General features: G+C 38.1%; 4 protein-coding genes across 9 annotated transcripts in view; 2 read left to right on the top strand and 2 right to left on the bottom strand.

Annotated features, from left to right (window-relative positions):
* Positions 1-9,427: 9,427 nt before the first annotated feature.
* LOC140014586 (uncharacterized mitochondrial protein AtMg00310-like) lies at positions 9,428-9,907 on the top strand. Its single transcript, XM_072065644.1, has one exon. The coding sequence runs from the start codon at positions 9,428-9,430 to the stop codon at positions 9,905-9,907; it is 480 nt and encodes a 159-aa protein (XP_071921745.1).
* A 2,857-nt stretch (positions 9,908-12,764) lies between these two features.
* On the bottom strand, positions 12,765-14,833 carry LOC113710021 (putative disease resistance protein RGA4). Its single transcript, XM_027232870.1, has 2 exons — positions 14,542-14,833; positions 12,765-14,434 (listed from the first exon to the last, which is right to left on the bottom strand). Exons 1-2 carry the CDS (start codon positions 14,831-14,833, stop codon positions 12,765-12,767), a joined length of 1,962 nt encoding a protein of 653 aa, XP_027088671.1.
* Positions 14,834-45,124: 30,291 nt separating this feature from the next.
* On the bottom strand, positions 45,125-47,404 carry LOC113710023 (uncharacterized). The gene is made up of 3 exons (XM_027232872.2): positions 46,723-47,404; positions 46,288-46,641; positions 45,125-46,179 (listed from the first exon to the last, which is right to left on the bottom strand). The coding sequence occupies exons 1-3, from the start codon at positions 47,402-47,404 to the stop codon at positions 45,125-45,127; spliced, it is 2,091 nt and encodes a 696-aa protein (XP_027088673.2).
* Positions 47,405-54,011: 6,607 nt separating this feature from the next.
* LOC113710463 (phospho-N-acetylmuramoyl-pentapeptide-transferase homolog) overlaps positions 54,012-65,079 on the top strand; it is a 13,685-nt gene continuing 2,617 nt past the window's right edge. For 3 of the 6 annotated variants that reach the window (XR_011821421.1, XM_072066045.1, XM_027233484.2), the window contains exons 1-6: positions 54,012-54,495; positions 54,649-54,729; positions 62,812-63,038; positions 63,892-64,336; positions 64,420-64,484; positions 64,889-65,079. The exon at positions 64,889-65,079 is cut by the window's right edge and continues 3 nt beyond it. Coding sequence is in view for 5 of the 6 variants with exons in the window: in XM_072066045.1 (XP_071922146.1) it covers positions 54,337-54,495; positions 54,649-54,729; positions 62,812-63,038; positions 63,892-64,336; positions 64,420-64,484; positions 64,889-65,079 (1,168 nt within the window). In the remaining variant the exon portion in view is untranslated. Of the gene's footprint in view, positions 54,549-54,648; positions 54,730-60,676; positions 60,971-61,069; positions 61,272-62,811; positions 63,039-63,891; positions 64,337-64,419; positions 64,485-64,888 lie in introns of those variants that run through there. The other 3 variants (XM_027233485.2, XM_027233488.2, XM_072066043.1) reach the window with 3 other exon arrangements.

Raw genomic sequence — 65,079 nt, 5'->3', positions numbered from 1 at the left:
GGAATTCTTATTTAATAGAAAGGACCAGGAAGAGGAACTGGATCCGATTCCAGTCAATTTACTCAAATTTTGTCATTCTGCACCCTCAATATAGCCAAATTCAAACTTCATCTAAGTGATCAAGCTATCTAAACAACGTCTAGATTTTGTTCAAGACAACCCGTTTCAATAGAAATAGTCCTCCTAGATTTGAGAAGCAAAATCAAAAGTCCACAAAAACATAAACAGCAAGAAACAGATAAAAAGCAAAATGATAAGGCTGATAGAGGACTGCAGCAGCATTGATGGTACCAAAATCCTTCCCAAAATTCTAAACAATTTCAATTTCGAAAACCACACAGTTCATTTTGTAAGAATTAGTTAGATAACAAAAAACACTGAATTTGCAAGATACCTCAAAAAATAAAGTCAATAAATTATATTACTTGATATTTAAGTCGTGCCTTAAAGCAGTTTCTTGATATTTCTTCCCAGTGGAACTCTTAGTGAAGATAATGGACAATCTACTATTATTTATGTCATGGAGTGTGCTAATGAAGTTACATATCATCCTTGTAGCTGGTTCTTGAAGTTTACTTGTTTATCTACAGTAAGCAAACAAACTGCTTTGAGGTGTTCATCTTCTTTTGGTTGTATTTATCTGTTTGTTCAATTATTTCTAATTCAGTGTGTTTACAAGTACCATACAGGTATTTGACTTGTCTATTCGATCTTAACTAAGTACTTGAAGATTTTTGCCTATCCATCGGTTCCACTTACAAGGCGTGGAGACGCTTTTACACCAGGAGATTGCCATCCACATCATGTATACTTCCAATAATGTGAGCCTTCCTCTCAGAAATTTACTTTCTGATTGAATGATATCCATCAAAATTCCATGTAAAAATTTTGACTTCTCACCGTCCATTAACCTAATTCATCTTAAAGACTCAAAATGATATACATCTCCATGACGGGCTAGAGAATTTTATGCAACATTAAGATGAAAAAAAGGGATAGTATTAACCTGGCATCTTTGCCATCAACCATTCAATAACCCTGAATTAAAGGATTGTCCCATCACCAGATTGAGAGAATAGCTAGTGTTCATAGTTGCTCATACACATGAAAACTTCCCTAGCATGTCTTCAGACAATTCATCTGATCTCGAGCACCCAAACAACTGTATGACAAGGCAGAGTTGCATTAGAGAACTAACACAAAAGAATGTAATCTACTAGTAACATTGTTAAACAGACACCTATAATCCACTAAGGCATAAGAACTAACTCAACAACTAAAAGAACCTCAAAATATTCTGATTTGCTAACTACAGATGAACAAATAATTTCAAGAACCACAAACAAGAAGGAATATATGCAACTTCATCCTTTAATTATTGCATACCAAGTGAACCACAAAAAAGCAGTTGCCCATTGTTTCAACAAGTAGCTCCTTTTGGAAGATAAATCAGGGAATTGCTTGACGGGAGTACTTGACTGATTTATCTTAATGTTTCAGCCACTAGTAACTAACAAAGTTACTATTTACTGCTGCAAGGCAATACAATTTAAAGGTCGGCTCTCTAAATTGTCTTCATAGGCGAATAAGTATTCCTGAATCAGAAATATTTCATCACAACGAGGAGTGGACCTCATGTATGAGGATTCCAGAAGCCAGCCAAAATCATCTTTGTTGCAGGAGGAGAGCTTTAAGCCTCAAAAATATTTATTCCACCCTTTTCTATGTATACTGTACCATGAATCTTTACCAATGGTTGACTGTAAACTTTCAAACTAGACTTATCATTGCCTACAACATAAGAAAAGATGTCACTAGATCAAAAGTTGCCCACCAATTGAATATAGCAAAGGAGAAAGCATTATAGTCATTCTGAATTGTAACTAAACCTTCTCCATGTACACAACGAGAAAAAGCCTTCCTTTTGGGAGAGCTCTGATGGATCCATTTGAAGTTAGAATGCCACTACCAAGCAAATAGCCCCTATTTTTTTTGCAAATAGCCCCTTTAAGATGATAAGACAACTTGTTTCAATAGGAGGAGTCCTTATATTCTTGAAATATAAAATCAAAATCCACAACCACATACACAACGAATCACGAATAAAGAGAAAAGGATATGAACATTAGAGGATGCTAGTGGCATTCAGGTACCAAATTCTTCCCAAAATTTTTAAACAATTGTAAATTTGAAAACTGCAAAATTAATTTGGTAAGAATTCACTAAATTCTTGAAAACACTGACATTGGAGGAGACTACAAATACTAATCTGGAAAAATGATGTTTCTTGATAATTAAATAGCATTTTCTTGATATTTCTTCCCCCATAGCTACTTAATGGAGATAATGCACTTATTTCACCAGTTATTTGTGCAGTGATTAAACGTAATGAAGTTACATATCATCCTTATAGCTGATTTTCAAATTTGATTTTTATTAGCAGTTAGCAAACTGGAGTACTTTGAGGTGGTTCATTTTCTTTTTATTTATTTATCTCTTTATTTATTTTTTTTCTAATTTCAGCATGTTTACAAAAGGAATTTGAATTTTTGCAGGGAAAAAATAACTAGCCAAGTATTTTCATAACAAGTTCCCCTAACAAGACATGGATACTCTCTTTTACTAGGAGGTTGCCATCCATTTGAATTGTACTGCCAACAAGGTTGATCCCTAGAAAATTGCATATTGTTATACCAAATAGCTGTGTTTGGACGATATATCAAGCAACTGCTTCAAGGCACTACTTGACTATTCAATCATCTGAACAGCAACACTATTTCCTAATATTTCTTGATATTTAAGGTACTAATAACTAGAAAAGTTGCTATTTACAGTGTCATTCATGTCAGAAAATGAGGGATCTGTTACCCAAGAGGAATATAGAAAGTAGTACCTTAGGGGGAGGGGTCTGAAGAAGGATTTTCAAAAGGTGTATTCCTGATGCTTGTGAATGTGATTATGTAGACTTTCATATCATTGCTCCTTTTAATTGTCTTTGAAGTCAGATAAAGTTTTCCTGAATCATAAATTGTTCATCAGAAAGAGGAGTGTTGCCTCATGCAAGAGAATCCCTGTAGCCAGCCCAAATAATCTTTGCTGCTGCATGTCTAAGCCTCGAGAAAATCTATTACACCATCAGCCTTCCATACTATTCCCCGTGTTTCTACAAATGGTTCATTGTAGATTCTAAAACTAAACTTGGTATTGCCAGGAACATAAGAAAAGATGCCATTAGATCACAGCAGCAGAGCAATTGAATATAGTAAAAGAAAAATCATTATGGGAATGCTGAATTGTACCTAAATAATTTCCATCTAAAGAAGAAGAAAGAGTTCCTTTTGGGTGTGCCCTGATCGATCTAATTTGAAACTAGAAAGCCCTTGCCAAGCAAACAGCCCCCCATTTTTGCAAGTTCAAGAATGTGTAGGTACTTATTTGCTCACCATATAATACTAAACCATGATAGTTGAAGACTTTTGTTCTAATATAACTGTTACCATATAAAGAAAAGATCATAAATTGAAAAATAATTAAAAATAAAAGCAGACACACAATGTAAGATGATTATCAAATACTTTGCCTGACAACACAACATAGTGACCACCATTTTCCTAACTAGTGAAAGATAGATTTTAGCAATTTTTTTTTCTATAGCAAAAATAGCAAAAGAAACAAAGTTCCAACAATTAATTGGGCAATGGCCTTGAGCTAAGTTCAGAACAAATTGAGGGCCAAACTGTGTTATGCTAATCACTTGAAATATTGATCTTTTTTAAGTTCATTACTTGAAAGGCTAACAATCTCTTCGTATTACTGCAAATTTTTCCAACAAAGTGACATAGGATCAAATGCATGTTCACAATCATGCTAATTTCAGAATCTCGATGTAAACATGGTGAGTTAAGCTTACTTTATGAAGTGCATTGTTTGACAGGGAAAAAAATTCAGCATTTTGGGAAAAGGGCTCTTAGTTTTAGCTAATATGTGGAATTCCTCAATTGAATGGAATATTTTGCATCACTGATCACTGCTTGAAAATATTATAACTTTGCTCATTGAACTACAAATCTTTTACTAGAAAGACACACTCGAGTATCTATAATTGTATAACTCAATGAGCTACTCCGCAGTCATTTTTATGTAAAACATTCTTAAAACTTAAATATTATCACTGTGCTAGTTGGCAATTTTTGTTGTCAGTCATTACAATATGACAAACACATTGCTCATGTCAAAATTTCAAACTGTAAACTAGATATGACATATTCTTGGCTCAATACAAAAATGCTTAAACGAATGAGAAACTCAAAGCCTTTTAATTTTGAGTAATGCCATTATTTCTCCCAGTCTAGTAATTTTTTTGACCAAAAGGCAAAACTTCGATAGTCTAAAACTTTCACTATTGAATACAAGTCTGGAACTAAATTAACTAACTAACTGAAATAATCAACAATGCAATTAAAAATACGGATGGAGATAAAGATCAATATATAACGTATGTACTAAGTGCTCAAGCAAAGTAGAAAGAAACTAAGATGAATGCATTTGATCAAAAATAAATGATGGATAAGCTGAAAAAACTAGCCTAATTCACAGCACTGAATTTTAAAAGTGTATGCTACCTACTAAAAACTACAAAATTTTGAAATTTGCATTGGAAAGAATGTGCAGCTAGTTACCTTTTTCATCATATAACATAAATTTCGATGGCATAAAAAATTTTATAGATAGCCATGTCAAATATGACAATTATGTTTTAAGACTAGATTGCAATAAATTTTCTCATTAATGAAGTTCAAACAAATAAAGACATGCCTGAGCGAAACCCTCTCACGCGTAGAGGCTTTTTCTCTCTCTTGGGAAGAGAGCTCCTTTCCCCTTGGTGGGAACTCCAAACTTTTGAAAAAATTCAAGCAACCAATGAACATAGCTCAAAAGTTTGGAACTGAACTAAAAGCCAGATTCTAATATTGCGTGCAAGCCTGATTCTCAAAGCCAAGATTTCAACACACATTCGGATAAAGCCACCATTAAGAAACAACATTTAAGGAAGTCATGAAGATGGAGCTGGTCGGTGGGTAAGAGGTAGGGAAAAAAAAAACAAAAAGGAAAAAGACAAAAGTACTTCTGTGGGTGCATTTCCTATGCAGCTGGTCGGAAATTCCATCAACTTTATAAAAGGAAAGAAGTCTCGTCCAGGTAGTATAACTGTCCTTGCTCTTGTTTAGTGTTTTTGCCTTTCTGTGTTTGTAGCTTCAGTTCGGTGTGTTCACCTGGTTTTGGCTACCTGTTTCTTTACTTCCATAGAGCTAGGGGATTAGTGTGGTGCTAGTGGTAAGTGTCAAGGTACCTTCTGTCTTTCTCTAGTGGTGTAATGGAGGAGGAGTTGGTTGAGGTGCTGCAGAAATTTGCCCTCTTAGAGAAGGAAGTGGGAAGCACTCTCTTAGATCTGGGGGACCTAGATGAAGAAATCACAGAATGCCAGGGTAGTGTCATAGGAAAAATAAGAGGGGAGAAAATAGTTAATTTTACAGGTGTTAAAAATTTTGTCACCGTGACTTGGAGCTACCCTAAAGGCCTTAAAGTGGTAGAATTAGGACCCAATGTTTTCCAGTTTACTATTCCAGATTCTAAGGATAAGGAAAGGATTGTAGAGGGGGGGTCCGTGGATTATAGACAATCAGATATTAGTGCTTAGGAATTGGAAGATTGGGATTGAGGAGGACAAAGATGCTTTTAGTTTAGCTCCGGTTTGGGTGCAAGTGTGGAATCTCCCCATCCACTGCCTTTCTAAGGCAGTTGGGAAGAAAGTGGGAACCATATTTAATGAGGTCAAGGATGTGTTAATTCCTCAGACTGGAGGTAAAGAAGGGAAACATATGAAACTTTTAGTTTTGGTAGATATAAAGCAACCATTATTGAGAGGAACCATGGTGCAGATCAATGGAATGAACAAATGGTTGTCCTTTAAATATGAGAAGTGTCCTGACTTCTGCTATAGCTGTGGTGTCATTGGACATTGTGAAAAGAATTGCAAGTCTCCTGTGCTGGTGAAAAAGGGTCAATATCAGAACCAGTATGGTCCGTGGATGAGGTTGTTTGGGGGTAGAAGCTCTCCTCAAAAAGAGGGGAGCTTAAAGATCTGGACACCACATAAACAGGTCTGGAAGGTGAGAAATGGGGAAATGATCAGGATAGAGGAGTTAGAGAGACAGGATAAGGGAGCTGACTTACATCAGGTTAGGGATGTCAATAGGTCAGATAATGTTATGGTGAAAGAGCTACAGAAACCTTGTGTGGAGAAGAGTGGATTAACTGATGTTGAAAGGAGGAGTATAGGTAGGATAATACCAAATTGGAGTGCTGATAAGGAGGTAGAGAAGGAGGAAGGGATGCAGGAAGGTAGGAACATTAGTACTGAAATGAAAGAGGTAAGATTTGAGGAGGCTAGATATACTGAATTAACAGATAATGTGGGTACTGAGGAGGAAATGGAGGACCAAGGTGCCCTAGGAAGAGAGATGTTATAAGAGATTGAGAGGTGCGAAGGAGGTGAAGAGGGAGTACAAGGCAGACTTAGGGGTAGAGGGGAGCTAGAGTGCATGGAAATTGATGAGAGCATCAGTAAAGAAAACCAAAGAGGTCTCAGGTAAGAAGGGAAGAGATTCAGGAGAGTACATTCTGGTCCAAGAAAGTTAAGGACTCCTCTTAAGGAGATAAATGGTATCAAAAGGAAGTTCCAACTGAGAGATGAAGATATGGAAGAGGCTGGGGATCAAGAACACTTCGATAAAAGACATAGAGGAGACCAGAAGGAAGGGAAAGTCTATGTAGGGATTGAAGGGGGAGGGATCAGCCCGAACTGGTCCCCAAAGGACCAATGAGAGCTATGGTGTGGAATTGTCAAGGTGCAGGGAGCCCCTTGACAATTCCCCACCTGAAGGAGGTTAACAACCTCCTCTCCCTCAACTTGATTTTTTTGAGTGAAACTAAGAACAAGGCTAAGTATATGGAGAAGGTGAAAAGGATTCTGAACTTTGACAATTGTTTTGTGATAGAGGCTATGAATAAGTCTGGAGGGATGAGTGTGATGTGGAATGAGGAAACAAAGGTTAAAGATATTAAACATTCTGCCTTTACCATTGAAGTGCTGATAGAGGATGAGGAAGTGAAAAATGAGTGGTAGTTGATAGGAATTTATGTCAGTTGTGATAAACAGACGAGGAAAGGGCAATGGGATGTTATTAGCAGGAGGAAAGCTTTGTGGGGGGGGGGAGAACTGGTTAATTATGGGGGATTTTAATGATCTATATTCTAATGAGGAGAAGTGGGGGGGGGGCAGGATTAGAGAGGAATGGAGCTTCTTGGACTTTAGGCAGTTCATCTAGGAGAATCATCTGATTGATATTGGGTTTGAAGGTAACCCCTGGACCTGGTGTAATCAGTGGCAAGATGGGAAAATAAGACAAAGGCTGGATAGGGGGCTTAGCAGTGGAGGATGGAGTAACCTTTTTGAACAACCTAAGTGCACTCATGTTGAAAGTTTAGCCTCTAACCATAGCATGTTGGTACTGGACACAAATCCAGGGGAAAGGAGAAAGAGAAAGAAGTTTTTCTTTGACAAAAGATGGGTCCAGAGAGAAGGAGTGGGAGAGGTGATAAAAAAGGCTTGGAGAAGGATGTCAGGGGATCTAGAATGTTTAGGGTAGTACATAAAATTAAGAGATGTAGAGTTGCTTTGCTGAAGTGGAGGAATGGCTTTGTTGAAAACTTTAAGAACAGGATCTCGACTTTGAAACAACAGCTGTTGGAGGAGAAAGGTTCTGATACTGAAGGAAGGAAGGGAAGAGTTGTTGATTTGAAGAACCAGTTAGTGAGAGCGTACAGAGAGGAGGAACAATACTGGAGCCAGGAAGCTAGGATAAACTGGTTACAAGAAGGAGATAAGAATACTAAATATTTCCATGCAGTGGCGAAGGGGAGAAGAAAAAGAAATAAGATAGGGAATTTGTAGAGAGAGGATGGTTCTTGGACTACTGATGACAAGGATATAGCTGAAGAGATAGCTAGATATTATAGACAACTCTTTAGGTCTACTAGGACAGAGGGTCTAGAGGAGGTTCTGGATGGTATCCAAAGAACAATTACTGACCAGATCAATGTTAATCTAACTAGGCCTGCGGAGGAAAATGAGATAAAGGTAGCAGTCTTCACCATGAATCCTAATAAGGCACCAGGGCCTGATGGGATGACACCCCTCTTCTTCCAAAAATTCTGGCCTACCATTAAGGAAGAGGTGGTGAAAGCAATCAAAGCTTTCTTTCAGTCTGGGCATATGCTCAAATCTCTGAACCATACCATTATCTCTCTCATTCCTAAGGTGGATCTGCCTACTGACTTGAAACAATATAGGCCAATCAGCCTCTGCAATGTACTCTATAAAGTTATCTCCAAAATCCTAGCAAATAGATTGAAACCTGTCCTAGAACACTGCATTAGTAAAAACCAATCAGCCTTCGTTCCAAATAGACAGATTCTGGATAATATAATCATTTCCCATGAATGCCTTCATTTTCTTAAAAACAAGAGACAAGGTAAGGATGGCTATATTGCAATCAAGCTGGACATGTCTAAAGCCTATGATAGAGTTGAATGGGATTATCTGCAAGCTGTGATGGAAAAAAATGGGGTTTAATCAGGTGTGGGTAGATTGGATAATGGAGTGCATTAGGTCTGTTTCCTATTCCTTCAATATAAATGGAGAAACCAAGGAATATATGATCCCTTCTAGAGGCATCAGGCAAGGTGACCCTCTGTCACCTTACCTGTTCTTATTGTGTTCTGAAGGGCTCTCTAATCTGCTAAGGAATGCAGCTAGACAGGGATTGCTAAGTGGACTAAGGATCAGTAAGCAAGGACCAGCAATAACTCATTTATTTTTTACTGATGACACATTGATTTTCTGTAAAGTTGTGGGGGCAGAAACAAGAAAATTAAAAGATATCCTGGATCAATATGAAAGAGGGTCTGGCCAGGTGATAAATTTGGACAAATCCTCTATTTGCTTTAGTAAGAATACAAAGGAAAAGGACAAGGAGGAAACTTGCGAGCCACTAGCAGGAGTAAGGACAGTGAATCAAGGTAAATATCTGGGCCTTCCAATGGTAATCACAAGGACAAAAGGACAAGTATTTGCCTACATAAAAGATAACATCAAAGCCAGACTCAATAGTTTGAAGAACAAGTTCCTAAGTGCAGCAGGGAAGGAGGTGATGTTAAAAGCTGTGGCTATGGCCATGCCAAATTATGCGATAGCCTGTTTCAAGTTACCTGTTACACTTTGCAAGGAAATCTCAGGGATGATGGCTAGTTATTGGTGGGGGAGTCAAAAGGGAAGAGCAAAGTACACTGGTGCTCGTGGGACAAAATGATGAAGGCAAAACTGGAAGGAGGTCTGGGATTCAGGAACTTATTGTGTTTCAACAAAGCAATGCTGGGGAAGCAGATTTGGAGAATGATAAGATACCCAAACTTTTTGGTTAGCAGAATACTAAAGTCTAAGTACTATCCCAAGGATTCCATTCTGAATTGTGAGACCCCTAAGAATGCATCTTGGTTCTGGCAAAGTATCATATCAGCAAGAGAGGCAGTCAAAGGGGGCATTCTGAAAAGAGTGGGATCAGGGAAGAGTATAAGAATCTGGAAAGACCAATGGATTCCAAACAATCTAAATGGAAGGCCTACTACAAGGATGCCAGAAAGTGGGGAGGGGCAAAAGGTGGAAGAACTGATCTCAAACTTCAGATGGAATAGGAATGAGATATACAGGAGGTTCAATAGGAAGGATGCTGAGAACATTTTGAAGATACCTATCAGTCTGTCAAGATCAGGGGACATGCACTTCTGAATACATACCAAGAGTGGGGAGTACTCAGTTAAATCATGTTATCAGGTTCTGCTTAAGGAAGAGAGAAGTAAGGGCAGTGAAGCAAAAGGAGAAGCTAGATCGAGTTATGATGACTCTAACACACACATCTGGAAAACTCTCTGGAGACTGAACATCAAGCATAAGATCAAGCTATTCATATGGAGGTGCATTACTAACACCTTAACAGCCAAGGAAACAATTTTCAGGAGGACAAAACAAGGATCGCCTATTTGTTCAAGGTGTGGAGATAGTATGGAAACGGTGGAACACATTCTATTCCATTGCCAGCAGGCTCAGAGGGTATGGAAGCTAGCACCAGTCCAGTGGGATGGCATCCAGAACCAAACAGGATGCTTCAAGAAGTGGTGGGCAGCATTAGTTCAAGCCACAAGTAGGACTGAAGGAAGACAGCATATTGCCTTGACTGCTAACATACTTTGGCAGCTATGGAAAGACAGAAATGAGATGAAATTTGAAGGGAAAGAAAGAGATGGTCTGAAAATTGTACAAAAAACCAGTACATAATGGATGGAATATGAGGAAGCTTGGAAAGGCAAGGATGAGAAAAGTACATCAGAAACAGATGAAGCAAATGGAAGAGCAAGGGAGGAGGGAGAGCTAATGGAACTTCAGATTGCTACCAAGAAAGCAGCAGTGGAACATAAATTGGGAATTGGCATCGTTGCTAAGCAGTTTGGAGCGAGGATCAGAGCTGAGTGGACTTTAGTGGATAGGAGCGCGCACATGGATACTCAAGATGAAGCTGTAGCAGTAAGGTTGGCACTAATGAAAGTAAGACAACAAAGCTGGCAAAGAATCAAAGTCATTAGTGCTAACAAGCAACTCATTGCCTTGCTAAAAGCTGGGAAAGGTGATAACCCGAATACTGCTACACTGGTCGAAGACATACATGTGTTAGGTAATCTGTTTCAAATGTGCTCTTTTGAAGTTAGGAATATTAGTAATATGTCTTTATGTAATTAAATTAGCCATTATGCTCTAAGCATACTTATGGATGAGGAGAGAATTTTTGGCTCTCCTTAAGTGTCACGGTACACTTTGTAAAGTTGCTTGAGCCGTTGCTCAAATATTGTACAGTTTGTTGATTTATAAAATATCTTCTATCGTTTCCGGAAAAAAAAAAAAAAAAGAAGTTCAAACAAATGCTAGAGGAAGTAAAAAGGATAGTGGATCACAAATGAGTACCGTGAAAGTGAAAAAAACACACAAATACATAAACAGAGAGGTTATCTGAAAATAAAAATTCAGAGGACCAAGGAAAGATAGATTTGCAATAGTTATTTAGCAGAAGTTAGGTTGCATAATTAAAGATTCGATTGTCAAACATTATCAATACATTACTGCTGCCAATACTTGGAACAAATTTTAAGGGGAAATAAATATAAATGGACTGAAGAAGCAAAAACTAATTGACAAAACTATGTAGTAGCACAGAGGATTATCTAGCAGCATTAATTGAGGAAACTGACATTGTTGTGAAGTTCAAATGGGGATTAGCCTCTGATTTGCTGCTAATCAATTACAATTTCAGGAATGTGGCAAATCTTTGACCACTCAGAATTAGGGTCGGTGGTGCTGCTACTGGTGCTCTCTGGTTTACATCTCTCCTTTAGAAGGGGATAGTTGTCAATCTGTAGCTCACTTAGTTTGGTGAGGCTTCTCATAGATTGGTGAGAGGGTAAATTCTCTAACTTTTTACAATCCCAGAGCCCAAGTTGTTCAAGTGTCGAAAGCTTCCCAAACCAATCAGGCAATGATTTTACTCCAAAACCAACTAGTTCAAGACCTGTTAGGACAGAGAGATACTGAATTTGCTCGGGCAGAAATTCCCAATGAGGCCATCCAAACAAACTTAATTCTGAAAGGGAGGGGAAGTAATAGTGGGGTGGTTGGAGAGCATAAAAAAAGAGGTCTAGGAAGGAATGCAACTCTGTGGTTTCTGAGAATGGTCCAATCCCGAAGCTTCTCAAGTTTGTAAGAGAACAAAGCTTCCCCTTGGGCAAGTCTATTAATTTAGGACAAAATGATATACGTAGGAAAGAGAGAGAAGGTGTTCGGTTTAAATTGATCGGAAAGGAGATAAGATTGTCACATCTGTATACTTGCAATCTCTCAAGAGGTAAACCACTGGGCATTGGCCCAGTGGCCATCAGGGAGGGACTTAAGTCCCTTCTTGGGCTGTTGGTGAGGATTCAAACCTCACCAGCAGCGAAAAAAATCTAAGAGTTGTGCCATAACACTCCCTTGGTCTAGTTGGGTCTGTATACCCACTAGTCCTTAGGCTCCCCCTTCCCCTAGATTAGGATAGAGTAGGTTATATAAATGTATCGTTGCTGACAAAAAAAAATCTCTCAAGAGGTAGAGGAGGAGGACAAGTAGTGGAAAGGGTGGGCGAAGAAGTGGAATTCCACTCTGACTCAGATATCTGGGGGATGGACAAGTGGGTCAACCCATCACACATGCAAATGTCTAATACTCGTAAGGCAGTGAGGTATTTGTATCCCTTGGGGATTGAAATCGACTTGAGTGAATTGCAACGCCAAACGACTAATTTCTCTAAGGATTCGAGGCCGACCAACTGTTGAGTAGCATTATTGCCAATACAAGCGTGTGGTTGGCTCAACTCAACTATTGTTTGGGAATTTGGACCTTCTAAGATTTGACAAACATCAAACGAAAAATCCAATAATTTAGTCAAATCATCATAATGTTTTAACTCGAGATCTGTAAGATTTGAATTGTTTTGGAATAAAGTATTTGGTAGTTTTGTGAGCCCATTCACATGCGAAATGTAAAGACCGGTGAGAGTGCTAACTCAATTGCAAATATATTCCATTACGGCTGATCCATTCTTAGTCTCACTGATGTGCAATTTCTGGAGACTTGGAAAAGTTGCTAGTTCGGGGCAGTCTTCAATCTCTATCGTCTCCAGGCTCGGAAATACCATCATTTCTCTATCATGAACTTTTGCTTCCATCCATTTGGTCAAATTTTTCATTCTTCTTAGAATGAAATGTTTAAGTGCTGGAAACAATTCTAAGGAACTTTGACTGCTACTTCCACCATGCATGGTTGATCCTCCATAAAAAGAAGGCCATATGTTTGTTATGCCATCAAGTCCTTCCAAGTGAAGAGAACAGAGGAAGGGCATGTGTCCAAGAGTTGGTAGCTCTTTGCAATTTCCGTAATTTTGCACTTCAAAGTGCTTCAACTTCACCAAATTCGTGAAATTGTTTGGAAACATTGTCAATGATTCACAATCTTCAATCTCTATCATCTCAAGAATAGGAAATACCACCACTGTTCTATCATCAACTATTGCTTCTATCCATTCAATCAAATTTTCCATGTCCCTTAGAATGAAATGCTTAAGTGCTGGAAACAATTTTGGGGGACTTTGATTGCTAGTGCCACTATGCAGGGCTGATTCTCCGTAAAAAGAAGGCCCTATGCTTGTTATGCCATTAAGTCTTACCAAGTGAAGAGATCTAAGAGAGGGCATGTGTCCAAGAGTTGGTAACTCTTTGTAGTTTGTACAATTTTGCAGTTCAAAGTGTCTCAAATTCACCAAATTCTTGAAATTGTTTGGAAACTTTATCAATGATTCGCAATCTTCAACTCTTAATGTCTGCAAATTATAAAGTTGACAAAGAGAATCTGGCATTGTTTTGATTGAAATTCTTGACAAATCTAGGTATCTCAAATGAGTTAACTTGGCAAGTGTTTTGGGAAGCTTCTTGACACTTGATGACCTTAAACTCAAAACTCGCAACATAAAAAATGATATCTCTCTATCATTAAGTGATTTGTCTTCTAACAAAAATAATGTTGTAATACACTTGAACCTTTCAGAGGAAGGAAATGGCATTTCTTTTTCACTTCTCTCTAGTTCAAGATATTGAATGGGAAACTTCTCCTTATCGTCACTTCCGGACTCTGTCAACCTTAAAGTTTTAGAATTGGAAATGGATTGCACCATATCATGCACAAGATCATGCATTTTGCAATTCAAAACATTCCCATACTCATCCTTCATTGCATCTTGAAACAAGTTACTATCCAACAAAATGGTAAAATACATGTTACCAACTTCCTCCATACACATATTGTTTCGTTGATTCGAATGAAGAAATCCTTCTGCCACCCAAAGTTGGATCAATTGATTCCTTTCCATTTGAAAATCTTTGGGAAAAATTGAACAATATGCAAAACACTTTTTAAGAGATGGATATGGAAGATGATCAAAGCTCAACTTCAAAATTTCAGCAATGCCACTATTTTCACCACAACCTAAACTTTGAAGTCTACTCTCTAAAGTTTCCCATTCAGCTGTTCCCTTGTTGCGCAACATGCCACTGAGAACACTTGCAGCCAATGGTAAGCCGCGGCATCTTTGTGCAATCTTGACTCCTAAATGTTGTAACCTATTTGGCACTTCCCCAGTGCCAAATGCATTTTCTTTGAGAATGAGCCAACATTGATCATCTGATAATTGTTCCAGGTACAAGAAGGCAAAGAAATTCTCATGATGGTTGCCACTTGTTGCTCACGAGTGGTCACAAGAATCCAGCTTCCCATGGCTTGGCTAGTACCCCTCAAAGACCCAAGAAACCCATTCCATAGTGTGGACTCCTTATTCCAAACATCATCCAAAACCAAAAGATACTTTTTACAATCCAATAATTCCTTAAGCCGATTGACTCTGGCTTCCCTAGTCTCAACGTCGGGCATTGGTTCCTTCAATGATTCTAGCATCAACCTAAAAAGTCTATTGGCATTGAAATCATCTGACACGCATACCCACATTCTCTTCTCAAAATGTTCTTGGATCTTTGGATTATTAAAAACTTTTCGAGCCAAGGTGGTTTTCCTGATCCCGCCCATCCCTACTGTGGCGACCCCACTTCCCCCTAAGGCGAACCAAAGGGTTGGCGGGCCGTCTGCCCAACTCTCGCCAGGACTCACGCAAGCATTCTAACCCAAAACCTTCCGACGGTTAACCTAAGCTATTACAATAATGATTCTTCCGAAACAAATCAATTTCTATCTCCACATTAACTTCAGAGATAACAACATATAACTTAGCCAATCGACGGTTCTTAAATACTTCCAGCGACGCTTGCAATAGATAGGGACATACTATACCAATACAAACATACAAATTGAGTATTAGAATTAGAGATTACACTTTTCCAGCTTCAAGTGGCAATCCAAAATGAAAAGTACGATGCTTAGCTTAGAATCCGTTACAAACCGAAAATTACAATCAAATTGTTCAAGTACAACCATAAGAAATATAAGCTGCTCAAATACTTTCAAACTTCACATCCTGTAAGGAAAACAAATAAACATGGGGTGAGCTAAAGCTCAGTGGTGCCCCAAAACATGCAGTCACGTAATTCAAACAGCGAGTAATAACTTAAACAAGTTAAACAATTAGGAAAGCGTGTAACAGCACAAGGTAGGATACAGGGGCTCTCAGGAGCCATTTTCCTCGCTTGAGCACCGTTTATCGTAGTTGACCCTCCGTCAACTTTCACTACCTATAATCCATGTAGATCCACTCATTTTAATCCTAACCCGTCACCATTCATACCCCTGTCCCGGGCCCGAACGTCGACTAAGGACGCAGTATACTCGAGGTATACTCGTAGATAATTGGTCGAGGGATTCACCCGACGACGTTTTTGTAGTTAGATTCAAGTGCCGAGGGATTCACCCAACGACGTAACTACTTTTAGATTCAAGGATTATTGTAGTTAGATTCAAGTGCCGAGGGATTCACCCAACGACGTAACTACTTTTAGATTCAAGGATTTACGAGAAAAATGATTCACGCAAGTCACCACTCGAACGGCTAGTGCGATAAAGTACACACTGATCACTTCGATGGATCAAAACTCATTTTGCAATATATCACATATCGAGTCAAGAAAGCACTTAATTCAAGTAGGAAAAGAACAGGCAGGAACACTCACCAAGAGTGGAGTTCAGATATCAGGTTGGGAGTCAAATTCCGCGTCCTCGCGATATCCTAAAAACCAAAATTTTGAAACCATAAGTTTCTATTCAGTTTTTAAACTTATTCGTATAAGAATTTATTTAATATAATACTAGTTTACTTTCTCAAGAGATTTCAAAAATCTATTTAGATTGAAGCTTGACAAAAGTAGTAGAAATGTTCCTTATTTTTCCTTAGAAGGGTAACTAGTATTACTTACTAGAAACAAGTCGACAAACTTCTCAAAATCATAGTTAGAAAGTTACTTTGAACATTTCCCTAAAGTTACGGCTTTTGCAGAAATTATCCTTAAAAACTATTTTTCCTAGAATAGGGTTTCTTGCCGAGCAAGTCTCCCAAGCTTTTCACTGGGATTAGTAAAACTAGTATTTTAAAACTTTTCCTATAGTTAACTATACAAGTGCAAGGCTTATAGGAAGGAAAAGAATTGAAATAAGACTTGGAGTTTCCAAAAGTTATAGAACTTATTTACTGAAGCTATCGGGCTGGTTTGAGCCGAAGGAAATTATTGAATTGGAAAGTTTTAGGCAAAACGCTAGATATAGAGTTTTATAATATCATACTAGCTGGAAAATATTTTTGGTTAATTTTGAACGCAGCTACTCGAGTTCGCAAGGTCTATACAATTTCCCCCCGCTCCGATTCCATTTCGAGATCATAAAATGGATCAAAATATGGCAAAAATCACATAGCAAATTACTAAGGCTTCGTCAATCATTAGCCCTAGCTTTCAACAATTGCATTTCTGAATAAAATAAAATGGTCAACCAAGGCTTCATCAATCATTAGCACTTGGTTTCAGCTAACCCAACATAAGCAAATAAAATACGAGTGGAGTCCCAAGACATTCCAGCAATTAACTTCCATCATCCAATACTACTTTATAAAAAATCATTTCAATGGCTAAGGGCTTCGTCAATCATTAGCCCTTAGCACCCAAGATATCAAATGACTCATTGCCAAACAGTTTTCACAGACTACGTGTGCATTTTGTCATGCATTTCGGGTTTCTAACACCCCAAGGAAGAATTCTAAAGTCAAGCTGAAGATTCTGGTTCATAATCAAATTCGAGCAACAGGATTAGACACCCCAAAAAAATTCAAGAATCTGTCTAGCAAGCCACGGGTGAATCATGCATGAAGGAATTTTCTGTTTTCACTTTATTTATTCAGGTGAAGCAGGCTATTAAACTCTCACTTCCTCATGCCATTACTTAGCTAAACAATGCACAATTCCCGTTCAGGGGTTGAAGTTAAACCACTGTTATAGTCTTCAAAATTTCCAGTTTCAAGTTAACGGCAATTCACAAAGAAATTCCAGCAATAACAATGGTTCTAAAACAGGATTTTCTTTGGTTAAAACAGAATTTTTGGTACTCTATTAGGACATGTAAACACGTAGCTAGCTAGTAAAGGTTTCCAAATCAAATCCAGGTTCAAGCTACAATTATACTCATCTAACACAAATCCAGAAATTATATCAGCTAGTCTCGAATGATCATCCATGAACCAATTTTTCTGCTTTCATTTTATTTTCTTGGTTAGCCGAGCTACTTGACCTCATGCAAGCTTTAATTAACATGTTGTTAACTGGCTAACATTTTTGGTTCAAGAATTAAATTCGAACAACAACAAGAGTCATCCAATTCTTCAAGAAAGATTCCAGCTAGCTTCGAAATACATGCATGGGACAGATTTCTGTTTTCGTTTTGTTTTTCTTGGTTAGCCGAGTTAATCATCCTTATGCCAGTCTCAAACATCATGTTGCTTGCTATATAAACATAGATATCCACTCAAATTATCACATTTAGTTACATTAGGCTGCACTTCAAAATTTCCAGCTCACGGTAATCCAATTCCTCAAACAGATTTTCTCACACCTCTGATTTCAACATCTGATCGAATCACTCTATGTGCAAGGCCATAATCCTCTCGTCTTGAGTTAGGTAACACAGCCGAAAGCTCAGGTTATCAATGGGGATAGTTAGGATTAAAATCACAGCTTGTCAAAATTAAGCAAATTAAGCAAATCATTTCCAAATTAGTCTCGGCAGAAAGTTTCCATCGAACCAGAATTTCCTAAGTTCCTTAATTCATCAATCAACTTCATAGAATTAACATGCAGAGTCCTAAGCATCTTAATCATTAAGTTTCACTCGGCTAATTACACTTGAGTGCTCAGGTTATCACATGAAAACAGAATTACAGCTACCTTTCCAAATCATTTCCTCGGCAGAAACATTTACATCAAAACAGATTTCTCATTCATTCTTCAACTTCATCTTCCGGATACATAGGTTGACATGCATGGTCTTAATCATAATAATCATCCAAGATCAGTTAGTTAATCACCAATGCATGCTCAAATCAATTCCAGAAAACACATTAGAGCTACATTCCTAACTCAGCTACTCGGCAGGGCATATAACCGAAACAGGAATTTTTCTAATATCTTAAATTCATCATCCGATGGTTCCACAGTACATGCATGCTTCAAGATAGCTCAAACTACCTCTGATTAGTCCTAAAATGATCCAGAATTTTACCTCACAGAAGCTCACTCACTCGACTGAATGCTGAGGTCTATCCCTCCCTCTCGGCTCTTCTCCTCACGCACGGCAAGCTGGTTCTGGTTGGGTTGCAGTGGGTGCAGCTAGTAATGGTGGAAGCTGGAAAACAATTGGCTGAGCTTGGAGAATGCAGTGGATAGTCTGCTCACGGTTTCTCCGCCTCTCCTCTCTCCTCGATGCTTGCAGACAGAACCAGAAATGGAACCGCACTCTCAGCTTCCTTCCTCACTCTCGGTCGATGATAACAGTGTGAGGGTGGAGTGTTATCTGAGGTAGGGAGTGTGCAGAGGTTATGGACTGGGATTGTGAAGTGGTGCTGCGGTTTGAGGATGGTTGAGTGTCGGAAGTGATTGAGTGTAGGGGTGGTGAAGCTGCGGTTGGCCGAATGGGGTGGTGGCTGATCATGATGTCCGAGGAGTTGTTTGGCTGCCTGGAATGGTTGTGGCCGTGGGGTAATTGTGTGACATTGTGAGGGTAGTTTAGTCTTTTCACTTCTCCTCCTATTATCCACTTAAGTCCTTGGTTCTAACTTAGCTCCAAAAATTGTCCCCGAGTGTGATTTGAACGCCTAATGATTCGCTAATCTTGCAAGGCTTTGGTTAACGAAATTTTATGTCTTAAATATGGTTAGAGTACTTGTAATGTTTTTATCTAGAATTTATCGGTTGCATAAAAAAAAATATTGAGATAACTAGCTACACTTAACCTTATTCGAAATTTAGAGTTAGCTATATAACAAAATTTAAGGAATTATTTTCAAGGAGTAAACTTAATATAACTCAGGAATTATTAACTTAGTGTAGCAAAGCTAAGTGCTTTAATAGTTAGCACCGTTGTATTATTTTGCACATGAAAATTATTATTATTATTATTTTTTATTTACTTGTTTAAAACAAATGAAATAATGTGGTAGATTAGAATAAGAACTACGAATGAAATTTGCACCAGTATATAAAAGTGAGTGAAAGTAATACTAGAAAAGATTTTAAAGAATACGAATGTTAAATACAAGTGAAATTGAAGTATGCATTGGTATTTCTTGCAAAATTCAAGGTTCTCACATCCTCCCCTCCTTACAATGAATTTTGTCCTCAAAATTCACACATTCTGGATAAATAAATCGGGATACTTTTTCTGCATTTCTTCTTCTAACTCCCAAGTTGCTTCCTCGAGTCCATGATTTTTTCACAAAATCTTCACCAACGGAATTTTCTTATTTCTCAACTCCTTCATTTCTCTTTCCAAAATCCTGACCGGTCCTTCTTCATATGTTAACGTCTCATCCATTTCAATTCCTTCCAGTGGCAGCACGTGACTTGGATCGGAGTAATATTTCCTAAGCATGGAGACGTGAAATACATCGTGAATCTTAGCCATGCTTGCAGCTAGCTTCAATTGATATGCTACCAACCCAACTCTCTTCAAAATTTCGAAAGGTCCGATATATCTTGGCTTCAGCTTCTTACCTTTCTTGGACACTACTCCGCCCTTCAAGGGTTTAATTCTGAGAAAAACCTTGTCTCCTACTTCGAATTCCAAATCTTTCCTCCTTGTGTCGGCGTAGCTCTTTTATCTACTCTGGGCAACTTGAAGCCTTTCTCTAATAAGTTTTACTTTTTCCTGTGCTTCCTCGATCCAAGGTATAGCTGTAGGGTCTACGACTTTCTTTTCTCCAACTTCATCCCAGTGAATCGGAGATCGGCACCTTCTTCCATATAAAGCCTCATATGGTGCCATCTGAATCGAAGCCTGATAGCTGTTATTATATGCGAATTCCACCAAGGTCATATATTGGCTCCACTTACCTCCAAAATCCAGTATACATGACCTCAGTAAATCCTCCAAAGTTTGAATTGTCCTTTCCGATTGCCCGTCGGTTTGGGGATGATACGCAGTACTAAACTTCAACTTGGTCCTCAAGGAATCCTAAAATTTCTGCCAAAAACGCGAGACAAATCTTGGGTCTCGATCAGACACGATACTCACTGGAATACCATATAACCTTAGGATCTCTTCTGAGTACAACTTGACAAATTTTTCCAATGTAAAACTCATGCTTACAGGTAAAAAGTGTGCAGACTTAGTAAGTCGATCGACTATTACCCAAATTGCATCAAAACCTTTTTGACTTTTAGGTAAGCCCGTTACAAAATCCATTGTTATGTGTTCCCATTTCCATTCAGGGATTTCTAATGGTTGCAGTAAACCAGAGGGCTTCTGATGTTCAGCTTTCACTTGTTGGCAGATCAAGCATCTTTGTACAAATGCTGCCACGTCCTTTTTCAAACCTTCCCACCAGTATAATCCCTTTACATCGTGATACATCTTAGTCACCCCTGGGTGTATAGTATACTTCGATCGATGTGATTCTTCTAAAATTTCTTTCCTTAACTCCTCATTTGCCGGAATCACAATTCGATCTCGAAACCTCAATACCCCCTCAGGCCCTAATTTGAAGTCTAGGGTTTCCCCTTTTTGCACTTTCTCCAAATTCTTCCGAATCATAGGGTCCGTTTTTTGGGCTTCCTTAATACGCTCTAGTAAAGGTGACTTCAATGATAAGTTCCCAAATAAAACCTTCAATTTCTCCAAGCGAGGGTTCCAGCCACTTATTTCTTCTAACATATCCCACTCATTTACCATTAACCCTGCTACTTGGGCCTTCCTACTTAGAGCGTCAGCCACCACATTGGCTTTTCCTGGATGGTAATTAATCGAGCAGTCGTAATCTTCCAGAAATTCTACCCATCGCTTTTGTCTCAAATTCAGCTCCTTTTGGGAGAACAAGTACTTGAGACTCTTATGATCCGTAAAAACCTCAAAAGTCACGCCGTACAAGTAGTGTCTCCATTTCTTCAAGGTGAAAATTACTGCGGCTAGTTCTAGGTCATGAGTTGGGTAGTTCTGTTCGTGGGGTTTCAATCTCCTAGAAGCATAAGCAACTACCTTACCCATTTGCATTAAAACACATCCCAGACCTTCTCTGGAAGCATCAGAATATACAGTATAACCTTCACCTCCATCAGGTAAAACTAAAACGGGAGCGGATGTTAACCGCTTCTTTAGTTCCTGAAAACTTGACTCACACTTCGGAGTCCAGACAAACTTGGCTCCTTTCTTGGTTAACTCAGTCATAGGTCCTGCAATTTTCAAGAAATCCTGGATAAATCGCCTATAATAACCTGCTAAGCCCAAGAAACTTCTAACTTCAGTTGGAGTTTTTGGTTGTTTCCAATTCGTAACGGCCTCAACTTTTGCCGGATCCACGGCAATTCCATCTTCAGAGACTCTGTGCCCTAGAAAAGATATTTCAGTCAACCAAAACTCACACTTGCTGAATTTGGCATACAGCTTATGTTCTCTTAGTATCTGCAAAACCACCTCTAAGTGCTTAGTATGTTCTTCTCGGGTCTTAGAGTAAATCAAGATATCATCTATGAAAACCACTACAAATTGATCTAGATACTTCTTAAAAATTCTCTGCATCAGATCCATGAAAGCAGCTGGTGCGTTGGTTAATCCAAAAGGCATGACTGCAAACTCAAAATGTCCATATCTCGTACTAAAAGCAGTCTTAGGTATATCTTCCTTCCTGATCTTCAACTGATAGTACCCTTGCCTTAAATCCAGCTTAGAGAAGACTACTGACCCTTGCAGTTGATCGAACAAGCTATCAATCAACGGTAGAGGGTATTTATTCTTAATTGTAGCCTCATTTAACCCTCGGTAATCGATACACAACCTCAAGCTTCCATCTTTTTTCTTCACAAATAGGACAGGTGCTCCCCAAGGTGAGTCACTCTCCTTCACAAAACCTTTCTCCAATAGATCCTGTAATTGGATTTTCAATTCTTTTAGTTCAGCAGGAGCCATTCGATACGGGGTCTTAGAAATTGGAGCCGTTCCAGGCATCAAGTCAATCTTAAATTCCACTTCTCTTTCCGGCGGTAAAGTCCTTAGCTCTTCGGGAAAAACATCCGAAAATTCCCGTACCACTGGTACATCCTCCAGCTTCACTTGATCACTGGGAGCGTTTATCAAGAAAGCTAAGAAACCTTGCGCTCCTTTAGACAACATTTTCCTAGCTCGAATTCCTGAGATTATAGCAGATGATGCTAACCTACCCTTGACATCTAACCTCAGGGTTGCTTCACCAGGTATACAAAATTCCACCACTTTCGCTCGGCAGTCAAGTTTAGCATGATGATGGCCTAGAAAATCCATTCCTATTATAACATCGTAACCTTTTATGTCCAGACTGATCAAATCCACTAGCATTTTACGCTCTCCAATCCAGAATTCACAATTCTTATAAGCCAGACTAGTGATTACATTCTTATTACCCATGGGTGTTCTAACTTCAAGATCGAAGGGTAATTTAACAGGTTGCACATCTATTCCAGACATAAAGGATGGATTAACGAATGAATGGGTTGCACCAGGGTCAATTAACACTTTAGCTAATCGGTGAAAGATCGGGAGTGTACCTTCCACCACTTCCGAGGCATCAGGTACAGGTTGGTCACCTATAGCATACACTCTGGCAGGAACTGTCGGCCGGCTCCCTCCAGAAGTGTTTGGTCTAGCATTTGGGGTAGTCCCACCTTGCATTGATGGACATCCGGAAATCTGGTGCTCGCTACTTCCGCATTTCAAGCACTTTCCTTGCCTCTTCCAGCAGCTATCCATAGTATGACCAGGTTTCTTACAGTATACACAAGTCATTTGGGGAATTATGGCTCGGCCTCCTTGCGAGGTATTCCTAGGTTGTCCTCTTCCAATCGGTCCCCCTCTATTTCCATTGTTTCTTCCCCCTGCATTTCTGGCCCCGGTTCCCCTTGCTTGCGCACCTCGCGGTGCTCCGGGACTAGTCATTCCGCCAGTTCCTCGGCCCATCTTAGCCGGTGGAGTATTTCCATACGTCGGCTCTCGACTACTGCTGGGGGTAAATCTTTTCTTAGCTTGAAAAGATTTCACTTGAGCTCTAGCTACTTCAACTCTCTGAGCTCTTTCGACAGCATCTGCGAAAGTATCTATTCTCACGGCGGCTAAACTTTCCTGTAGTTCCACATTCAAACCTTGCACAAACCTCCGAACACGCCTCTGCTCGGTGGCTACCAACTCAGGTGCAAAGCGGGATAGCTTTGTGAACTGGATTTCATATTCGGCGACACTCATCGCCCCTTGCTTGCATCTAATGAAATCATCCTCTCTCTTCTCTTGAATGAGAGGTGGAAGGAATTTGGCATTGAACTCCCTTGTGAAGTTCATCCAAGTTCGTGGTGTATGATTAGTCTCCCAATGAACCCTCATTAGGTTCCACCAGGAGCGAGCGGCTCCCTCAAACTGGAAGGTGGCAAAAGTCACCTTTCGTTCCTCCGTATAGTTTAGGGCGGCGAAGATCTCAGTGATCCTCTCCCACCAGCCTTCGGCCACTTCCGGCTCGGGTCCTCCGTAGAATTTGGGGGGTCCAAACTTCAGGAACCTTTCCAGTGCCCGATCATCGGAATCAACTGGACTTCCCTGATGGCGCCCTGGTCTAGCAGCTTGGTGTTCAGTCAAGCGCTCTAGGACGTCAGTGATATGGTTAATAGCGGTGGCTACTCCGTCTCCGCCCCCGCCCCCTTGCCCTTGGTCTGGGTTGACCTCAGGCTCTCTATCTCTACCCGCTTCCGGGTGTTGTCTAGTGGGTCTCCCGCGGCCCCTTCCTATCACTTGGCGATCCATAGTCTAAGTTATGCCTATTATGGGAGGATCAAATGATTAGGCGAAGTGTTATTTATTTAGGCTTATTAATGTTTCCTTAGTAAGTAAAATTGATATGGAATGGAAGAAAAGTAAGTAAAACACTTAACATATATTTTCAGGTGAAAGTCATACAAATAATAGGTTGGGACATTCCCAGAAGGTAAGGCACATAACTAGCAAAAATACATACAAGTAATCCCTTAAACAAAATTAGGGAAATGGTGCCTCGGAAATAAGTCATCCACCTAGACAAAACTTGATGACCTAGCTAATGTCCCCCTATTCTAACCCTACATATCCAATATGGTCGAATCGATCCAAGCCTAACCCTCAGCAGGGCTATCGGGAGCTATGTCCTCCTCCGGGTCCTCCTCTGGATCCTCCTCCGGGTCCTCCTCTGGATCCTCCTCCGGATCCTCCTCCGGATCCTCCTGCTCGACACTCTGAAGGATACTCGTGGCCTCATCTATCATCATCGCGGCATCTGCCCTGATGCCGACGCTCCTATCACGTATCCTCTCAGCCAATCGAGTCACCCTCGCTCTTTGACGCGCTATCTCCACGCGAGCGGCCTCCAGCCTAGCATGTTTCGCTGCTACCCTCTGCTCTAACTCTACTATGCGGTCGAACTGAGTGTCCACCATGATACTCAGCTCTTCTACATCCTGAGAAAAAGAGAAGTTAGCGTCCCTCAGCTGGCGACGCTCATCATCCAGGGATAGTACTAGCTCATTGGGGTAGGCATAAGTGGCCCTACACTGGCACCGAGGATGCCTATCAGTTGGGGTGTAACGGATATGGGCTCCTCCACCTCGTGGCCTATAAGAGATGGACCTAAGAGGCTCTATATGTCCATTAGACGCCCCATTACCATTAGCGTGTCCATTACCATTCTCCATACTTGCAGAAGAATTAAAACTTAGAGGTTAGAGCTCGAATAACTAATCGAATCGATATTACTTAAGATGTATCTAATGGTCTCAATTCTTTCTTCTAAAGAGTTCGGGGTTTCTGACTCGTATAGTATATCCCTCAAATAACTTTTCTAACCTAGTGCTCTGATACCACCTGTGGCGACCCCACTTCCCCCTAAGGCGAATCAAAGGGTTGGCGGGCCGTCTGCCCAGCTCTCGCCAGGACTCACGCAAGTATTCTAACCCAAAACCTTCCGACGGTTAACCTAAGCTATTACAATAATGATTCTTCCGAAACAAATCAATTTCTATCACCACATTAACTTCAGAGATAACAGCATATAACTTAGCCAATCGACGGTTCTTAAATACTTCCAGCGACGCTCGCAATAGATAGGGACATACTATACCAATACAAACATACAAATTGAGTATTAGAATTAGAGATTACACTTTTTCAGCTTCAAGTGGCAATCCAAAATGAAAAGTACGATGCTTAGCTTAGAATCCGTTACAAACCGAAAATTACAATCAAATTGTTCAAGTACAACCATAAGAAATATAAGCTGCTCAAATACTTTCAAACTTCACATCCTGTAAGGAAAACAAATAAACATGGGGTGAGCTAAAGCTCAGTGGTGCCCCAAAACATGCAGTCATGTAATTCAAACAGCGAGTAATAACTTAAACAAGTTAAACAATTAGGAAAGCGTGTAACACCACAAGGTAGGATACAGGGGCTCTCAGGAGCCATTTTCCTCGCTTGAGCACCGTTTATCGTAGTTGACCCTCCGTCAACTTTCACTACCTATAATCCATGTAGATCCACTCATTTTAATCCTAACCCGTCACCATTCATACCCCTGTCCCGGGCCCGAACGTCGACTAAGGACGCAGTATACTCGAGATATACTCGTAGATAATTGGTCGAGAGATTCACCCAACGACGTTTTTGTAGTTAGATTCAAGTGCCGAGGGATTCACCCAACGACGTAACTACTTTTAGATTCAAGGATTTACGAGAAAAATGATTCACGCAAGTCACCACTCGAACGGCTAGTGCGATAAAGTACACACTGCTCACTTCGATGGATCAAAACTCATTTTGCAATATATCACATATCGAGTCAAGAAAGCACTTAATTCAAGTAGGAAAAGAACAGGCAGGAACACTCACCAAGAGTGGAGTTCAGATATCAGGTTGGGAGTCAAATTCCGCGTCCTCGCGATATCCTAAAAACCAAATTTTTGAAACCATAAGTTTCTATTCAGTTTTTAAACTTATTCGTATAAGAATTTATTTAATATAATACTAGTTTACTTTCTCAAGAGATTTCAAAAATCTATTTAGATTGAAGCTTGACAAAAGTAGTAGAAATGTTCCTTATTTTTCCTTAGAAGGGTAACTAGTATTACTTACTAGAAACAAGTCGACAAACTTCTCAAAATCATAGTTAGAAAGTTACTTTGAACATTTCCCTAAAGTTACGGCTTTTGCAGAAATTATCCTTAAAAACTATTTTTCCTAGAATAGGGTTTCTTGCCGAGCAAGTCTCCCAAGCTTTTCACTGGGATTAGTAAAACTAGTATTTTAAAACTTTTCCTATAGTTAACTATACAAGTGCAAGGCTTATAGGAAGGAAAAGAATTGAAATAAGACTTGGAGTTTCCAAAAGTTATAGAACTTATTTACTGAAGCTATCGGGCTGGTTTGAGCCGAAGGAAATTATTGAATTGGAAAGTTTTAGGCAAAACGCTAGATATAGAGTTTTATAATATCATACTAGCTGGAAAATATTTTTGGTTAATTTTGAACGCAGCTACTCGAGTTCGCAAGGTCTATACAATTTCCCCCCGCTCCGATTCCATTTCGAGATCATAAAATGGATCAAAATATGGCAAAAATCACATAGCAAATTACTAAGGCTTCGTCAATCATTAGCCCTAGCTTTCAACAATTGCATTTCTGAATAAAATAAAATGGTCAACCAAGGCTTCATCAATCATTAGCACTTGGTTTCAGCTAACCCAACATAAGCAAATAAAATACGAGTGGAGTCCCAAGACATTCCAGCAATTAACTTCCATCATCCAATACTACTTTATAAAAAATCATTTCAATGGCTAAGGGCTTCGTCAATCATTAGCCCTTAGCACCCAAGATATCAAATGACTCATTGCCAAACAGTTTTCACAGACTACGTGTGCATTTTGTCATGCATTTCGGGTTTCTAACACCCCAAGGAAGAATTCTAAAGTCAAGCTGAAGATTCTGGTTCATAATCAAATTCGAGCAACAGGATTAGACATCCCAAAAAAATTCAAGAATCTGTCTAGCAAGCCACGGGTGAATCATGCATGAAGGAATTTTCTGTTTTCACTTTATTTATTCAGGTGAAGCAGGCTATTAAACTCTCACTTCCTCATGCCATTACTTAGCTAAACAATGCACAATTCCCGTTCAGGGGTTGAAGTTAAACCACTGTTATAGTCTTCAAAATTTCCAGGTTCAAGTTAACGGCAATTCAGAAAGAAATTCCAGCAATAACAATGGTTCTAAAACAGGATTTTCTTTGGTTAAAACAGAATTTTTGGTACTCTATTAGGACATGTAAACACGTAGCTAGCTAGTAAAGGTTTCCAAATCAAATCCAGGTTCAAGCTACAATTATACTCATCTAACACAAATCCAGAAATTATATCAGCTAGTCTCGAATGATCATCCATGAACCAATTTTTCTGCTTTCATTTTATTTTCTTGGTTAGCCGAGCTACTTGACCTCATGCAAGCTTTAATTAACATGTTGTTAACTGGCTAACATTTTTGGTTCAAGAATTAAATTCGAACAACAACAAGAGTCATCCAATTCTTCAAGAAAGATTCCAGCTAGCTTCGAAATACATGCATGGGACAGATTTCTGTTTTCGTTTTGTTTTTCTTGGTTAGCCGAGTTAATCATCCTTATGCCAGTCTCAAACATCATGTTGCTTGCTATATAAACATAGATATCCACTCAAATTATCACATTTAGTTACATTAGGCTGCACTTCAAAATTTCCAGCTCACGGTAATCCAATTCCTCAAACAGATTTTCTCACACCTCTGATTTCAACATCTGATCGAATCACTCTATGTGCAAGGCCATAATCCTCTCGTCTTGAGTTAGGTAACACAGCCGAAAGCTCAGGTTATCAATGGGGATAGTTAGGATTAAAATCACAGCTTGTCAAAATTAAGCAAATTAAGCAAATCATTTCCAAATTAGTCTCGGCAGAAAGTTTCCATCGAACCAGAATTTCCTAAGTTCCTTAATTCATCAATCAACTTCATAGAATTAACATGCAGAGTCCTAAGCATCTTAATCATTAAGTTTCACTCGGCTAATTACACTTGAGTGCTCAGGTTATCACATGAAAACAGAATTACAGCTACCTTTCCAAATCATTTCCTCGGCAGAAACATTTACATCAAAACAGATTTCTCATTCATTCTTCAACTTCATCTTCCGGATACATAGGTTGACATGCATGGTCTTAATCATAATAATCATCCAAGATCAGTTAGTTAATCACCAATGCATGCTCAAATCAATTCCAGAAAACACATTAGAGCTACATTCCTAACTCAGCTACTCGGCAGGGCATATAACCGAAACAGGAATTTTTCTAATATCTTAAATTCATCATCCGATGGTTCCACAGTACATGCATGCTTCAAGATAGCTCAAACTACCTCTGATTAGTCCTAAAATGATCCAGAATTTTACCTCACAGAAGCTCACTCACTCGACTGAATGCTGAGGTCTATCCCTCCCTCTCGGCTCTTCTCCTCACGCACGGCAAGCTGGTTCTGGTTGGGTTGCAGTGGGTGCAGCTAGTAATGGTGGAAGCTGGAAAACAATTGGCTGAGCTTGGAGAATGCAGTGGATAGTCTGCTCACGGTTTCTCCGCCTCTCCTCTCTCCTCGATGCTTGCAGACAGAACCAGAAATGGAACCGCACTCTCAGCTTCCTTCCTCACTCTCGGTCGATGATAACAGTGTGAGGGTGGAGTGTTATCTGAGGTAGGGAGTGTGCAGAGGTTATGGACTGGGATTGTGAAGTGGTGCTGCGGTTTGAGGATGGTTGAGTGTCGGAAGTGATTGAGTGTAGGGGTGGTGAAGCTGCGGTTGGCCGAATGGGGTGGTGGCTGATCATGATGTCCGAGGAGTTGTTTGGCTGCCTGGAATGGTTGTGGCCGTGGGGTAATTGTGTGACATTGTGAGGGTAGTTTAGTCTTTTCACTTCTCCTCCTATTATCCACTTAAGTCCTTGGTTCTAACTTAGCTCCAAAAATTGTCCCCGAGTGTGATTTGAACGCCTAATGATTCGCTAATCTTGCAAGGCTTTGGTTAACGAAATTTTATGTCTTAAATATGGTTAGAGTACTTGTAATGTTTTTATCTAGAATTTATCGGTTGCATAAAAAAAAATATTGAGATAACTAGCTACACTTAACCTTATTCGAAATTTAGAGTTAGCTATATAACAAAATTTAAGGAATTATTTTCAAGGAGTAAACTTAATATAACTCAGGAATTATTAACTTAGTGTAGCAAAGCTAAGTGCTTTAATAGTTAGCACCGTTGTATTATTTTGCACATGAAAATTATTATTATTATTATTTTTTATTTACTTGTTTAAAACAAATGAAATAATGTGGTAGATTAGAATAAGAACTACGAATGAAATTTGCACCAGTATATAAAAGTGAGTGAAAGTAATACTAGAAAAGATTTTAAAGAATACGAATGTTAAATACAAGTGAAATTGAAGTATGCATTGGTATTTCTTGCAAAATTCAAGGTTCTCACATCCTCCCCTCCTTACAATGAATTTTGTCCTCAAAATTCACACATTCTGGATAAATAAATCGGGATACTTTTTCTGCATTTCTTCTTCTAACTCCCAAGTTGCTTCCTCGAGTCCATGATTTTTTCACAAAATCTTCACCAACGGAATTTTCTTATTTCTCAACTCCTTCATTTCTCTTTCCAAAATCCTGACCGGTCCTTCTTCATATGTTAACGTCTCATCCATTTCAATTCCTTCCAGTGGCAGCACGTGACTTGGATCGGAGTAATATTTCCTAAGCATGGAGACGTGAAATACATCGTGAATCTTAGCCATGCTTGCAGCTAGCTTCAATTGATATGCTACCAACCCAACTCTCTTCAAAATTTCGAAAGGTCCGATATATCTTGGCTTCAGCTTCTTACCTTTCTTGGACACTACTCCGCCCTTCAAGGGTTTAATTCTGAGAAAAACCTTGTCTCCTACTTCGAATTCCAAATCTTTCCTCCTTGTGTCGGCGTAGCTCTTTTATCTACTCTGGGCAACTTGAAGCCTTTCTCTAATAAGTTTTACTTTTTCCTGTGCTTCCTCGATCCAAGGTATAGCTGTAGGGTCTACGACTTTCTTTTCTCCAACTTCATCCCAGTGAATCGGAGATCGGCACCTTCTTCCATATAAAGCCTCATATGGTGCCATCTGAATCGAAGCCTGATAGCTGTTATTATATGCGAATTCCACCAAGGTCATATATTGGCTCCACTTACCTCCAAAATCCAGTATACATGACCTCAGTAAATCCTCCAAAGTTTGAATTGTCCTTTCCGATTGCCCGTCGGTTTGGGGATGATACGCAGTACTAAACTTCAACTTGGTCCTCAAGGAATCCTAAAATTTCTGCCAAAAACGCGAGACAAATCTTGGGTCTCGATCAGACACGATACTCACTGGAATACCATATAACCTTAGGATCTCTTCTGAGTACAACTTGACAAATTTTTCCAATGTAAAACTCATGCTTACAGGTAAAAAGTGTGCAGACTTAGTAAGTCGATCGACTATTACCCAAATTGCATCAAAACCTTTTTGACTTTTAGGTAAGCCCGTTACAAAATCCATTGTTATGTGTTCCCATTTCCATTCAGGGATTTCTAATGGTTGCAGTAAACCAGAGGGCTTCTGATGTTCAGCTTTCACTTGTTGGCAGATCAAGCATCTTTGTACAAATGCTGCCACGTCCTTTTTCAAACCTTCCCACCAGTATAATCCCTTTACATCGTGATACATCTTAGTCACCCCTGGGTGTATAGTATACTTCGATCGATGTGATTCTTCTAAAATTTCTTTCCTTAACTCCTCATTTGCCGGAATCACAATTCGATCTCGAAACCTCAATACCCCCTCAGGCCCTAATTTGAAGTCTAGGGTTTCCCCTTTTTGCACTTTCTCCAAATTCTTCCGAATCATAGGGTCCGTTTTTTGGGCTTCCTTAATACGCTCTAGTAAAGGTGACTTCAATGATAAGTTCCCAAATAAAACCTTCAATTTCTCCAAGCGAGGGTTCCAGCCACTTATTTCTTCTAACATATCCCACTCATTTACCATTAACCCTGCTACTTGGGCCTTCCTACTTAGAGCGTCAGCCACCACATTGGCTTTTCCTGGATGGTAATTAATCGAGCAGTCGTAATCTTCCAGAAATTCTACCCATCGCTTTTGTCTCAAATTCAGCTCCTTTTGGGAGAACAAGTACTTGAGACTCTTATGATCCGTAAAAACCTCAAAAGTCACGCCGTACAAGTAGTGTCTCCATTTCTTCAAGGTGAAAATTACTGCGGCTAGTTCTAGGTCATGAGTTGGGTAGTTCTGTTCGTGGGGTTTCAATCTCCTAGAAGCATAAGCAACTACCTTACCCATTTGCATTAAAACACATCCCAGACCTTCTCTGGAAGCATCAGAATATACAGTATAACCTTCACCTCCATCAGGTAAAACTAAAACGGGAGCGGATGTTAACCGCTTCTTTAGTTCCTGAAAACTTGACTCACACTTCGGAGTCCAGACAAACTTGGCTCCTTTCTTGGTTAACTCAGTCATAGGTCCTGCAATTTTCAAGAAATCCTGGATAAATCGCCTATAATAACCTGCTAAGCCCAAGAAACTTCTAACTTCAGTTGGAGTTTTTGGTTGTTTCCAATTCGTAACGGCCTCAACTTTTGCCGGATCCACGGCAATTCCATCTTCAGAGACTCTGTGCCCTAGAAAAGATATTTCAGTCAACCAAAACTCACACTTGCTGAATTTGGCATACAGCTTATGTTCTCTTAGTATCTGCAAAACCACCTCTAAGTGCTTAGTATGTTCTTCTCGGGTCTTAGAGTAAATCAAGATATCATCTATGAAAACCACTACAAATTGATCTAGATACTTCTTAAAAATTCTCTGCATCAGATCCATGAAAGCAGCTGGTGCGTTGGTTAATCCAAAAGGCATGACTGCAAACTCAAAATGTCCATATCTCGTACTAAAAGCAGTCTTAGGTATATCTTCCTTCCTGATCTTCAACTGATAGTACCCTTGCCTTAAATCCAGCTTAGAGAAGACTACTGACCCTTGCAGTTGATCGAACAAGCTATCAATCAACGGTAGAGGGTATTTATTCTTAATTGTAGCCTCATTTAACCCTCGGTAATCGATACACAACCTCAAGCTTCCATCTTTTTTCTTCACAAATAGGACAGGTGCTCCCCAAGGTGAGTCACTCTCCTTCACAAAACCTTTCTCCAATAGATCCTGTAATTGGATTTTCAATTCTTTTAGTTCAGCAGGAGCCATTCGATACGGGGTCTTAGAAATTGGAGCCGTTCCAGGCATCAAGTCAATCTTAAATTCCACTTCTCTTTCCGGCGGTAAAGTCCTTAGCTCTTCGGGAAAAACATCCGAAAATTCCCGTACCACTGGTACATCCTCCAGCTTCACTTGATCACTGGGAGCGTTTATCAAGAAAGCTAAGAAACCTTGCGCTCCTTTAGACAACATTTTCCTAGCTCGAATTCCTGAGATTATAGCAGATGATGCTAACCTACCCTTGACATCTAACCTCAGGGTTGCTTCACCAGGTATACAAAATTCCACCACTTTCGCTCGGCAGTCAAGTTTAGCATGATGATGGCCTAGAAAATCCATTCCTATTATAACATCGTAACCTTTTATGTCCAGACTGATCAAATCCACTAGCATTTTACGCTCTCCAATCCAGAATTCACAATTCTTATAAGCCAGACTAGTGATTACATTCTTATTACCCATGGGTGTTCTAACTTCAAGATCGAAGGGTAATTTAACAGGTTGCACATCTATTCCAGACATAAAGGATGGATTAACGAATGAATGGGTTGCACCAGGGTCAATTAACACTTTAGCTAATCGGTGAAAGATCGGGAGTGTACCTTCCACCACTTCCGAGGCATCAGGTACAGGTTGGTCACCTATAGCATACACTCTGGCAGGAACTGTCGGCCGGCTCCCTCCAGAAGTGTTTGGTCTAGCATTTGGGGTAGTCCCACCTTGCATTGATGGACATCCGGAAATCTGGTGCTCGCTACTTCCGCATTTCAAGCACTTTCCTTGCCTCTTCCAGCAGCTATCCATAGTATGACCAGGTTTCTTACAGTATACACAAGTCATTTGGGGAATTATGGCTCGGCCTCCTTGCGAGGTATTCCTAGGTTGTCCTCTTCCAATCGGTCCCCCTCTATTTCCATTGTTTCTTCCCCCTGCATTTCTGGCCCCGGTTCCCCTTGCTTGCGCACCTCGCGGTGCTCCGGGACTAGTCATTCCGCCAGTTCCTCGGCCCATCTTAGCCGGTGGAGTATTTCCATACGTCGGCTCTCGACTACTGCTGGGGGTAAATCTTTTCTTAGCTTGAAAAGATTTCACTTGAGCTCTAGCTACTTCAACTCTCTGAGCTCTTTCGACAGCATCTGCGAAAGTATCTATTCTCACGGCGGCTAAACTTTCCTGTAGTTCCACATTCAAACCTTGCACAAACCTCCGAACACGCCTCTGCTCGGTGGCTACCAACTCAGGTGCAAAGCGGGATAGCTTTGTGAACTGGATTTCATATTCGGCGACACTCATCGCCCCTTGCTTGCATCTAATGAAATCATCCTCTCTCTTCTCTTGAATGAGAGGTGGAAGGAATTTGGCATTGAACTCCCTTGTGAAGTTCATCCAAGTTCGTGGTGTATGATTAGTCTCCCAATGAACCCTCATTAGGTTCCACCAGGAGCGAGCGGCTCCCTCAAACTGGAAGGTGGCAAAAGTCACCTTTCGTTCCTCCGTATAGTTTAGGGCGGCGAAGATCTCAGTGATCCTCTCCCACCAGCCTTCGGCCACTTCCGGCTCGGGTCCTCCGTAGAATTTGGGGGGTCCAAACTTCAGGAACCTTTCCAGTGCCCGATCATCGGAATCAACTGGACTTCCCTGATGGCGCCCTGGTCTAGCAGCTTGGTGTTCAGTCAAGCGCTCTAGGACGTCAGTGATATGGTTAATAGCGGTGGCTACTCCGTCTCCGCCCCCGCCCCCTTGCCCTTGGTCTGGGTTGACCTCAGGCTCTCTATCTCTACCCGCTTCCGGGTGTTGTCTAGTGGGTCTCCCGCGGCCCCTTCCTATCACTTGGCGATCCATAGTCTAAGTTATGCCTATTATGGGAGGATCAAATGATTAGGCGAAGTGTTATTTATTTAGGCTTATTAATGTTTCCTTAGTAAGTAAAATTGATATGGAATGGAAGAAAAGTAAGTAAAACACTTAACATATATTTTCAGGTGAAAGTCATACAAATAATAGGTTGGGACATTCCCAGAAGGTAAGGCACATAACTAGCAAAAATACATACAAGTAATCCCTTAAACAAAATTAGGGAAATGGTGCCTCGGAAATAAGTCATCCACCTAGACAAAACTTGATGACCTAGCTAATGTCCCCCTATTCTAACCCTACATATCCAATATGGTCGAATCGATCCAAGCCTAACCCTCAGCAGGGCTATCGGGAGCTATGTCCTCCTCCGGGTCCTCCTCTGGATCCTCCTCCGGGTCCTCCTCTGGATCCTCCTCCGGATCCTCCTCCGGATCCTCCTGCTCGACACTCTGAAGGATACTCGTGGCCTCATCTATCATCATCGCGGCATCTGCCCTGATGCCGACGCTCCTATCACGTATCCTCTCAGCCAATCGAGTCACCCTCGCTCTTTGACGCGCTATCTCCACGCGAGCGGCCTCCAGCCTAGCATGTTTCGCTGCTACCCTCTGCTCTAACTCTACTATGCGGTCGAACTGAGTGTCCACCATGATACTCAGCTCTTCTACATCCTGAGAAAAAGAGAAGTTAGCGTCCCTCAGCTGGCGACGCTCATCATCCAGGGATAGTACTAGCTCATTGGGGTAGGCATAAGTGGCCCTACACTGGCACCGAGGATGCCTATCAGTTGGGGTGTAACGGATATGGGCTCCTCCACCTCGTGGCCTATAAGAGATGGACCTAAGAGGCTCTATATGTCCATTAGACGCCCCATTACCATTAGCGTGTCCATTACCATTCTCCATACTTGCAGAAGAATTAAAACTTAGAGGTTAGAGCTCGAATAACTAATCGAATCGATATTACTTAAGATGTATCTAATGGTCTCAATTCTTTCTTCTAAAGAGTTCGGGGTTTCTGACTCGTATAGTATATCCCTCAAATAACTTTTCTAACCTAGTGCTCTGATACCACCTGTGGCGACCCCACTTCCCCCTAAGGCGAATCAAAGGGTTGGCGGGCCGTCTGCCCAGCTCTCGCCAGGACTCACGCAAGTATTCTAACCCAAAACCTTCCGACGGTTAACCTAAGCTATTACAATAATGATTCTTCCGAAACAAATCAATTTCTATCACCACATTAACTTCAGAGATAACAGCATATAACTTAGCCAATCGACGGTTCTTAAATACTTCCAGCGACGCTCGCAATAGATAGGGACATACTATACCAATACAAACATACAAATTGAGTATTAGAATTAGAGATTACACTTTTTCAGCTTCAAGTGGCAATCCAAAATGAAAAGTACGATGCTTAGCTTAGAATCCGTTACAAACCGAAAATTACAATCAAATTGTTCAAGTACAACCATAAGAAATATAAGCTGCTCAAATACTTTCAAACTTCACATCCTGTAAGGAAAACAAATAAACATGGGGTGAGCTAAAGCTCAGTGGTGCCCCAAAACATGCAGTCATGTAATTCAAACAGCGAGTAATAACTTAAACAAGTTAAACAATTAGGAAAGCGTGTAACACCACAAGGTAGGATACAGGGGCTCTCAGGAGCCATTTTCCTCGCTTGAGCACCGTTTATCGTAGTTGACCCTCCGTCAACTTTCACTACCTATAATCCATGTAGATCCACTCATTTTAATCCTAACCCGTCACCATTCATACCCCTGTCCCGGGCCCGAACGTCGACTAAGGACGCAGTATACTCGAGATATACTCGTAGATAATTGGTCGAGAGATTCACCCAACGACGTTTTTGTAGTTAGATTCAAGTGCCGAGGGATTCACCCAACGACGTAACTACTTTTAGATTCAAGGATTTACGAGAAAAATGATTCACGCAAGTCACCACTCGAACGGCTAGTGCGATAAAGTACACACTGCTCACTTCGATGGATCAAAACTCATTTTGCAATATATCACATATCGAGTCAAGAAAGCACTTAATTCAAGTAGGAAAAGAACAGGCAGGAACACTCACCAAGAGTGGAGTTCAGATATCAGGTTGGGAGTCAAATTCCGCGTCCTCGCGATATCCTAAAAACCAAATTTTTGAAACCATAAGTTTCTATTCAGTTTTTAAACTTATTCGTATAAGAATTTATTTAATATAATACTAGTTTACTTTCTCAAGAGATTTCAAAAATCTATTTAGATTGAAGCTTGACAAAAGTAGTAGAAATGTTCCTTATTTTTCCTTAGAAGGGTAACTAGTATTACTTACTAGAAACAAGTCGACAAACTTCTCAAAATCATAGTTAGAAAGTTACTTTGAACATTTCCCTAAAGTTACGGCTTTTGCAGAAATTATCCTTAAAAACTATTTTTCCTAGAATAGGGTTTCTTGCCGAGCAAGTCTCCCAAGCTTTTCACTGGGATTAGTAAAACTAGTATTTTAAAACTTTTCCTATAGTTAACTATACAAGTGCAAGGCTTATAGGAAGGAAAAGAATTGAAATAAGACTTGGAGTTTCCAAAAGTTATAGAACTTATTTACTGAAGCTATCGGGCTGGTTTGAGCCGAAGGAAATTATTGAATTGGAAAGTTTTAGGCAAAACGCTAGATATAGAGTTTTATAATATCATACTAGCTGGAAAATATTTTTGGTTAATTTTGAACGCAGCTACTCGAGTTCGCAAGGTCTATACAATTTCCCCCCGCTCCGATTCCATTTCGAGATCATAAAATGGATCAAAATATGGCAAAAATCACATAGCAAATTACTAAGGCTTCGTCAATCATTAGCCCTAGCTTTCAACAATTGCATTTCTGAATAAAATAAAATGGTCAACCAAGGCTTCATCAATCATTAGCACTTGGTTTCAGCTAACCCAACATAAGCAAATAAAATACGAGTGGAGTCCCAAGACATTCCAGCAATTAACTTCCATCATCCAATACTACTTTATAAAAAATCATTTCAATGGCTAAGGGCTTCGTCAATCATTAGCCCTTAGCACCCAAGATATCAAATGACTCATTGCCAAACAGTTTTCACAGACTACGTGTGCATTTTGTCATGCATTTCGGGTTTCTAACACCCCAAGGAAGAATTCTAAAGTCAAGCTGAAGATTCTGGTTCATAATCAAATTCGAGCAACAGGATTAGACATCCCAAAAAAATTCAAGAATCTGTCTAGCAAGCCACGGGTGAATCATGCATGAAGGAATTTTCTGTTTTCACTTTATTTATTCAGGTGAAGCAGGCTATTAAACTCTCACTTCCTCATGCCATTACTTAGCTAAACAATGCACAATTCCCGTTCAGGGGTTGAAGTTAAACCACTGTTATAGTCTTCAAAATTTCCAGGTTCAAGTTAACGGCAATTCAGAAAGAAATTCCAGCAATAACAATGGTTCTAAAACAGGATTTTCTTTGGTTAAAACAGAATTTTTGGTACTCTATTAGGACATGTAAACACGTAGCTAGCTAGTAAAGGTTTCCAAATCAAATCCAGGTTCAAGCTACAATTATACTCATCTAACACAAATCCAGAAATTATATCAGCTAGTCTCGAATGATCATCCATGAACCAATTTTTCTGCTTTCATTTTATTTTCTTGGTTAGCCGAGCTACTTGACCTCATGCAAGCTTTAATTAACATGTTGTTAACTGGCTAACATTTTTGGTTCAAGAATTAAATTCGAACAACAACAAGAGTCATCCAATTCTTCAAGAAAGATTCCAGCTAGCTTCGAAATACATGCATGGGACAGATTTCTGTTTTCGTTTTGTTTTTCTTGGTTAGCCGAGTTAATCATCCTTATGCCAGTCTCAAACATCATGTTGCTTGCTATATAAACATAGATATCCACTCAAATTATCACATTTAGTTACATTAGGCTGCACTTCAAAATTTCCAGCTCACGGTAATCCAATTCCTCAAACAGATTTTCTCACACCTCTGATTTCAACATCTGATCGAATCACTCTATGTGCAAGGCCATAATCCTCTCGTCTTGAGTTAGGTAACACAGCCGAAAGCTCAGGTTATCAATGGGGATAGTTAGGATTAAAATCACAGCTTGTCAAAATTAAGCAAATTAAGCAAATCATTTCCAAATTAGTCTCGGCAGAAAGTTTCCATCGAACCAGAATTTCCTAAGTTCCTTAATTCATCAATCAACTTCATAGAATTAACATGCAGAGTCCTAAGCATCTTAATCATTAAGTTTCACTCGGCTAATTACACTTGAGTGCTCAGGTTATCACATGAAAACAGAATTACAGCTACCTTTCCAAATCATTTCCTCGGCAGAAACATTTACATCAAAACAGATTTCTCATTCATTCTTCAACTTCATCTTCCGGATACATAGGTTGACATGCATGGTCTTAATCATAATAATCATCCAAGATCAGTTAGTTAATCACCAATGCATGCTCAAATCAATTCCAGAAAACACATTAGAGCTACATTCCTAACTCAGCTACTCGGCAGGGCATATAACTGAAACAGGAATTTTTCTAATATCTTAAATTCATCATCCGATGGTTCCACAGTACATGCATGCTTCAAGATAGCTCAAACTACCTCTGATTAGTCCTAAAATGATCCAGAATTTTACCTCACAGAAGCTCACTCACTCGACTGAATGCTGAGGTCTATCCCTCCCTCTCGGCTCTTCTCCTCACGCACGGCAAGCTGGTTCTGGTTGGGTTGCAGTGGGTGCAGCTAGTAATGGTGGAAGCTGGAAAACAATTGGCTGAGCTTGGAGAATGCAGTGGATAGTCTGCTCACGGTTTCTCCGCCTCTCCTCTCTCCTCGATGCTTGCGGACAGAACCAGAAATGGAACCGCACTCTCAGCTTCCTTCCTCACTCTCGGTCGATGATAACAATGTGAGGGTGGAGTGTTATCTGAGGTAGGGAGTGTGCAGAGGTTATGGACTGGGATTGTGAAGTGGTGCTGCGGTTTGAGGATGGTTGAGTGTCGGAAGTGATTGAGTGTAGGGGTGGTGAAGCTGCGGTTGGCCGAATGGGGTGGTGGCTGATCATGATGTCCGAGGAGTTGTTTGGCTGCCTGGAATGGTTGTGGCCGTGGGGTAATTGTGTGACATTGTGAGGGTAGTTTAGTCTTTTCACTTCTCCTCCTATTATCCACTTAAGTCCTTGGTTCTAACTTAGCTCCAAAAATTGTCCCCAAGTGTGATTTGAACGCCTAATGATTCGCTAATCTTGCAAGGCTTTGGTTAACGAAATTTTATGTCTTAAATATGGTTAGAGTACTTGTAATGTTTTTATCTAGAATTTATCGGTTGCATAAAAAAAATATTGAGATAACTAGCTACACTTAACCTTATTCGAAATTTAGAGTTAGCTATATAACAAAATTTAAGGAATTATTTTCAAGGAGTAAACTTAGTATAACTCAGGAATTATTAACTTAGTGTAGCAAAGCTAAGTGCTTTAATAGTTAGCACCGTTGTATTATTTTGCACACGAAAATTATTATTATTATTTTTTTTATTTACTTGTTTAAAACAAATGAAATAATGTGGTAGATTAGAATAAGAACTACGAATGAAATTTGCACCAGTATATAAAAGTGAGTGAAAGTAATACTAGAAAAGATTTTAAAGAATACGAATGTTAAATACAAGTGAAATTGAAGTATGCATTGGTATTTCTTGCAAAATTCAAGGTTCTCACATCAATTCGTTGCTTTACTTCCTTTTAGTGTTTACTTTTAGCTTTTTCCTTGCTAGAAATTGATTGGTATCTATTCCTGTAATGGCTTGAGGTTAACCGCTCTTGCAGATGAAAGTAATACTGCAATCTATATTGACGGCATCCAAATTTCCTTAATTCCAAACGTTTTCCTTTCTTTATCCTACTCTAAATTTTTCTGTTTAAGTTCCTAAGATTCTAATGCTTCCTTGTGGCACGAAATGAGTTAAAGGTCTTGATCCAATTTGAAGTGTCACCCTCTTATTAGTACCAAAAGCAATAAAAACATCTTTGGCTTAATTCAATAAAAATATCTTTAATCCTTTAGCTGAAAGATATGCAAGGATATAGTATTTGCAATGGATTACTTTGTCCTGATCCAATTACATCTGGAAAATCATATAGATGTACCACAGTATTCTTATGTGTGAGATATCTTAGTTACACATCATCCCATTTTGAGCTCCATGTAACCAAAAAGAAGAAAAAGGATGGATATTGCTATTGAAACAGTGAGAAAAACACCACATTCCAATTGAATCTATGCTCATTCCAATTTGAAAAGAAGCATCTTGCAATTGGAGAGATATGAACCGCTGTCACTTTCCTTCTTGCCTATCACAATTTTTTCTGCTTGAGCCAACCCCCCAAAAAAGGTGTTGGAAGACACTACTGTATTGCTTCGCAATGGCAATTAAATGACCTGTCAATTGGGTAATGTTGGTAGGGTTTAAAGCATTCTTAACCGTGCATGTTCAGTCAATTATATTGCCCAGACAACAACCAAAATAAAGGTATTGATTAAAAGTTAAGAACCCCGAATTTCAACTGTAAAACAAAAAATACCTGAAAAAATTGGCAGTCTAATGAAAACAAACAGAATAATTCACCTATTCTAACAATCTTTATTTTTTTTCACGTGATATATTACTCATAGTTCAATTTTTTCAAAAATAATTATTATTAATGGGGCAGACAAACTCCAAACTTGATGACCAATGCTAATACCATAAAAGAAAAAAGGTGGTGAATCAAGTTAGAGTCGAATTAGACACAGGAATTGCATATGATTTTTCCATTGTGGCTCAGTGCATTTGATTTTTCCAGGGGAGAAAGAAAGAGTGAAACTTGCAATTGGGTTATTATGGTATGTTTTCCCAATGAGACATGTTTAGTCAATTATTATCCGAACAATTAGGAAAACCTAGTGGGATAATTTCTTTTCCTGAATGTCTACTGATTGGATTGGCAATGGAAAAAGTATGGCAATTATTCTTTGTTTTTAAATGCTTTGCCATGACCTGACATTCTCTTTTCAAGGTTGCTAAACATCTCCATGTGACATATTAAGCTTCTGATTGACCACTCTAGAGGAGAGATGCTCTTGTGGCACTTGCATCTTAGAATTCCTATCAAACTTTTACTGCAATTTTTCACGAGTGGAGAGATCTGTAAAGAGCACTTGCAAATATAGGACTCAATTTAAAAAAATCAAGTAGACAAGGAAAAGAATAAATGACTTGACTAAAGCAATAATTGAAAAGAACTTAGGATATCAGTCTTTTGATTCTCACAGTGCAGAAGTTTGAAGCAATGGATCAAAAAGGAGCCAAAAAAAATAAAAGAAAACAAATTATGAATTAGATTGACATGGTGATTGGTGAATGAATACTGTCAAATGGGCTCAATGTTTTATGCACTATTCTACTGTGATTAAAGGCACAAATACTCGAAGTCAACTTGAACAACTAGTGTATGCAGTAAATAATTTAACATTATTTTTGTTAAAAGTTAATTTACCCATGGTAGATGCATCTTCTGTTTTGATTTTCTTTTGTTGCTTATCGTAGCTAATTTGTAAGTGGCTAACTTGTAAGTTTATGCCTAACATTCCCAAGATTAAAGAGATTTATAAGGCAGCTTTCAAGAATTCCTTTTAGCTCCTCTTTACGCTACTATTAATCATGTACTTTGCACGTAATTATAATATCATAAGATAAAATATTTCTTATACATTAAAATTTATTTGTGAAATTTTTTTTAAAAATATAATATTTGCACATTTCATATTTTCTATTTTCTATTTTATTTTTTAATAAGTGGAAGGTCTTGAACTCATGATCTCATACTTACAATTCCTCCCAACTTACCACCCAACCAACCCTCCCCTCTATTTTTTTATTTAATTTTTCATCTTCTTTAATTAATTGTCCTTAAAACCATTATTTTAAAAGCCAGAAAAAGGTTCACAAAAAGTTGCATCTATAAATTCATATAATTCTCTAGAGAATTTTAAAATGAGGATACATTTTGTCTCTTTCAATTTATAATAATGATTTTAAGGATAATTAATTAAAGATGATGAAAAATTAACACTTAAAAAAAATATTTGACCAAATATGGAATGATCTGATAAAAGTATCAATATTTTGAATGGTGTGTACAATATCGATACTTTTAATTACTTCTTTTGTTTTTTCTTTTTTCCAAGACAAACAAATTATGTTAATACCACTAAAATTCTTTGATTTTTAATTAGATATATGAACAATTTTTTATTTTCTTTTGAAGTTGGAGGACCTAAATTTGCATGCTAAGTAAAAGTTAATTGTTTGCTAACCATTAGGGTTAGTCCAGTGGTTAAAGGAGGCCTCTTAAAGTCCGCTCCGATGTTAGTTTCAAGATTAGAATCCTATGTCTAACAGTTGGGAATAGAAAAGGTGTGGAGAAGGTGGGAGGGTAAAAAAAAATGAAATAAAAAGTAATTATTTGCATAAATATTAGTTGCATGTTCTATCATCATTATTTTTCATATTATGAAGTTGAATTTGTCACTTGCTTGATGAAATTCTCCTCAATATGAAGGTATATGCACCATTTTTTGAAAAACGAAGTGAGATATATATTTTTTGAAGTTGAACTCTTTGTTTTATTCTGTATGCTATTTCTGTTAATAATAGAATATAAAATAATCCATCACATATAAATTTTTTGGCCTAACTCTTCATTTTTTGGGAATTAAAATTTCATTAGTAAAGATAATTGGGTTTTTTATTTTTTTTTATTTTTAATTTCTTGGGTAGAATCTAACATAAAGCATAAACGGTAAAGATTCTATTGCCCTAAAAGCACCTTGTTTTGGTATCAATGGTAATATTTTTGAAACTTTAAAATTTTTTAATGGAAAAAAACTAAAAATAGAATGCAAAGAGACACATTAGTTGGAGTGTTATATTTTGTTTGTTGTCTTCATAATTCAAATCTAATTAAGGTTACAAATTTTTTCTAACTGCTAGAATTATTGCTATTATTGAAATGCAATAAATCTAATTATTAGAAAGAAGGATATTTTGGACAAATAGAAAATAAAGACCAGCGTAATCTCTAATGTTTAAAATTTTGTCTTGTCATCAATCATTACTTTCTTTTAAATTAGTAAATATGATATAATGAATTTTAATCATCAGAACAAATTAAAAACTAAAAAGAGCATAATATGAAAATTCAATCATCAATTAATAAAGGCATAATTAAAATAATAAAAATTAAGGTCACAACAATGGTTACAGTTACACTCCAAAGCACCAAGAGTCATGGTATGATAATGATTTTTGTGATAGTGTCAGTTCAACAAAATAAAAAATTAGCAATCATTTATAAATTTTAATTATATATGATGTAGGACTTGTGAATTTGGTGCTTCAACAATGCATGATACACATTGCATATTCAAAAGGGATAATTTTGGAAACCTCCCCTGAAACTGAAGGTTTTAACAATTTAACCTAGCACCCATCTAATTTTAGAAATTACACCAATATCCCTGGTACACTGAGTTACCAAAAATAACTTTCACTTTCTCGCTTTTTTCATGAGGAAAAAACCTTGTACTCTTAGAAGAGAAAGAAACCAAAGAACGTTATTTGAAAATTTTGATTGACATCTCAAAAGAATCGCCCAATGAAAACATTTATTTAGTGAATGCTTTGATTATGAATTTTATTGAAAGTAATTAATAAAGAATTGGATGTAAAAGCCATGTTAGACAGAAAGATGTGACTTTTTTTCCAAGTTGGTACCTACAGATTTTGGATTGCTAGAGTATTTCTATACGAGTTATTTTTCATTATTATTTTTTTGATCCGTGATCTGTGCCCTACAATATATGATAGTAGGGGATTTGCTGGGATGGCGTGGCTCTAGTAGTGATAGGAAAGGAGCATTAGAGAATTTTATATTACTTTTTTACCTCACCCAGTGGCGGAGCTAGGAATTAACTTTGGGGGGGGCGAGTCTATAGCAATGAAAGTAAAATATATTTACAAAAAAAAAATAAAATGTGAACATATATACCACAAGATTAGAAACAACCTTATATAGAATGAAAATTACTTATACGCTTCACACATACAAAAATATCATCATATTTACAAATCTATTTGACTGTGTGGGACATATGAAATTGTGCACGACGACTTTTAATTTTATCAAAGTCATCAATGATTGAATTTACATCAAAAGTTCTACCAATTTCTTTCTCAATATACATTATCATAGAGTTGGCAAGAAAGTCTTCCTCCATCCTAGAACGCAAACAAGTCTAGATGATTTTCATAGCAGAAAATGCACGCACTATTGTAGCTGTTGAAACAGGAAGAGTCAAAATAAGACGAATCAATCTATCAATAAGAGTATAGCACATTGACTTTCTTGTCTTCGCTAACACTTGGCACAACTCCTGAAGTGATGACAAATTTTGAAGCTGAGAATTACAGGAAAACTCAATCTGGAAAAGCTCTAATTGAGTTCTGAAGTGTAACTTCTCTTGATCTGTGAAGTCAGCTGAATAAAACTTGTTTGCAAGTTGACAAATTTGTTCAATATTGAAAGCCTGAAAATTATCTTTGGGGTGCAATGTTGAACTAAGAATAAGCAACTCTATTACATCTTCCTTAAACCTATTCTTCATTTCAAGTATTTGAGAATCAACCGTTGCCAAAAACACATCAATCCTGTAGTGATGCTCCATGGTAATTGGATCATTTTGTTTTCGAATTCTTCCTCGACCTGCTTTATAAATGACATTCATATCAGGCATCTCTATATTTCGTGCATCACAAAATGTCTTTACATTGGTGAACAATTCATTCCATCCATTATCTCTGTAACTTTGAAGTCGATCCTTTGTTACTGAAACCAATTTAAGGGCATTCAAAATATCTTGAGATTTGCATTGTAAAGCTTGAGAAAGTACTTGTGCAAATCCTAAAATGTCCCTCATCATATGCATAACAAGAACAAAATCAAAGGATGTCATGAAATCATAAACTCTGTCAGCTTCACTTCTTTGAGTTGATGTATTTCCATAATTGATAACATCAATTAGGACAGAGCAAATGTCTTCATATTCTATGAATAAGCTACAGATAGAACTAAAATGAGACCCCCATATTGTAGTCCCTAGCCGTTTTAAGGTACCCATCTGATTCTGACCCCTACCAGTCTCAAGTTCATCAATAGCAATCAATTCAGCAATTCTAGCAGCTCTAGCAACTCTAAGTTGGTCCACCCGTTTGCAAGAAGATGAAACTAAATTTATAAGAAGAGATAAGTTTGTAAAGAATTGTTCCACAGGAATTACCTCTTGAGATGTTGCTACCAATGTTAATTGCAGTCGATGAGCAAAACAGTGAATTTAATATGCATAGGGGCACTCCTGAATAAATAATGCTTGTAGTCCATTCCATTCTCCACGCATGTTACTAGCTCCATCATATCCTTGGCCACGAATGTTTTGCACACTAAGATTATGGCGAGAAAGGACATCACATATCTCCTTCTTCAAAGTCAAGGAATTGGTTTCGTGCACATGAACAATGTCAAAAAATCTCTCTCGAATATAGCCTTGCTTGTCCACAAATCTAAGAACAATAGCCATTTGCTCTCTTTTTGATCTATCTTGAGCCTCATCAACAAGTATAGAAAATTTTGAATCATTAATTTCCTCTCGAATATGCTTTTGTATCTTGATTGACCAAATGGACAATATCTCCTTTTGGATCGTAGGAGAAGTATAAGATGCATTTCGAGGAGCATTATCAAGAACCACAGCAGCCACTTTTTCATTATAAGAAGACACATGCTTGATCAACTCAATAAAATTACCTCAATTGTTAGAATCTAAACTTTCATCATGACCCCTAAAAGCCACCGCTTGAAATGCACACCATTTTGCAGCATCTATGGAAACTTGAAGTTGCAACCGATTTTTTGCAACCTGCTCAGAATTTTGCTTCTCAATAATTTTATCAAGATGTTGCAATGAGTTTCCCAAATCATGATAGCATTGCATTGCCACTTTGTGTGATGAGTTAGGATCTTTTCCAATGTGATTTAAAAAAGCATAATTTTTTCCATCATTTACCTTCTTCCATGATCTAAATCCACTAGTTGTGAAGGCCATTGATCCAAAACGGTCCGTTGGCTTGGAAAAAAGTGAGCAAGGAAGACAAAAGGCAGCATTCTTTGTTGGAGAAAATTCCAACCAATCTGGAAACAATTTATACCAAGAGAAAAGGAAACGTCGGCCCTTCTTGTCAACAACCATTGATTCAATCGGAAGCTTAGGTTGGTATGGCCCAAACTTAATATATGCTCTCCGTACCTCATCCCTTTGATGCTCTAGATATTCCCAAATGGATTTTCTCTTTCCAGGATCACGTTCTATGGATGAAATATCAAACTCTAATGATTCAGCTCTACAAAATTTCTTTGTTTGATGCTTAGGAGAAGAATCACGAAGAGGACAAGGAATTTCACCACTTCCACTTGGTTCTAGACGTCTTTTCTTGAAAAAAGAATCAATTGTCCTGTTGGCCATTACCACTATATTTGCAACAAACAACAACCTGTAATCGAAATAAAATTGATTGAGAAATGCTGATTATGGCCTATAGAGATGGAATAAAAGCAGCAAGAACATTTGCAACCTAAGTAGACATAAGTGACATGCACAAAGTATTATTCAATAATAAATGCAAACAAATGATAAAAGATCTCCATTAGAGCAGAACAAGTTCTCATTTCAAACATATCTCAAGGAAGTTTTCATAGCTTGTTATTAAATCGGCTGAACTTGAACAACTAACACCTACTTGAACTCATCAACTACTGTAATCCGAAAAATAATCAATAACTATCCATGCCAGTAAAAGTTTCTATAGTCTAAACAAGCATTACTTTAAAGTATAAACGGAAACCAACCATAATAAATATGTACAATTTAAACTCCTTAAATTGCATAGCAAATTCTCAGCACAATGTCGAGAAACAAAGATAGACAATTCTAGAGGAACAAATATTCAGGAGGTCTTACTGCCTGCTGTCTAGAAAACCATGATAAATAAAGCAATGATAAAATAAAATCAGTAAAATGACAAGCAGAAAACTAAAACTCAATGTGCCAAGTTATTTGCCCAATAAAACTCAATGCTACAAGTACGAAAAATAATATAAGTCCCTCTCGAGCAATTCATCCAATAACTAGCGGGCCAACTTTTTACACCCACATTTCACTAAATAAATGCAATGTCAAACTAACCTGGTAAATGGTAATAGCTACAATAGTCTGAAATGGTATTGATGATTAGTGTTAGTTTATCTGGCATTGCAATTTAAAGGTCAATTTAAGCAACCAATGTCTAATTCATTAACCTGCTCTGATGATACAATAATATGAAACAACCCCTTTGGCCTTTTACTTCCTGAAAAAAAAAAAGAAGAAGAAGACAGGTTCAGCAAATGCTAAAAGAAAAATTACCTAGACGGCTAGACCATGCAAAATGCAATGGTACAATCCTTAGCCAGCGGGGGAAGGTCTTCACAGGAGAAAGTTTCTTCAAGCCTTCACAGGAGAAAGTTCTTCAAAGCTCAAGCCTTTGACGTTTCTATTTTCTACTTTGACGTTTCTACTTAGGAAAAAGAATTGTAGCAGTCAATTGCCAAGTTAACTAACTGGCTATCTTTTCTTTGCACTTCATACGTTAAGAAAATAATTCTCTGTTATTTGGACTTTCAAATATTATTATTTGGGCCCTTTGGGGGGCAAAGTGAATTTTTTTGATTAATTTTTGGGGGGGCAAAACATAATAATAAAATTTTTTTACTTAGAAATTTTTTTTTTAACAATTGCCGCCCCCTTGGCCCCCCTTTCCCTCCGCCCTCACCTAGCTGGCAGCCCTTGATTGCGGTAATGCGGATAGATTTAGTGGTAGTTGTAGAGATAAAAGATGAGAGTTTCGGAGGTATAGAGAAAAATAGGATTATTATCACTTTACCCCCTCAAACTATATCACTATTATCAATTTACCCCCTAACATTATCTTTTAGTCACTTCATCTCCATAAGTAATTCAACTCAACATATTAAGAAATTTTGGACAAAAATACCCTTTTATTCTATAGCATTACTACACTATTATTATTACTTTTATTCCTTTAAATTATAGTGATATAATCGATTTAATTCCTAATATTATTTTCTTGGCATTTTACTTCATCGTTAATCTAACTACTATGGTCAAAAATTTTTAAATATATTTACCCTTATATATGTAATTAAAAAAATTTAGAATGATTATTCTTCTTTCTTTTCACTTTAAGAGATCCAAAAATAAAAGAGTTTTCTCAGATTTCTTTTTTCACACGTATTAATTTTATACTATGAAAAGAAAAAGAAATAGGAAAGAATGAGACAAAAAATTAGATTTTACAAAGAAAAAAAAGGTCTAACATTATCATATTAATTTAAGGTTATTGGGATTAGGATTGAAATCTGGAGATAAACAGTAAAGTGAAATAATTTTAAAATAATAAAAGTATTTAATTCTTTCTTATTTGTATTTTCTAGAAAAAGGAATTGAGCTCTCTCTCCCCCCTCTTCCTCCCCCTTCCAATCTTTCTATTTTTTTTTAATATTAATAAGATTGCTAAGAAGAAAGAAATTAATACTTTGACTTTTTTTCTTGATACTAAAGAGATACTGAAGAGGAGAAGAGCCACTCTAAGTTTTTTATTGTTTTTATTATACAAAGAGGAGAGTACTTTCTTCTTAAGTTTTTTAACTTGCTAAGTTGGTCTAATAGTTATTTTTTTTCAATAATATTTGTGATGACCCCACCTCTTTCTAGGACGTACCCTAGGGTTTAGCGGACCGCCTGTCCAACTCTCGTCAGGACTCATTCACTCACATCAGGAAAATAGGGTGCAACCTCAAGAATAAAAGAAATAACAGTTCCCAAGTTTGGAACATACAAATACATTCATTTCTATCTCAAACATCCATACAATCCCAAATATAACAAAAGATTTAAGTTTTCAATACATTCAACCCTAATTAAACAACTAGTGCGAGTACAATCGCAAAATTTTCAAAAACTAGACTATGCTAACCCGTACCAGTCTCACGTCTCGCTCGTACTCTCTGTAAGGAAAGCAAATGGCGTGGAATGAGTTAAAAATCCAATGAGGTTCCAAATAGCAAGTTGACCATTATTTAAAAGTACAAGTATCAACGTAACAAAATAGCGAGCATAACAAATTTATAAAAGTGAGCAATAACACTTCAAGTAGTCAATCTCAAAATGAACGAGTATAAAGTTTTTCAAAAAAAACAATAACCCGATAAATAATAATCATGTCAGGGTGTAAGGATATAGATGGCTCTCAAGAGCCAAATTCCTATTGCTTCACCAGAGCTTGATCAAGTAGTAGTTGACACTCCGTCAACTTTCAAGTAAAGTAACCAATCCAATAGAGCACCACTTAACTACAATCTCCGTCCACCATCCAAACCCCCTACTGGGCCCAAAATCCTCAATAAACACTGGTGGTAATACTCAAGCATATCAATTAGTCGAGGAGATAACACTCCACTCGACAACACTAGATACCCATGGTTCGTTATTTAATCGACCAAACCCTTGCCAGCTCGACTCGACTAACTAGCCAGTGGGGTTTGGGTCCCCAAGAAGTCGATGAGATAACATCTCCAATCGACTGAATCAAGATAAAAGTACGGAAACGGGAATGAGAGGCACCTCCCACTCGAATTAAGTGTGGTACATGCTGCCGCTCAGCACCCAAGTCAAGCACAAGTATATCAAGTCAATTGCAACAATAAACAAGTACATATCACATTAGGGCAAGTGCGATAAAGTACACCCTTGCCCGACCAATCCAATCAAATATCAAGTATTTAAATCAAGTATCATGTTCAATCATGTACTTGGAAGCACTTACCAAAGATTTAGTGCTTGTCAAAATCACGTTCAGGTGTAACTCCTTGGTTAGAGTCCAAATCTGCGATAAAATATCATTTACGAGCTTAAAATCAATTAGGGTTCAAAACTTAAGAGTTTCGCTTTAAGAAGATCAAGTAAATGAAACTCATTTTGATAGGATTCATGTTACGTATTAAACTCTAGAAAATTCATGCTCGCTCTTTTGGTGTTGCTAAAGAAGCAACTAAAATTTTGAAATTCGCATTTGAGTCCAAAAGACGAGAAAAACATATTCCGAGTGGTCACTACTTTCATTTTTCCAAGGGTATGAGTTTCGGTCAAATTTTAGCTTATATACCTTTACGAAAAAAGACTCGAATACTATAGACAATCCAAGTTCAATTCGACCTTAAATTTTCGCTCAAGTCGCGAGTACACACGCCTAACTCTCGAGTGAAAATTTGGGCAGCATGCCCTTTGTATTTAGCTATTTTCCAGCCATTTATGGCTTCATTATTTTCCTCAACGCAGCCCAAATTCACACATAAGCAATCTTAACACAATAGCCCTTCAACTAGGCTCAAGGTCATCCAAATACAAGGCAATTCTAGCCATGCAACCATCAAAATCAAAGCTAGAAACTAGTATTAAAGAAGAATAACTAAGTAACAGGTTTGACATCTTTCGGCCTTTTGGTCTCAACTGGAGCTAAGTTTATTGGATTGAGTTACATTTATGGCGTTTCGAAACTAAGACAGAGAGCAACATTCTTATGAGACATCAATACCCAGATCAATACCCAGTTCGTGCGTTTTCAAGGTCAAAATGTGAAAATCTCAGAGAAAACAGATAGCTGCCTGCGAAATAGGCTTTTGGCAGTCAGGGATATTTTAGTCATTTCACATTCTACAATACTCCGATTGAGCTGAAATTTTACAACCAGATAATTAACTTCATTCCCTACAACTTTCATGTTTTGAACAAGACCTGATTCGGCCTTTATCATGGACAAATATACAGTGCAGAAACAGGGCAGATTCTACTACAATTGCTGGAATTTGATGTTTCAATGGTTAACACTAACATTCATGTCTTGAATCACTACCCCAAGTCCCTATCCAAGCTCATCAACATCATATACTAGATAAACAACAATAATCACAACTGAAATTTTCAAACCCTAGCTAAACATTCCACCATATTATTCAAAACTAACTAATTAACCATAGAAAACCATGAACATAAGCTTATTTCCAAATTTTAACATGACTAAGTACAAGAAAAGGAAAGGAAACCATAATACCTTACAAAGCTGCTTGTGGGTGAAAACCTAACCCCTTTCTTCCAAAAATTTTTCCACACAAAACTTGCCAAACACCACAAGATAAGTTTAATCGGTTTAGATTTTGAGATTTCACTCAAACGAGATGGATTCAAGGTAAAAGTTGAACTTTTCTCTCTTGTGTTTTTTTCTCTCCTCAAGCTCGGTCAACAAGTCAGAAATGGAGAAGAAATGAAGCTAAAAGAATGATAAGAAGATAGGAATTTGTTTGGTCAAAGTTAATTTTGATTTCCGCCAAGTGTCGCTTTAGGATTAGATCTCAATTTTTTTTTTCTTTTGGTCAAAATTTTCGGCTGACTTGAGGGATATTTTGGGCTGATTTTACTGAAATAAAAGTAAGGAGATTAAGGTAATAAAGTAATGTTCAAATTGTGTACTCACTCGTTTGCAAACGGTGCACGTCGATTCAAGCCTATTTTCCTTGACTCGTACGTACTTGTATTTTTACTTATAGTTCACTAACTTATTATTATCACTTTTAATCACACACTTTTTCTTATCTAAAACTTACTCTTAACCACCAAATTTAGTACACATACCTGACCAAGTGATCACACGGTCAAAATACGCGAAAACCCTAATTTACCCTAACGATGAAAGTAAAGAGGAAACTCTTAATTCTATTCTTTATTCCAACTATTGAGGGAGTAAATGAGTAGCAAAGCTATTATAAAGTAATTGATTTAAAATAAAAGGAAATTTTTAAGAAAATATGAGCTAATTTTCTAGTCGTCACAATGTTAGCACCGTGTGTAGCACGGGTATTCACACTAGTTAGAAGCGTAATCGGTAGTTGCATCGTGTGTATCAGAAGGGTGGAGCTGGCTGTTTTCTAATTGAAATCACGAATTGAACAATTTAGAGGAAACCGTTCCTCAGTTCCTTAGTTCATTAGTCTAATCGAATGGCTCAATTGACTCTTACAAAATAAAACAGTTTTTTTTTTATTCAATTGGCTTTCTACCTCAGCCTAGCCTAAACAATTATCTAGTCAATGATTCAATCGATTCGATCAAGCGGTTCAAACTGAATTTCAAAACGTTGATAAAGAGGTTTCTGAAATGGTTAATCACAATTAATCCCCTTAAAGTATACCTCATTTCTCATTTTATCTCATAACCATTTTTTGTCTCACTTTATCCCCCATTGGACAAAATTATCCCTCTATTATTCTAAACTCTTATTTTTCTCTTTTATTTTTATTTCCTTTCTCCCTTTGTGCTCTTTTATTTTCTTTGTCTCTTTCTTCTTTTTTTAATTCTTCATCTTTCCCATAAAAATGCTCATCTTAATGATTGAAATTAAAAATGAGGAATTGCAGAGATCTATCTTCTCCTTAAATGATTAAAAAATATTCAAATCACTTTCCTAAAATACAATTTTTTTAGCCTTTCAATTCTTTCAATTTTGGTTTTTCCTCTTTCCTTTCTAATTTCTCATTTTATTCTCAAGAAAATATCATAAGATGAAATTGTGACCTGATTAATAGTCATCAATTGAAATTTGTGACACATGGCATCATACAAAAAATCAAAATTAGTTTTTGATGCCTTTTAAAATTTCACTCAGAATGCAATTACAAATTTAAAATAAAAATTTTCGTTAAGATGGAGTTTTCTATTGGGAAGAATGAAAGAAAGAAGAAAGAGAGAGAAATAAAAGAGAGGAAACAAGGTAAATGAAAAGTTAAAATAATGAAAGGGTAATTTTGTCCTATAAGAAGTTAAATGAGCAAAATTAAAGGTTAGGAGGTAAAGTTAGAAATGAGGTATACCTTAAGGAAATTAATTGTAATTAACCGTTCCTGAAATTGTTCGTATAAAAAAATGCGCTAAATCCTACAAATTAAAATTTCCCCTCATGCACTTCATTCGAAGAAGCACGTGCTCCTCGGACTCCTTTCTCAAATTCTCCGTTCATTTTGTTGTGAACTCCATTCACTTGTTCACCGCCTGCCAGGTCTCCTCCCATTCCCTCTTAAAAAATTCTGCTTCGTCCCGCAGCACATTCTCAGAAACCAATTCAAAACCACTATTATATAGACTAGTGAATATTTACTGGTGGTGATAATCCAAAAATTCCATTCTCACGATCATTTCTACAAATACCATAGTTGCATCGTCTTCTTCCGCGATGATTATGAGCTTTACCCATCAAGATTCTGCATGAATTAAATCGAGTTCTTTTAGTCATGCGATCTCATAATTCTACACTAATCTCCAAAACCTTTCACCCTAGTCCTCCTATTTCCCGATTCCGTTATCGTTCATCTGCTTTATGTGCATTGCTGGCACGGGTGTCACTTGATTCCGGTACTTTTAACGGGCTTAAATCTTATGCTTATCTCAAGGTAATCAACCATTTACACAAACGTGGCCTGCTCAATTTTGTTCTGATGCCCGGGTACTTGGTGGACTTAAGTTGTGGATTGTTTGTGGCGATTTGGTTTAACTTTGTCTTGTGTTTCAGCCCTTAATTTCTTGGTGTTCTTTGGTGCCATTAGCAGGTTGGTGTTGGGTCAGGAGCTAGGCGACATGGGTTTCTGTTGCGGCACAAGACTTTTCATGTTAATGCTATGGATGAGGTAATCATCAATTTCTTGTACCCCTTTTGTTACTCTGTGGAACCTTTGATGTATTCGGTAGGACTATGTTCCATTGATGGTATTGTACGACAGGTTCATTAAGAATTTTGGGGGAGACCAGAAAAAAGGGATAATAATTGGTAATAAGTGCTTAGAATTATGATCGGTGTTAATCGTTATGCTGTAAGACTAATATTCTGTTGCAGAATGTAGAAGATCTCTATAATTGGACTAATTTTCTAGGAGCAGGATGATGGGGAAGATTACAGAAGAAAGAATACAGAGAATTGATTGCAAGAATTAAGCTTGCTTTCCTTCTGATTCTAATTGCTTATTAATACTACACTGTAGCTAAATAACTCGACGTTTACAATTCTGCTAAATAACTCCATTTCAGCCAAGTTAGTTGTAACTAATCTTGGAATTTACAGAATTTGCAATATAGCCCCCGCTGATTTTTCTATTTACACTTATTGAGAAAAGCACTGCAACAGAATACTCCCTGCTCAAAGCAGTCCTTGTCCTCAAGGATTGAAATGTGGATATTTTTGCTTGAGATCATATCAATGCTCCGAGGTTGCATCTTTTGGAAATGAATTGCTCCATTGGACCAACACCTTAGTAGCAGGGGAATTACCTCTTTTAACTAGTTGTTGATCCAGAATGGCAACAGGCTCTAACATGAGGTGTCCTTGCTCAGTGATGGTTGAAGGAATAGTTGGAGTAACTGCATGGTTGCATACTTTCTTCTTTAACAAAGATACATGAAAGGTGGAATGGTTCTTGCATCAATTGGTAACTGCAGTTGATAAGCTACCAAACTCACTCTCCTAATTAACTGATAAGGTCCATAATATGTAGGAGCTAATTTTTGACATGAATGTGCCTTCAAGGAGTGTTGTCTGTAGGGATGGAGTTTCACTTATACCCAGTCTCCTTCATTGAATTCCCTATCAGACCTTTACCTGTTTGCCAACTGTCTCATCCTGTTCCGTGACTTGATGCAAATTATGTCGAAGCTTATTTATGACTGCTTCCCTCGCTGCTGGACTTCTGTCAACTATATTCACAACAGAATCTCCTGGAAGAAAAGGAATGTGAACAGGAGGAGGCTGCCCATATACTATTTCATAAGGAGTCATCTTTGCTGGAGTATGGAAATTGGTATTATACCAATATTCTGCAAGAGATAACCACAGCACCCACTTCTTAGGTAACTCACTGCACATACACCTCAAGTATCATTCCAAATGCCTGTTAACAACCTCAATTTGCCCATCAGATTGAGGATGATAAGCAGTACATATGTTCAATTGTACTTGGAACAGTTTAAAGAGTTCCGTCCAAAAATGACTCATGAAGATGGCATCTTTGTCACTAACAATAGATTGAGGTAACCCATGTAACCTTTAGATCTGATCCATGAAGCATTGAGCCACTGTATGTGCTGTATAGGGATGTGACAAGGCTACAAAGTGGGCATATTTGCTAAGTCTGTCACCTACAACCAAGATAGCCTGTTTCCTGTGAGAACTAGGTAGATCCTCAATGAAATCCATAGAGATGTCAGTCCAGATTCTCTGAGGTATAGGAAAAGGCTGCAGTAGTCCAGGATATGCTGCATTGTCTGGTTGATGTCTCTGACAAAAATGACAGGCAGCCAAATAGGAAGCAATATCTGTTTTCGTGTGTTTCCAATACACCACATCCTTGAGCTTTTTGTAAGTGACATAGACTCCAGAATGACCTCCAATAGGACCATCATGCCACAACTGAGTGAGCTTGTCCTGAGATGATTGTCAGCTCCCACTACCAGCCTTCCCTTCCTCCTGAGTTGTTGGTTATTCCAAGTATATTGAGAAGAAACATGTGAGAATTCTGATGTAAGACTTGCTAATCAAAGACTGTAATAAGGGATCTGAACTTCAACTGTTCCTAATTTCATCCAGTAAAACCGTGTCAGTGAGAGACTAGGAAGAAAGGATTCCTGTCTCAGAAGGTCTTCTTGTAAGAGCATAAGCAACTACATTCTCTGCCCCTTTTCTGTACTGCAGCTCATAGTCAAACACCAACAATTTTGTCATCCATTTCTGTTGTAATGGAGTATGCAAGCTCTGCTCCATCATATACTTAATGCTCTAGTGATCTGTCTTGCTAACAAAATGCCTTCCCGACAGATAATGTCTTCACTTCTGCACAGCACACAAAACGGCCATCATTTCCCTTTCATATACAGAGAGAGCTTGATGGGCTTTTGACAACATCTTGGTGAAGAAAGCCAGAGGTCTTCCCTGTTGAGTCAACACAGCTCCAATTCCTCCTCTAGATGCATCAGTCTCCACTGTGAACTCCTTAGAAAAATCAGGCAGAGCAAGCATAGGAGTTGAAACCATGATATTTTCCAGCAATTGGAATATCTGAGCAGCCTGCTCAGTCCACAGAAAACCATCCTTTTTTAATAACTCATTGCATGGCTTAGCAAGTTTACCATAATCTTTAATGAATCTCCAGTAATATCCTGTCAAACCCAGGAATCCTCTGAGTTCCTTGATATCAGCAGGAAGTGGCCAATTTTGGGCTGCCAAGATCTTCTGAGGATGATTTCTTACCCCCTTAGTAGAAATGATATGGCCAACATAGTCTATTTGAGTCAACCCAAAGGCACATTTACTCTGCTTAAGTTTCAAACCATGCTGCCTCAATACCCCAAAAACCAAATTCAAGTGCTTCATGTGTTGATCCCAAGAAGTGCTATAGATCAAAATGTCATCAAAGAATACCAAGAGAAATTTTTCCTCAAAAATGATCTGAATACATCATTCATCAAACTTTGGAAAGTGGAAGGAGCATTAGTAAGGCCAAATGGCATTACTAAAAATTCATAGTGACCATCTTCTAAATGGTGTTTTGGGAACATCTTCTGGCCACATCTTAATCTGATGGTACTCTGATCACAAATCCAATTTACTGAAAAATTTAGCACCAAAAAGCTCATCCAACTGTTCTTCAATAAGAGGAATAGGAAATTATCTTTCACTGTGGCTTTATTTAATTCCCTATAGTCAAATGCACATCATAGGATGTCCCATCTTTTTTCTTGACCAGCACCAGATGGGTGGAAAAAGAGCTATTGCTACATCTGATGATTCCAGATTGCAACATCTCAGATACCAATCTCACAATTTCACCTTTCTGAAACACAGGATACCTGTAGGGTCTAACATTAATAGGTTGTGCTCCTGGATTTAAGGTGATTCTGTAATCATGTTGTCTACTAGGGGGTAACTCAGTGGGTTCGGTAAACAAATCACCATAATTAATGAACAATTAATCCAATTCAGCAGTATGATCAAGATAAGAATCTTGCTCATTGCCAGTCATAGCAGATAAAGAAGCCATACTGGAATCAATAAAAGAAGATATTAAGCATAATTGAGCAGGTGCTACCTGTCCTGGTTTGGTCAGCACTTTCTGCATTTTCCTCGTGTTAGCCATCTGCACATATTGCTGCTTCGTTCCCCTCAGCACTACCTTCCTTCCACCATGCAAGAATTCCATCTTTTGCTGCTTGAAATCCCAATTAGCATTTCCCAATGTACACAACCACTGTATGCCCAAGACTAACTTCACAACCTCCCACTGGTAATATGATCATTTGATCTTCAAAATGTCGGCTATGCATTTGCCAAGAAAAATTAGGACACAATTCTGTGGTGGTGAGTCTATTACCATTAGCCACCTCTACTATCAAAGGAGCCACTTCCACAGTCTTTATGCTCAATTTTTGTACAACTTTGGGCAAAAAGCCTCAACAGCCATTAAACTATTGGCCGGGTCAATTTTTGACCATCAAACAATTTTTCGTCACAAACCAGTCACTCAACTAACTAATTAACACACCATTTGCCATTTTGTCTATTTTGGCTCTTAATCTACAAAATAATCCGAACAGTTGTTAAATCGCTAGGATATTGATGTTTTTTAAACATACTGGTTGGCCATGGTGAGCTATAATCGGTATTTCCACAACTAACTCACTTTTTTGTGATATATCAGTTGTAGAACAGAATTATTCCCACAAATTAAGAAAAAACAAGCATAATGTTTTATTCCAAAGAAAAAAAAGTTGGAACATAAGAATCCAATTTGGAATATATGACAAGAAGAAGCATGAATAAAATAAAAAAGAATAAGGAAAAGGACCAACAAAACCAATCTGATATCAGAAACATCAGTGTTTAGGAGGGAACTAATGAAAACTGAAACAATAACTCGAAAGAAAAAACCCATATGTCTGAATTTCACTGAAATTCTTCAGGAGTTTTGGATGGGGTCCAAGTGCAATCATGGTAGGAGTCAACTTGAAGAAGTCATCACTGGGTCTTCTATGGCCTTTCCAAGAACAACTGCATGCAAGACTAAGACTCTAGAACTAGTGGTAACTCGCTTGGAGGTCATTCAACTCAGTGAGTCAAGAAACCAGTGTAATGTCCAACTCAACTTGCTTCAACTCAGGATCAAATCAAAGAATTTTTCTGATGAAAAAGTCAATCATAATCCCCCAAGAACATTCCAGGAAAACTGATAAGTAAACTCCACATGACAATTCAATGTAGGGGAAAAAGCAATCAAGACAATTAGAGAAGCATTTTCTTATCCATTTTGAGGCCGAAGTTGTCTCATTAAAAATCCCTTTCAAGAATAGCAACTAGGTCGGAGAGGAGGAGAAGTTGGTAGGAATTAGCTGTAATTAGTCTAAGAATACAGCTATGTAATTAGTCTAAGAATACAGCTGTATATAGTCTGTAATTACAGACTATATACAGCTGTACATGGCTGACCATTTAACCTGGTTACTTGTATAAATAGATCAATGAAATATATGAAAGATATACTTTTCAGCATAATTAATAACTGGAGAGTAAACTTCAAAGGACAAACTAAATGCAGGAGAAATACAATCAATTAAAACAATGAGAAATTCATCTCCATACCCATCTTGAGGCCAAACTTGTCTCACAAAGAACAACAATTGGGTCATAATGAAGGAGAAGAGAAATAAGGAGAAGGACGTCCATAAGCAAGGAAAAGATGAAAGGGGATCAATGCTTCCTCAATCAAGAAAAGAGATGGCTATCACAAAGTGGGTCGATTTAGTGGTGGACAAAAATATCCTTGCATTTTGACACGTGCTTTGATTATTTTGGTACATTAAGAGCAAAAATTGGCAAAATGGCCAAGAGTGTGCTTATCAGTTATTTGAGTGATGATTTGTGACAAAAAATTGTGTTATGGTCAAAAGTTGATGTGCACAATAGTTTAATGGCAGCTGAGGTTTTTGGCCCTAGAACTTTTGGGTGCACAAAGTTGTGGAAACTACCACAATCAATAAAGATATTGATGGCTTTCCTACCCACATGACCAGTGACTCTCATAGTGCTGAACTTTGGAACAGCCAAAGTGGTCATGGCATTCACTGATATGTGTGCAAATTCTCCCAATTCCTCCCCATTTATCTCGTGATCTTCTTCTTCTTCTTCCACTGGCTCTTCTTCATATTCATCACATACTTCCTATCTAAAAAGCTATTGAGTGTGTTTGTATAGGAGATTATTTGAAATATTTATTGGGAATAAGTACCGTAGCACTTTTTGTGATGTGATGTATGTAAGATAAAAAGGTGATTGGAAAAATAAAAAAGTGTGTTGGAAATTGTGTTTGTGATGTAAGCAAATAATGTTTTTCCAAATCATGGTTATCCTAACACGCTCATTGTTTCTTGCATCTGTGACCCTGCTCAAATTTCTCATCACACCAGAAACACGAGCCCTTTGCCCTATTCATTTTTGCACTAAACCTCTTGACATTTTTCGTGTTGGCAGAATCATGAGCATTATAAGATGTTGAAGGTGGAGAGTTGGGCAATAATCTTGAATTCTGACTACTAGAAGCACCCATATAGGAGAAGTGATTTGAAGCATGAATGAAAGTTGTTGAGACAATTTTTCCTTTTTGAGCTTGCAGAAATTTGGCTTCCTCCAACCTAACCAATTTCCTTGCATGTCTCAATGTCTCGGGTGTGAACATCCTTACTGCCAATTGCATCTCCTCCTTCAACCCGCTCAGGAAACAGCTTATGGCATAATCTTCAGGGAGTTAAGTCCTCAAAGTTCTCCTGATACTCTTGCACAGATCCTTTCTGCTTCAAGCTCTCGAGTTCCCCTATGGGATCATGATATAAGTAATCATCGAATCTTGCTGACAATTCCTTGATATACTCTTCCAACTGTGGCAGTTCTCTGGTAATCCTGGTTCGCATATAAACCTGGTGCCATTGCAGGGTCTTTTCCCTCAAGGTGCATGGCCACCATCTTCACCTTGGCATGAACTGGAGTGTCATCTATATCAAAGAACTGTTCACACTTGTAAAGCCACCCCATGAAAACCTGAAAATCTTGTTGGTGCTTGACAACTTCCATTTTGATTGGATTGCTGCTCTCTGGGAGAATTTATCTCAGGCGAATTCCTTTGAGAATGCATCTGTAAGACTAATGACCTTAAAGACATCATCTCCTTTTCAAATTGTTCCGGCTGTTTTCTCAACATATTCTGCTCATTTTCCTCGAATTTCCTTGAATCTTGAGATCTGGTACCTTCCGCCATAGTTGTTTAGAAACCAGGTTCTGATACCAGTGTTGCAGAAAGTAGAAGATCTCTATAATTGCACTAATTTTCTAGGAGCAGTAATAGAATTGAAGAATACTACTTGAAGAAAACTGTGGAAAAATGACATCAATAATTTTATTGATGACGGGGAACATTATAGAAGAAAAAATACAGAGAATTGATTGAGAATTAAGCCTGCTTTCCTTCTGCTTCTAATTGCTTATTAATACAACACTGTAGCTACCTAACTCAACGTTTACAATTCAGCTAACTAACTCCATGTCAACCAAGCTAGTTGTAACTAATCTTGGAATTTACAGAATTTGCAATATAGCCCCCTCTGATTTTTCTATTTACAATTATTGAGAAAAAAACTGCAACATATTCACTTTGTGATGAAGCCAGGATAGGATATATTTGGGTTCAATCAGCACACGGAAAAGAAAGGACAGGATAGTAGAATGCAGACGCATCCAATAATTACGAGTATGAAGTATCCAATAAGGTCGTGTGGTAGTCATTGTTGCAAAAGAGTGAAGGGCAGTTACTACTTAAACTTTGGACAAATTGAATCTGGAAAAAGGTTTAGATTTGTCCTTTGTCCAATTAACAAGGAATGTCCCAGTAAATTACTTTTGAATGTTTTTTTGGGTGAGTTTACTTGTCTTTTTCTTGTTTAAATCCTTAACTGAAAAATTTTCAAATCTTTCATCATGCAACTGATATCAAAGGTGACTTCAACAAATAACTCAGCAAAATGGGTTGCATTTTGCTTTTTGGGCTGTAATCATTTTATTGGGTTAAAAAGATACAATTTGAAAAGCTTTGTACTGGCAATAGGCAAATATTGATTTCAAGTTTGCCAAATTGGTTCCAGTCAGAAGTCTGGGTAGCAGGTTGCTATTTTGTCTGTAAGTAAATTACCAATGGCTGGCAGCCATTAGTTCATGTTCAATTGGTTTTCTATCTACTACTATACATTTTTTCAGTAGAAGCATATCTACAGTTTTAGCTTAACTACCATATGATTGTATTAGGGAGCTTGGCTGTAAATTTAAGTTTAAACAGTTATTAGATGCATTTCTGATGGTCTTTTTGGTTTAAGAAACAAAACAAGATTTTGTTTGGTATGCTAAATCAATTGGGCCAGGAGATAAATAGTAATGGTGGTGGAACACATACTTATACTCTTTTTAATTGAATTTTATTTATGGAACTGAAAATTTTAAATAAACTTTTAGTCTTGCTGTTCTACTGGCATCTTGGTAATTATTCTTAGTTTTCATTGATTACTACACTTTGTTGTGTTACTTAAACAGTATTTTCTGATAGTCACGTGATTCTCTATCATCAACAGCACTGTCAAGCTGCTATAATAAAGTATTTGTCTGAGAAACTTTGTTGCACCTTAACTAGGGTTCATTCGACGTTTCTTCATTCCATGACTGGGCAGATACTGACGGGCCTGTTGAATATGCATTCTCATCAAGTGAAGGGGAAGATAGTGATAGTGAAATGATCTTACAGCCAATAACTGACGTCGATTTGCCTACCAGGAAAGAGCACTTCCATCCCACTGATGACTCTGTCACTCTGGCAGCTCATCGATTTGCAACACTTGGCAGGGCACAGAAGAAAAGAAAGTCAGTACACTTGGTTGACTGACAACTGAGTCACTTGAGCAGTTAGTGTGTCTTAAGAAGTTGATACCACCTTTTTTTTAATGTTTAAAATGAATATAGACTTTGATAATCGATGCGCAGTTCATTTCTTTTACATGGACTCACTATCATGTAATGCTATCCATTTTCTCTGTCTTTAGGTTTCTCTTGCTTAGTTTATATCGTGGTCATATTACTTGCATAAGAACAGATATACATAAAGTATAGTAGATTTAACTTAATATGCCATTACCGTTGCTTACTTTTGTCGCATGTTAGCGTGATGCTTATCCTTCAGTTATTCATCTTTTTTTCCAAGTAATATGAAGGAATTGTGTGTTTACACTCAGGAAGAGAATGAGGAATTCATGTCACATACTTGATTATCAAACTAGGGTCCCATGGAGGGGGGGAGGGGAGGAAGGGGGTGTGGGAATATGTGCTAGATCATCTCATACTCAAATTGAAGTAATTAAGTCTTAAAATTTTGCTAGTACGACATTTACAAGTTTGGTGTATCTTCCTCATTAACTAACCTCTCAGTCTATGTTCTTCGCTTCGTTAGTTATTAACCTAGTTGTAGTATGTCAATTTATGGGTCATGAACTGTATCACAAAAGCACAAGATCTTAGTTGAATAATTCTTAAGTGAAAGAAATATCTACTTGATATCTACTCAGTTGCTCTCTCTCTCTCTCTCTCACACACACACACACACACACACAACATACAAACATGCAGACACTCCCACACTTGTTCAATTAATAGTCATGTTGTCCTTTTTAACAATTCTATTCCTCTTATGGTTGAGTTGATTGGAACTTTCTCATTGCAGGTCTATATATGGGATTCTGAATAATTTTGGAATTCTGGCTTTCTTGATAGCCATGTTTTCACTTGTGGACTGGTGTGCATGGCGAATTGTTAGATTGCCCTTACCACCTTTTTATTTGATACGGCCTTTTGCAATATCCATAGCTATGGTGTGTTTTGTAGGATATATATGTGTTCCGTTGCTTCGTAGTTTGAAGCTTCTATCTATAATTAGGAACGGTCCAGCTCGACACTCTTATAAAAGCGGAACCCCTACTATGGGTGGCTTATATTTCATTCCAATTGGTATAATAGTTGCAGAAGTTATAGTTGGCTTTTCTTCTATTGAAGTTTCTGGAGCAGCGGCTGTTACTCTAGTGTTTGCAGCCATTGGACTCGTTGATGATCTATTGAGTCTCAAAAATAACAATAATGGTTTATCTGCAAAGATGAGAATTTTGTTGGAGGTGAGTTTCCTTTCATTCCTTGCTTCTGCTTCTATAGGATTTATTTGCTTTGTATAACACAAAAATGTTATGGTGATTAACAGATAGCTGCAACAACATGCTTCTTATGTTGGCTCTATACCGCGGATATATCATCACCCTACAGCATGTATACCTTCTTGTAACTAACTTGATCAACATTTTTTGATGGTAACCACACTTCTATTCTTCCAATGAAATTTTCAAGAGGATGTCTGCTGCTCCTTTTGTTTGTCATTTTTTTTGTTTTCTTTTTGGCTTTAATTTTTCTTGGTTGGAACTTGAATCTTTTTTGCTTTTTTGGCTTTTCTTTATTTTGGTGCTGAAATTTGTCATCACAGGAAAAGAATATCATCCTTATATCTTATAACGAATGGTACCATTAAGATTTAATAGTTGCAGATATGAGCTTTTAGGTTGATTTGCGGCATGCGGATGGTTTGATTAGAATTTTTTGAACTCTAACTAAACATATACATGAGGAGCATCCCTCATCCACTACTTATGTCATTGTCTATTTGAAATTTTTCACAGGAAAATGCTGGTTCCAATGCCAGCTCCACTTGGTCTTCTGTGCCTTGGAAATTTTTATCCATTTTTAACTGCATTTTGCTTTGTTTCAATGGCGAATGGAGTAAATTTCACAGATGGTCTTGATGGATTGGCTGGTGGGACTGCTGCATTGGCTTTCACTGGGATGTCAATTGCTGTTCTTCCAATATGTG

Source organism: Coffea arabica, chromosome 9e (assembly GCF_036785885.1).
Source record: "Coffea arabica cultivar ET-39 chromosome 9e, Coffea Arabica ET-39 HiFi, whole genome shotgun sequence".
Classification (NCBI taxonomy): domain Eukaryota; kingdom Viridiplantae; phylum Streptophyta; class Magnoliopsida; order Gentianales; family Rubiaceae; genus Coffea; species Coffea arabica.
Note: the sequence above shows the minus strand (reverse complement) of the source record. Positions and strands in the feature narration are given on the sequence as shown.

Excerpts from the sequence above, each read along its gene's own strand:
- LOC113710021 (XM_027232870.1), bottom strand. The coding sequence starts at position 14,833 with ATGGGCGGGATCAGGAAAACCACCTTGGCTCGAAAAGTTTTTAATAAT. Across the intron at positions 14,435-14,541 it reads GTTTCTTGGGTCTTTGAGGG|ATGATCAATGTTGGCTCATT; the intron begins GTACTAGCCAAG and ends AACAATTATCAG.
- LOC140014586 (XM_072065644.1), top strand. The coding sequence starts at position 9,428 with ATGATGAAGGCAAAACTGGAAGGAGGTCTGGGATTCAGGAACTTATTG.
- LOC113710023 (XM_027232872.2), bottom strand. The coding sequence starts at position 47,404 with ATGGCCAACAGGACAATTGATTCTTTTTTCAAGAAAAGACGTCTAGAA. Across the intron at positions 46,642-46,722 it reads TCAAGCGGTGGCTTTTAGGG|TGGCTGCTGTGGTTCTTGAT; the intron begins GTCATGATGAAA and ends ATAATGAAAAAG. Across the intron at positions 46,180-46,287 it reads CCAAGGATATGATGGAGCTA|CAACATCTCAAGAGGTAATT; the intron begins GTAACATGCGTG and ends TAACATTGGTAG.